We start from the raw sequence: 72,089 nt of genomic DNA, 5'->3' as shown, positions 1-72,089 counted from the left end.
CCAGATAGGATGAATTTTTTTTTAGAAGAAACCATGTGTTTCTTGTGCAGGAAGTGCAAGGGGTAACTTCAGTGGATGCTCCAGATTCTCCCCTTCAGTTCTGAGGACTCAACCCCCAGCTGCCAAGACTGTTAGCTACCCTCAGCCTGCAACTGAGTCCTTCTCTAGGAATTGCCCTTGGCTAAAGGGAGAGACCTCACCTTAGAACAATCCCACCCACAAGAGTCAACCTGTAGCCAATGAGTGGTCAACATAATGGCACAAAAGCTTGGCCCACTCGCCTCAATCTGAGAACATTCTAAAGGGATCCCCAAGTTCCAGAGCTCCCCAGGATCAGCTGAGGTCATTATCAAAGGACACTACAGGTCCACTGCTTCCTCTGCCCTTCCTCTTCCTTCTGCTCACCCTCTCACAAATGTTGAGGGTACTCAACTAAACTATTGGCACACAAACCTCTATTTCCTTGAAGCAACATGTGAAACACAATATATATTAAAATCCTAAATGTTTTAGGATGTTAGGATTTCTCATTTTCACACACTTTGATGCAGTAGTCTCAAGTCTAAAATAATCTAAGGAAATAACAAGAGATGAAATCAGAATTTGCTGTTGTGACAGTATAATTTTAAAAACTAAGAGGGCAATACAAATAATAATAATATGGAACTCTCTGCAGTCATTACAATTCATATTTTTGAAAAATATATTGTGACATAGGAAAGTGTTCACAAATACATTTAGTAAAAACAGAATACAGAACGATAAAAATATACATGGTTCACAAACATATTACTTACAGAACTGTCAAGCACAAAAGAAATTAGATGATCAATTGGTAAAGTTATGAAGAAAAGCCAGGAAAACAGTCAAATTTTGATTTATTGAGTAAAAATTCTATCTCATGGTCATACTGATTTTTAGATAAAAGATAGTGAGTTTCCCAGCACTGGATATTTCAAGAATAAAATGACCACTTGGCAAGCTTGATGTAGAGTGGAATTTAGTATTAGTTTAAGTTTTAAGGTACTGTGTGGCCCTCTGGAATTCCATTCCACAGTGGGTAAGTATCAGAGCTGTGTGGTTTGGGTCTGCTTGCCTTTGCTTTCCCTTGGTTTACTTTGCTCTGCTTGGTTTTTCTGAGTTAACAACTTAACTCTTGAAGACTTCTGATTTCTTTGGCTGTCTCTGACAACTCAGTGAGAAGGAATTCACTTAATAATACCCACCTCAAAACCCTACAATCTTTTATCACAAGCATTAGATTTAAAAAATTCCAATAAAAGAAACTCGCTTCAGAGGATACCACCAAGAATCTCTAGGCAATAGGAAGGAGTAACCTAGCCCTAATACTGAGGAAGGGGTGTGCTCTTTAAATACAAGGCTTTACTTGTGGATAAACTAACTGTGATGCCAAGTTATGTTTCGTGGTTAAGTAATCCCCTGTGCATTTTCTCTCACTTTCAGCAGAGCCCAACTGCACCAAAGAAGTTCAGAGAATCTGACCCCCTTCCACCGCCAAGCCCCATTTTCTAGGTCTAAATAAAGATCAAACATTCTCACTTTCCCAGGTTTTGACCCCCACTCCCCAAATAGTTCAAACACCTGGAATGAATAATTTGAAGGTTTTAAAGAGTGAATGGCAACACACCATCCCTACCACTCCTCCACACTCCCTAGACCACAGCCTGCCTGTCGAAGGAGACACTTGAACTCCAAGGAGAGATGAGCCCAGCCTTCAGTGAGGGGGGTTCTGCCCCTGCCCTGCCCTTTCCAACCAAGGGTGCCCTAGCCTGGTCACAGGTGAGGAGTTCCTCAAAGCAGATGGGGCCTGAGATTTTTTGTTCTCAAAAGTCACCAAGGGATGCTGACCACCTCTCCTTCCTTTTCACCTCATTTCTTTCTATCATGTGATTAAAATGCAAGAATATACCACAGGATCTGGTTTGAGAACGAAAAGTGACAAAAGGACCCTCAAGTGATCATGTGGTAAAATAAGAAAGCTAACAGTGGAAAAGAAGAGTAGTATAATGGATTTGAAAGTGAAAGTGTTAGTCGCTCAGTTGTGTCTGACTGTTTGCAACCCCAAGGACTGTAGCCCATCAGTCTCCTCAGTTCATGGGATTCTCCAAGCAAGAATACTGGAGTGGGTTACCATTCCCTTCCCCAGGGGATCTTCCTGACCCAGGGATCAAACCCAGGTTTCCTGAATTGCAGGTGGATTCTTTACCTTCTGAGCCACCAGGGAAGCCCATAATGAATCTAGTTCCTCTCTATTCTGCCTATAGAACTGGAGATAGCTCTTTGATGTAGAACCACTGAAGAAAAGCCCATGTGGAACTAGAACACTTGTGTTTACTCAACAAATATTTCAAAAGCATTCACTCTGTGTCAGGCACTATATTAGGTCTATAGACCCCACCTGCATGTAGATCCTATTCCAGCAGCTTGGAGATTTATTAGAAGACTGTTTCATAACACCTGGTAGGCCAGACAACACTGTCAGACACAACATTGCTCTGAGCTCATCCATCCCTTAGTCGTTCCCAGAAGTGCTGAGAAAGGGAAGTACTAGCCAGAAACATCCCGAGAGAAGGATTACCTGGGACAACTCAAAAAAGTCCAGAGCTGCACCTGCCTCCCTCTCCTCCTCTGCCAAGCAGGAAGATGAGATTGGAGAGAGCAGATGCTAGGAACTCCAAGGAAGTACTGCTATTTCAGCTTAAGCAATAGCCCCAGGTTCTCCCACAGTTCTGGGCAAAACTGCAAAGCAGGCAAAGTTGGTCTTGCAACCGCCCCAATTCTTCTTGTCTCATTATCAACCTCCCAGACACTACTTGCACTTACGCTGCTTGAAATCTGCCCCCAATCCTTCAATAAGCCTAGACATGCCATTAGACTTCTGTCTGATTAAAAATGCAAATAAGGTTTAACCTCACCAGGGGTGTCTCCACAGCCCCTGGCCAAGACTCCGACCAAGACCGAGACAGACTGAGTGGTGTAATGGAAAAAGCACGGGTCTGGGGCCAGAGAGACTTGGTTTCTCCACCCTCGTTCCACCACTTACTATTTTGTGACCGCAGGCAAGTTACTTAACCTCTTTCAAGTCTCAGTGTTCTTGGCCATAAAATGTAGATAGTAATGTCTGTCCAAGTACATTTGGGGCAAGATTAAAATACAAATGAGCTCCTCATTTTTTTATCCTGTCCTTCCTCATCTTGTAAACAGAACCCATAAACTCAACAAAAATAAACTAGGCAGTGGCTGAGACCCTGTGCTGAACAGGGACCCTTGCCTGCAGTTTGCCACTGCTGGTTGCCTTGGCCGGAAGGTAAGAGAGGGGTCCTGGGGCAAAGTGCAATGGCCCAAGGGACCACATTAACAGGAGCCAGGCCACTGGGCAAAATGGCTGAAAGAAGTCATTAGTATTATAATCCCCTTAAGAAAGGGTATGAAAAGCAAAGTGCATTCTTAATGGCTTCAAAAAGTTCTGGGTTCTAAATAATGTGTCCTGGAAATAATGACAAGAAGAAAGACTGGACTTGGCTTTATTTCTGCAGGTGACATCATCAGGATTTGCAGCCTCTTTCCTGGCAATAGCACAGGCCTGGCCTCCATCACTGCTTCTAACATGAAGTCAAGGCCCTGACCTACATCCAGCCTGGACGCCCACTGCTCCCCATCAGGCAGCCCCCGCTCAGTTCCATCTTGGCCAGCTCCTCCCTCACCACCAGCCAGCTCCTGCTTCCCAGCCTCCGTGTCATTCATCCTGTTCTTCTCTCCACCTAGAAAGCTGTCCTTTCCTATGTGCCCTTCACCTTCCCCCCACACCCACTCACACAGACTCACACCCACGTTCCAGCTCACATGGACCCTCCTCCAGTGATAGAAGGCAGAGTTCAGGATCCAGGTCTGAGGACCAGGGCCTCATCTAGACCCTACAGACCTGGGCCTCACTCTGGAATGTGGCTCTCAACCAGGTGCCCTTAAAATTCAATTAAGGAGCTTTTAAAAACATACAGACACCCAGAGTCTACCCCAAACCTACCCACCCAGAAGACCTCGTGAGGAGTGTAGCTGGGCACCTGTATTTTTTAAAAGTTTTCACCCTGGAGTCTCATGTGCAGCCCTAGCTCAAAACCACTGCTCTCAGATAAAGACTTTTCTAAATAAAAGAAATTGGATACCATGGTATTACTTCAAAGACTCTACAAATAGAGCTGATGGAAAATAACACAAAAAGCAGTGGTTGGACAACCTGAACATTTACAAATCAAAGGGCCCAGGTAATAAGTAGTTTGGGATGTTCAAAGACCTGGGTAAGAAACCAGTGAAAGGTTTCATTATTTCTCTGAATTTATAGAGAGGTGGAAGGAGTCAAAACTGAAAGATCTGAACATTTATCCTGAAATTAAGCAGCACTTGTGGGTCTGTAATTAACGAAGTAAGGGTAGTGATGGTTTAAAATATGATTTGTAGATATATCCAGGGCAGTGGAATTCTCAAGAAATAACCAAAAAATCTTGCTTAAAGACAAGAATGCAAAACATCTTGGGATTTTTTTGTTTTAGAAAGGGTAACCATATGAGAGGAGAAAAGAAACACAGCAGATGTTGCATTTTTGGACTCAAGTTGCAGTATTTCATACAGCAACTCATGAAATTTTAATTGCTAACATGGTTCAGTTGGCAGGGAAAGCAAGTCACATGGGTTGAATATGAAGAAAAGATTCTGAAGGAAAGGTGAATCTATCAGACAAGTCTTCAGTAAGAGGTGCTCAGCAGGGTGTCCCAAGGTCAGTGCTTGCTCACTTTAGATTTCCTTGTGCATTTTAATTAGCAATGTGGGAGAGACAAGAGACCCCTGAAAGTGATCTGAAGAAGACTTGCAAAGGTGGATGTTGCCAAACCCTCGGAAGAAGTCCAAATTGAGATGGATAAGCCCACAAGGTTTAACCTATGGACGAAACAACTGAGGGCTGAGATTACTTATAAAGAGGCAAACAAGCTCATTGGAGGCACTTTAATCAGAGCTCCTTATACTACAGAAGCAAAAGGACCCATATCACCAAAAGGTTTCAACTAATGGAGTAAGCGGACAACACCATGAGGAGGTCAGGCTATACTGGACCCAGTAAGCCTGCCTGCCCACCGCATCCTACTCAGCCTAACTATCAATATCAGCCAGAACACAGGCAGAGGCAAAGCCTGCAGTATATTGACGACCAGCATATTGATGGTTTCTGTCTAGAAAATAAAATGTTTAAAGAAATAGCCATTATTAGGCACTAGCACACAGACCCTTTCACTGTGGCCCAGCCAACAAGCAAGACTCTCCATAACATAGATATTTATGATTTTCCTAATCCCCATACCCCTCTGGCTCACCACTCAGCCAGGGAAGGCAAAGATCCCCTTCTCCTGCGAGTCCCCCTACTCCTTGGGAATGTTTCCTGCAGAAATCTGTGGTTCTGACTTTTAGTGAGTCAGTCTCAGGCCCAGAGGGTCCAGTGTCAGGCAGAAGGGATTGAAAAGGTGAAATAAAGCAGTCAGACATTTAAAAGGACATGGAGAGAAATGCAGGACCCCTTGAGCAGGGCAGATACAGAGCAGTTAAGAGCACAGATGCAAGAGCTGCAGTGTCTGGGTATAAGTCCTGAATTTAAACAGTTCTCGCTGCCCCAGTCTCTTCGTAAGTAAAATGGGTGCTAGTGAGCATTCAGAGTGAAGCACTCAGAAATGCTTGATGACTGCTAGAAAAGCAAATGGAGCAGAGATAAAGATTCCAAGGAGGCTCAAAAGGCACTCTCAACATCCCTAGATGGAGAGGTTTCATATACTTAATTCTCTTGTTTACTTCTCCAGGGACTATTTCTCATTTCTCCTGTCTTGTGTAGATGAATATACCTCTGACATTGTTCCTGCATCTCTTTATCCCAAGGAAGATGGAGAATAACAAACAAGCAGAGTATGCAGTGAAGTCAGATGGCTGCCAGCAGTAGGCCTTTTGGGGCAAACAGTAAGGAAGGGTTTATGGGTGAAGATGAAGGAAAAATAATCATTAAGATTCCAAAAGGGCCAGTCAATATGTCTGAAATTAACAGATGTTTCGTGATGACTTTAGATATATCTTTTTTGTTTTGGACCTTCTTGACAAACTCAGACGCTGTTGAGATGTTGAAAAATTACATCTGAACTCAGGGTGCCTGAACATAAGCAAAAAACAGATGAGCAAGTGCACCGTTGATTCCTCTTCCCATCACATCTCACCATCAATCAAACATCCTCTGCTATGATAATTGTCGCTGTCACTGTTGCCAAAATACAAAGTGGATGTGACTCAACAACACTTCTGCTACAAAGGAAAGAGGACTGGATGAGGGCCTTGCTTACTCAGTGGGGTGGGGTCTACCTGCAAGAGCTTCTTAGCACACAGACTCCAACAGGAAAAGAGGAAAGGCAGGGAACCCTTCGGTGATAATATAAACTGTTGTACTTCAGCTACTGGCCCCAAAGGCAGCTTTGAATGCCATCCTCAGATCGCTTGAGATTCTCCAGGATCTAGAACATAGGAGGTTCTCAAATCATATCTACAGAATGAAAGAAAAAAATGAAAGAATGCATGCAAGGTGGTGACTGGGTCACTGTAACCCCCTCCCGGAGAAGACAGGGACAAAGCCCTTTGCTAAACAAGGCATAGAATGATGAGAGGCATCCTGCTTGGTAAAAAGAGAACTGGACTTGGCATTGAGCCTCCAGACCAGATTTCCCAGGGGTCTGGTTAAAAATGTAGATACTAGAGCTCCCCTCCCCAGGAACTGGGATTCTGGGGCTGGGTCCAGTAATTTGCCATTTTAACAAGTTCTGTAAGTGATTTCAACTCAGGCAGCCTGTGGTTCATAGTTTAGGGAAAAATCCCTCTAGGTCCCACTAAACTTGAGCTTTCAGAGATGATCAGAGTGCTAGCCACCTTTTTGCCCTGGGGGAATCCGATGGTCTCTCCAAAAATAGTGGATGTCACAACCTCCAAGACCTAAATGCAGAAAGACACGTACTACAGGGGGCAGCATGGAAACCCACTCACCAGCAAACAAGCCTCAGATCAGTAGGAGAGGAGTTTCTGGTTCAGCTGAAAGATAAGAACAGAAAGTGAAAATTGCTCAGTCTTATCCGACTCTTTGCGACCCCATGGACTATAAAGTCCATGGGATTCTGCAAGCCAGAATACTGGAGTGGGTAGCATCTTCCTTCTCCAGGGGATCTTCCCAACCCAGGGATAGAACCCAGGTCTACCATGTTGCAGGTAGATTCTTTACCAACCGAGCTATGAAGGAAACCCATAAGACCAGAAGAATAACATTATCTGAACCACAGTCCCTGCCCCACTAAAATTCTTGTCACATGAAGAGCCTTCTGCATAAAAGCCTGTGTCCCTCAAAGAGAAAGGTCCTAGAAGATGTAGAGGTTTTTATGGTTCAGTTTTATTAAGAGGACAGAGTCAATCTCCCTACTATAAAGTATAGGTAAACTGAGAGCTGAGTATTCCTCAAAACATCATAAAAATTAAATTTTATGTTATTGCTGGCTAAATTCTAACGGTTGAGTTTTAGGAAGAACAATTTGACAGAGAAAGAGAAGGGGCTTTGAAATTGAGGGATGTTCCATCAAAAAGCCAACTAATTTTGGGAGGGGTGTGTCCTTGAAGGATCAAATCTGAGACACAAGCCCAGACTTCAGGCAGCAGCCCCTCCCTGGATCAGTTCAATGTTTCAATGTGCGCTTGTGAGAGAAACCAAACAGGACTAAGGGGAAGCTGGTGAGCTGAGCTCCCAGCCTTTCTCCATGGAAGTGAAATGCAATCTGCTTGTTGGATCCAGGTAAAGGGACCAGAAAAACAATGCCCGGCCCTCACCTGGAAACTGCTGGAATGTAACCTGTCAGCATGGGCTCTCTCTGCAGCTTCCTGATGCTCTACCTGCCTCCATCCAAATCAAGAGTCTTTTCCAGTTTGTTCTACTAGCATGTGTTGAGTGCCTAGTACATACTCTAGGAAGGGCAGGAAACGATCCATTTGCCTAGCATGTGTATACTTGTCCCTCCAGGGCAGTGTTCAGTCTCATACTGGAGACAAGAAGACACCTTAAAAGTCCCCTGTGGAATTTTAAAGAACAATAAAGGAACAGAAATTCAAAGTACAGGAGCTGGAAGCACCAGCTACTCACCAATGCGTTGTATCCCAAAACTTTCTTTTTAAATTCATTGTCTAGAGGTCCAAACATATTTGTTCAAAGGACAGGAGCCGAGTCTGAACTACAGAATTCACAATGCAGCTAAAACCACGCTGTGCAATAAAAACAGGGGAAATACTTCTGTTCCACTATTATAATTAATGGCAAAATAATTTAAAATAAATATTAATTTTAAAAACTAAAAACAATTTAAACAAAAATATTTAAGAGTTTTCTTTAATGAGGAAAGCCCCAGGAAATAAAGTTTAATTTGAATTTTATGAAGAGGAGGAGGTATGAAAGTATGAGGAAATCTGGACTCAGGGGACGTTAGATTCTTATCTCACATTATTATTATTTTTTTTAAATTCTACTGTTTATTTGACATACTTCTAATATGATTACTGTAGCATTTCTCTTTAAATCTACCACCTTACTTTTTGCCTTTTCTTTTTTTTTTTTCCAATTTTATTTATTTATTTTTTTCAAGTTGAACAGACTAAATTTCTTTAAACAAACTTACTTATACTCCAGAGTCCTTTAAAAACTTAATAGCATTTATACATTGAAGGTATTTGATTTTCTTGTAACTAGCACTTCAAATGCAACAAGCATTTGAAGCAACAAGCATTTGACCCAACAAGTTAAAACTTTCTACAGTTCATAACTTTTATAAATAAAATAAATTAAATGTACAGTGAATAAGTTCTCTGAAATATTTCAATATTTCTGCAGGTTTAGTAACATCGTAAAATACATTTCAACTAAAATTCACAAATCTAAAAACCTGTTAGGCATTTTTAGGCGTTTTAAGATGGAAATGAAGACCAATGTTACATCGTAATATGCCAATTACAAATAGTACTTCAAATAGCAAATACTACAGTTTGTCCCAAACTTTAAAAACTGTTCATGAACTCAACACTGAACTATTGATGGCTATGAGAATTGTTTCCTAGCCTTTTTGAAAATTTCAACCCATTTACGTTTAAGGTAATTATTGATAAGTACGATCCCGTAGCCATTTTCTTTATTGCCTTGGGATTGAGTTTATACACTCTTTCTGTGTTTCCTGTCTATAGAAGATCCTTTAGCATTTGTTGGAGAGCTGGTTTGGTGATGCTGAATTCCCTCAGCTTTTGCTTGTCTGTAAAGCTTTTGATTTCTCCTTCATATTTGAATGAGATCCTTGCTGGGTATAGTAATCTGGGCTGTAGGGTATTTTCTTTCATCACTTTAAGTATGTCTTGCCACTCCCTTCTGGCCTGAAGAGTTTCTGTTGAAAGATCAGCTGTTATCCTTATGGGAATCCCCTTATGTGTTATTTGCTGCTTTTCCCTTGTTGCTTTTAATATTTGTTCTTTGTGTTTGATCTTTGTTAATTTGATTAATATGTGTCTTGGAGTATTTCGCCTTGGGTTTATCCTGTTGGGGACTCTGGGTTTCTTGGACTTGGGTGATTATTTCTTTCCCTATTTTAGGGAAGTTTTCAACTATTATCTCCTCAAGTATTCTCTCATGGTCTTTCTTTTTGTCTTCTTCTTCTGGGACTCCTATGATTCGAATGTTGGAGCGTTTAACATTGTCCCAGAGGGCTCTAATATTGTCCTCATTTCTTTTAATTCGTTTTTCTTTTTTCCTCTCTGTTTCATTTATTTCTACAATTCTATCTTCTAGTTCGCTTATCCTGTCTTCTGCCTCTGTTATTCTACTGTTTGTTCCCTCCAGAGTGTTTCTGATCTCATCTATTGCATTATTCATTGTATATTGACTGACTCTTTTTTATTTCTTCTAAGTCCTTATTAAATTTTTCTTCCATCTTCTCAATCCTTTTCTCCAGGTTATTTATCTGTAACTCCATTTTGCTTTCAAGATTTTGAATCATTTTCACCATCAAAATTTGAAATTCTTTATCAGGTAAATTCCCTATATCTTCTTCTTTTGTTTGTGTTGGTGGGCAATTATCTTGTTCCTTTACTTGCTGGGTATTTCTCTGCCTCTTCATCTTGCTTATATTGCTTTGCTTGGGGTGGCCTTTCCCTCTTCTTGCAGTTTGTGGAGTTCTCTTTATTACGTAGTTTCTTCGCTGTGTGTGGGGTTGGACGGGTGACTTGTCCGGGTTCCCTGGTTAGGGAAGCATGCGTCGGTGTTCTGGTGGGTGGAGCTGGATTTCTTCTCTCTCCTTTAGAAGACAATGGGCTGCTTTTCTGGGAGCCTGATGTCCTCTGCCAGTATTCAGAAGTTGTTTTGTGGACTTTACTCTGCGTTCAAATGTTCTTTTGATGAATTTGTGGGGGAGAAAGTGGTCTTGCCATCTTATCCCTCCGCCATCTTGTTCCTTCCTCCCCAGAACACTGGATTCTTATATTCCACTTGGTCGTGGAGTATCTCTTCCCAGCTGCTCCAGCAAGGCGCAGCCGCTGTACCTTACCTTGGACGAGGGGTATCTCCTCAAGGCTGTGCCTCCTGCTTTGAATGTGGATCAGCTCCTGTCGGCCCTCCGGTGCCCAAGCAGCCACCGCCTCCTGAACGTGGTACAGCTCCTCTCGGCCACCGCCCTAACCCTGGGCGCGGGGTAGCTCATCTCAGCCACGATTCTGCACGTGGTCGGTTGCGCCGGAGCCGGGCTTCTGCGCCGCCTGAGCCGGGCGTCTCCCACATTATTATTTTTTTAATGACATTTTCTGTTTATAAAAATAGTACATGTTTGTCATGGAAATTTGGAAAAATATATTAAAATTAAAAGCAAAGAATATAAATTATGAATGGCCAACAGGATAAAACTATTATTGACATCCTAATGTATTTCTGTACAGGTATTTTGTTCCAAACATATAGGCATGCATTTTTAATTGCAAAATAGAAACATTTTTGTCATCTGCTTTTTCACTTTTTACGATAAAATCATCCATCTTATTACAGTACCATCAATACTGTATGTTAGCTTTCTTCTTAATCCTTGCCAAATTGTTAAACCAAAACTCAAGTCTCATCTTGATTTCTATTTATTCTGTCACTAGTGAGATTGGTCTTTGATTTTTCCTTTGATTAAACGGATTTTTCCTTTGATTAAATTCATTTGTATTATTTTATATGTAAATTATCTTTTGTGCCTTGTGTCTACTTTTCTGCTGGATTATGCATAGTTTTCTTTGAGTTGAAAAGACTGTGAATATATATTAATATTTCCTTGGTCATATATACATTACGGAGAAGGCAATGGCAAGCCACTCCAGTATTCTTGCCTAGAAAATCCCATGGATGGAGGATCCTGGTAGGCTGCAGTCCATGGGGTCGCTACAGGTCAGACATGACTGAGCGACTTCACTTTCACTTTTCACTTTCACACATTGGAGAAGGAAATGGCAACCCACTCCAGTGTTCTTGCCTGGAGAATCTCAGGGACGGGGGAGCCTGGCGGGTTGCCGTCACATTACAAATATTTTCATTTAATTTTTACGTAATTCATAGCATCATTTAACACATAGAATCTTTTATTTGTATATAGTCAAATCTAAAACATGTCTTCCTCTTCAGATGGCATATTACTGAATTTTTATCTTTTGAAAAGATGATGCATTTACATGATTACAAGACCAAATCTCTAGAGACAGATATACACAGAGATCTTGCCTCTATCCCCACTTTCCCCATCCAATCATACTGTCTTGTCCTAGTGCTTTTTCTTGCAAACTTTAAAACAATTGTTTATTGATCCTTCTGAATTTGTACAGAGTATTGGGGCTTCCCTGGTGGCTCAGAGGTTAAAGCGTTTCCCTCCAATGCGGGAGACCCGGGTTCGATCCCTGGGTCAGGAAGATCCCCTGGAAAAGGAAACGGTAACCCACTTCAGTATTCTTGCCTGGAGAATCCCATGGACGGAGAAGCTTGGTAGGCTGCAGTCCACGGGGTCGCAAAGAGTCGGACACGACTGAGCGACGGAAGGGAACGGATTGCATTTCGAAAAGGGTTGTTTTTTCCCTCTAAATTTTCTAATTGGCAATGGTTGATAGAAAAGAAAAACTGTTGACCCCTGAATATTTATTTTGAATACATTCATCTTGTTGAACTAATATTTTTCCAGTTGATCGTCTTGGATTTTTAAATTGACAAATAATCTCTATTTATACTGATAATTTAATCCTCTACTTTCAAGTAGTATATTCTTATTCTATTTTATTCTATCTAAGTAAGCCACCATTTTTCTTTGTGATATAATTGTACTACTTAGGCTTTTTAATCATATGAATCTTTTCCAGCTCTTAAAGTGAATGAGCAATGCAACATCTGGGGTTGCTGTCATCATTTATATTAACTAGGATGGGCTAAGTTTTATGGCTTTAGAAAACCATAAAATCTTAAAATCGTGGAACAATGAAGACTTAATTTCTCACTTAGGCTGTAAATTTTTGTCTCAAGGGCCCATTTCACAATCCAGTGTCGTCCGCTATTGTTGCTCAGGTTAGGGGCAGGAAAGCTGGAAGTTTATGCGTGGGTTCTTACAGCCTGTCTGCAAGGGACACACATCATTTCCCATCACATTTTACTGGTCAAATCCAGTCATACAACCATGCCTGCCTTCAAAAGGACAAAGAAATTCTATCCTACATTTGCCTAAAAGGAAAACAACTTGGAAGTACGGGTGGACAGCACGAATGAACTACCATATCAGTCTAAACACACTGTACGCACACCAACAGTGTGCGTGAATCGATTTTTCACTGTTGATGATAGCTTTTCAAATGTATCTTGGGTTTTTGGAGGGTACAGAAGTGATTCAAGTTAATTGCATTAACTAGATGATTTTCAAATAGATTCTCTAAAGATTCGAATCCATACAAAGATCAATTGTTTAATTTATAAAGTATTAGGGCTTTTAGTTACTTATTCCCTTCCCCTTGTGTGTGTAGTTAGTCGCTCAGTCATGTTGAACTCTTTGCAACTCCATGGACTGTAGGCCACCAGGTTCCTCTGTCCATGGAATTTTCCAGGCAAGGATACTGGAGTGGGTTGGCATTTCCTACTCCAGGGGGTCTTCTCAACCCAGGGATTGAAACCATGTCTCTTGCATCTCCCGCATTGGCAGGCAGATCCTTCACCATTGCACCACCTGGGAAGCCTCTCTTCCCCTTAAAGAGTCTAAATTAATTAGAAGTTACTATGATTTATTGGTGGTTGATTTCCAGATTTAGATCCATAGTCATATACAGCACAGCCAGTAATTATAAATTCAAGTAGTTCCTAGGAGGCCATAGTTTACTTTCAAATCTTACACATTTCAGAAAATTTGGGTAGTCCAAGGTAGGACTGCTATTGAAAAATTACCACCAACTGGAAGGCTTAAGCAACAGAAATTTATTTCTCCCAGTTCTGAAGACTGGAAGTCAAAGCTCGAGGTGTCAGCAGGGTTGGTTTCTCCTAAGGACTTGCTCCTTGGTGTGCAGACAGCTGCCTTCTCATCTCACCCTCCTCACATGGTCTCTCCTCTGTGCCTGCGCATCCCTGGTCTCTGGCTGTGTGTCCAAACATCCTCTTCCTACAAAGACACCAGTCATATTGGCTTAGGGCCAACCCTAACGGCCTCATTTTAACTTAATCATCTGTTTAAGGCCCTATCTCTAAACACAATCATTTTCTGAGGTTCAAGAGTTAGAGTCCAACATACGAATTTTGGGGGAACACAATTCAGTCTTTAATAATATCCTAATTTTACCCAATATTTCTCTTGCTAATCCATGCCATTATTTTCATATTAAAAATCCATCTCTCATTTTTATTGTGCTTATTAAAAAGTCTTACCTCTTTCTTGGTATCACTAACTTCATAGTCAGTCAGATACAAGGGCACCCAGTTGACAGCCTAGTAGCAAGGGTGGCTGGTGTGGTGAGTTTCTGTCTTTTATCCTGGGAAGTGGGGACTCATATAACTGGGTTCTTTTTTGGGCAGTATCTGTATTCCTCTCCATATTTTAGCATGCATGGTGTAATATATGTATGCCAGCTTCAAATCTAGGGACAGTCAATTACCTCAATAGAAAATCTACATTCAAGGGTTAGCTATTTGGCAATATTCAGGAGATAAAAGCAAATGTTCCAGCTATCCATAATCTGAGCAGAGTCCTTACCAAAGCAACCTTGGGTGGGCTCTGGCAATACTACATTATTTCAAATAGTTCTCAGCCTCCCGGAGAGTCTGTGGGTTACCTTATAGATCATTTTTGACAAATCCCTTTTCTGCTTAAACTAGCCAGAATCCATTTCCTTGCTGTCAAGTCATCTGACTGATACTTTTTTTATAGTATACTGTATATAGCACATAGTATTTCTAGAAACCGTATGTAGTTTATCTCCTCTCACACAACTAAGTCACAGGTTGATCAGCTTACCTGTTTACAGTTGGGTATATTAGACCTAAAGCAGCAAGGGGAAGAATTAGAGAAAGATATCATGTCAGAGGGACTTCTCTGGTGGCTCAGCAGTAAAGAATCTGCCTGCAATGCAGGAGACTTGGATCTGATCCCTGGAGCAGGGCATGGCAACCCACTCCAGGATTCTTGCCTAGCAAATCCCATGGACAGAGGAACCTGGTGGGCCGCAGTCCATGGGGTCACAAAGAGTCAGACGGGGCTGAAGCAACTCAGCATACACACACACACATCGTGTCAGAACTAGAAGAGACTGTAGCAATTATCTAAATGCAGATCAAGAGACAGAGCCCTAGAGAGAAAAGATTGTTCAACGCCACACCTGTTCTCGTCCTTACTGCCAAAAGAATTGTTTAAAGTAACTCCTGTAACTCATTCCATAATTCTCAGCCTAAGGATTCTTTTCATTTAGATCTAATCTCTAAATCTACCTGTGTAAGCCTGAAAATATGAATAAAGTAAGTGTTTCTAGTTGTTGGGGCTGTAACTTAGAGAACAATTTTCTATTTCACTTTAGACCCATAACCCAAGGTGACAGACAAAGACATGGAGAAAAGGAAACACAGCTGGGTCTTTACTAGATACACATCAGAGCTAAGGAGTGTTACCTGTGTTGCCCTTCACCTTGGCAGGGAGCCCCCAGCCTCAGCAGTAATTCATTACAGGGTCACGGGCATGTCTTGCTCTATTCCAACTCTGTATCAAACACAACTCAGCCAGGCTTTAGGTCAGATTCTATTAGGTGGCCACGGAAACTTCCCTGACTGGGGGTGCTGAGAGGGGAATAAGGTCCTGGTACCTGAACCTGGCCTGCATATCTTCCTTAACCAGGCCAGGCTAGCCAGAGGGACCACCGCTATTTTTTATGGATGTCATCCGGGGCCATTCACATCTCCGTGTTGGTCATTCAGCTATAACCATGGTTGGAGGGGTTTTGTTTTCTCCTTTTGAGTTTTGTGTGTGTGTTTTAAACCTATACTGTTCAAAGAAAATACATTTTTCTTGAACCACAACAAAGCATGTTTTCTGAATTAGATGACTTTTCACAAAGGATTAGTCTTTAAATCCTTGTGAGCTTACAAATAGACTGAAAACTACTTCCTAAATCTCTTTTTGAAATTTAAAGTGTTTCTGTGAGTGTGTATAGTTTTTGTGAGGGGGGAGAGAGAAAAGGAAGGTTAGCATAATTAAGCAGATTCATTATTCCATGCTCTGAGACTTATTCTTATTTTGTTTTGTTTTTTTCCTATGATATTTTAAATGAATACTTTTATCTAAATGAAGGTATTTTAAAAATGAAAGAAAATAGAGATTTCTTTCCATCTGGGAAAGGGCTTTCTAGTCAATTTTTAAAATTCTATAGCTGGAGAGGGTGTGGAGAAAAGGGAACCCTCTTACACTGTTGGTGAGAATGCAGACTAGTACAGCCACTATGGAGAACAGTGTGGAGATTCCTTAAAAAACTGAAAATAGAACTGCCATACAACCCAGCAATTGCACTCCTGGGCATACACACCGAGGAAACCAGAATTGAAAGAGACACATGTACTCCAATGTTCATCACAGCACTGTTTATAATAGCCAAGACATGGAAGCAACCTAGATGTCCATCTGCAGACGAATGGATAAGAAAGCTGTGGTACATATACACAATGGAGTATTACTTAGCAATTAAAAAGAATACATTTGAATCAGTTTTAATGAAGTGGATGAAACTGGAGCCTATTATACAGAGTGAAGTAAGCCAGAAAGAAAAACACCAATACCAATATATACTAACGCATATATATGGAATTTAGAAAGATGGTAACGATAACCCTGTAAATGAAACAGCAAAAGAGACACAGATGTATAGAACAGTCTTTTGGACTCTGTGGGAGAGGGCGAGGGTGGGATGATTTGGGAGAATGGCATTGAAACATGTATATTATCATATGTGAAACGAATCGCCAGTCCAGGTTTGATGCATGATACGGATGCTCGGGGCTGGTGTACTGGGATGACCCAGAGGGATGGGACGGGGAGGGAGGTGGGAGGGGGGTTCAAGATGGGGAACACATGTACACCCGGGGCAGACTCATGTCATTGTATGGCAAAACCAATAGAATAATGTAAAATAATTAGCCTCCAATTAAAATAAATAAATTTTTAAAAAATAAAATAAAATTCTATATCATTTTCTTATTTCCTTTTTTTTATTTTTTTATTTTTGGTGTACACATTACTAAATGAATATGAGTCAAAGAGAAAAGTTAAAGGAAAATGAGAAAATATTTTGAATTGGCTTTTGTAATTTGTCCCTTCTTGTATTTTCCCTACTCAGTTTTGTGGAGTTTTATTAATTTTTGAGACTCAGTCCTGTTGATAATAAAACTTATCCTAGATATGCATTGCTTCATTCATTCCTCTTTTATTCTTAATGGTTGACTGTGTACCTTCCGATTCAAGGCTCTGTGCTAAGAGAAATATACAGGAAGGAACCTGGAGTATTTAAGAGAAGGATGTTGATACACATACAAATTGAAAGTATCATGATTTGAGCTTCGGAGATTTTGGACTAATTAAACCTAAGGAAATGCAGCATCTGTGTTGCTGGCAAAGATGCCAACAAAGGAGATATCAGACAGAACAATTCACAGTAGACTTCATCAGCCAAGAAACCTCAATTCATTATGCCCATGCAAGGAGAAAGTTAATTACTGGCTTTGGTTAATTGCTTTCCTGGCTCTGTAGTATTATCTTACCACAGAAGGCAAGAGAAGCCAAGAAAGAGTTGAAAGAACTGCTCTTCCAAAATACACCGGGGAAAATAAAAAACACAGATGTTCCTCTCCAGGGCCCTTGGTCAGAATCTCCTGCCCAGATTATAAAACAGTTTAGTGAAAGCAAAAGTGGTGGCTGTGAATGTTAACACATTAACTGGTCTTTCGTCTTTATCCAAAGACCCAAGCCTTTCTGAACAGTCTTCTGAGACTAAGCTCAGATACCATTTCTTTGTGAAAACTTTCTGTGGCCTCTCCATCACCTACCCCACTCACACAACAGCCCAGGAGAAGCCCCTTCTCACTCCCTTGCATCCTTGCTTACCCCTCACAGCTCAGCCCTCAACATCAGGGTTGCGGTTCCATGGGTCCCCTCCCTCACAGGCCTGGTGGCCAAATGGCAGGTCTTTGGCACAAAATAGGCACTTAAAAATGACACATACTTACATAAATGATGAAATTTTCGATTGTGCATTTTCAGGAAAACATAAAAAGAAATTACTCATTGTGTACATTTAAATAATAAAGACTCCACTAAGGTAGTTTACATTTATAAACTGAACAAAATCTGGCACATAGAAGATAAAAGAATGACCTATCCCACAGGGTATATGTAACTCACACCATCTTCCAAAACGCCTGAAGGGAGAAATTAGCCTAAAGGCAACTCTAATCACTGAAGACATAGGGTCCATTATTTTTAATAGTGGGAAGCATTTCAGAACAGGATGTGGACACACAGGCACACTGAAGGCATCATGAGTTAAGCTACAGAAATCTTACACCAAGGAAAGCTCTAGCTGGTGGAGTTCACTCATCAAACTTTGCAAGATGACTGCACGTAGAGAATATGTGAGGTTACAATCAAATAAACAAGTTACATGGAAATGTGAGTCGGCATACGTAATTATTATTCTGCTCCACAATAGTTAGGTATCAGTGGCAAGCAATCCATGTAATTATTATAATAATTAGCACAGCTAAATTATACTTTCCTTTCCCCCTCTGGCTTAATTTATCCTCCGCTGTGTGGAGAAGCGCCAGCGCCTATAGCGGTGCTGAGTGTCTCCAGTGCCTACCACACCCGCACATGGGCACAGACCCCTGTGCACCCAGCCCCAAGCGTCCGTCACAAACTGGCCTGATGCTGTTGACTGTGGTGCTCCTCGATTTTCTCCCTATCTAGTCTCCTTCTTATGCCCCTCAACCAGGGAGGACTCAACTTAGGTTGGGCCTGAAAAGTATACAGTTTAGAGGGTTTTACTCAGTTAAATAATATAAAATTTCAAATTCAAAGGTAAAAATGAATGATTACTTAAAACGAGAAAAGTCACACAACAAATTAGAAAATAAAGTAACAAATGCCACAAACATCACAAAATCAAAAAAAAGTGTATTATACATTTCCATAACACTTTTCCATAGACTACTTTCTGACTCCATCAGTTCAGTTCAGTTCAGTCACTCAGTGTCCGACTCTTTGCGACCCCATGAATCACAGCACGCCAGGCCTCCCTGTCCATCACCTACTCCCAGAGGTCACTCAAACTCATGTCCATCGAGTTGGTAATGCCATCCAGCCATCTCATTCTCCATCGTCCCCTTCTCCTCCTGACCCCAATCCCTCCCAGCATCAGAGTCTTTTCCAGCGAGTCAACTCTTCGCATGAGGTGGCCAAAGTATTGGAGTTTCAGCTTTAGCATCAGTCCTTCCAATGAACACCCAGGATTGATCTCCTTTAGAATGGACTGGTTGGATCTCCTTGCAGTCCAAGGGACTCTCAAAAGAGTCTTCTCCAGCACCACAGTTCAAAAGCATCAATTCTTTGGCGATCAGCTTTCTTCACAGTCCAACTCTCACATCTGTACATGACCACGGGAAAAACCATAGCCTTGACTAGACAGACCTTGGTTGGCAAAATAATGTCTCTGCTTTTTAATATACTATCTAGGTTGGTCATAACTTTCTTCCAAGGAGTAAGCGTCTTTTAATTTCATGGCTGCAATCAGCATCCGCAGTGATTTTGGAGCCCCCCAAAATAAAATCTGACACTGCTTCCACTGTTTCCCCATTTATTTCCCATGAAGTGATGGGACCAGATGCCATGATCTTAGTTTTCTGAATGTTGAGCTTCAAGCCAACCTCTTCACTCTCCTCTTTCACTTTCATCAAGAGGCTTTTGAGTTCCTCTTCACTTTCTGCCATAAGGGTGGTGTCATCTGCATATCTGAGGTTATTGATATTTCTCCTGGCAATCTTGTCAACATTTGTTTCTTCTTCATGACACAGGCACACATCCACATCAGACACTGCATATGCCATGATACTACCTTTAACCCTACATCTTCCTGTCGGATACCAGGTGGGCACTAGGGATACTCACAGAAGCCATCCCAGGGCAAGGACAGCTAGTCATCACTTCACTGTATGTAGAAGGGACTGCAAGCCATATAAATAGATCTCTCTTCTATGTCCCCCTTTATTAGATCCAGAAAATTCCTGTCGTCACTCTAACTCTTCAACATGAGAGGGAGAATGAATGAAACAAGTTAGAATGGAAAATTCAGTGGATTTAACCAATTGCAATTAAAATATCTTATTTTTATAAATGCTACCAAGCATATGAGCATGTGAACATATCAGTAGGGCCCCTCTATGGCCTTGGAAGGAACCCAGGCACATGAGGAGCCCTGAAATTTCAGTTCCATCAACTTGGTAAAAACACCTCTGACCTCTTCCCATGCCCCATCCCCCACGGAATCCAATTCCCAACCTACCTACAAGGCCATGAGGCTCAAGATACCCAGTGCCACTCTTAGAGAAGGACAGACAGACCCATAAGGGAATCAGGAAGGGTGAAGCCACATAGAAGCCCTCTGCCTTGAAGTCTTGGAACAATGAGGGACAGAGGGAGTGGTCATAGAGTTTTGAGATAAGTCAAAATTCTGAACTCAAACAAGTAGACTCCAGGTCATTGAATAATGGTGAACTAAGTGCTTGCCTGGTGGCTCAGATGGTAAAGAATCCACCTGAAATGCAGGAGACCCGGGTCTGAACCCTGAGTCAGGAAGGTCTGGAATGGCAACCTACTCCAGTATTCTTGCCTGGAGAATTCCAAGGACAGAGGAGCCTGGTGGGCTCCAGTTCATGGGGTTGCAAGAGTCGGACATGACGTTCAAGTGCTTTCCATGTGTTACTGCAGTTCATCCTCACTAAATCCCTAAGAAGAAGTGGAAGGAAAAAAGAAGAGGAGGAGGACAGAAATGAAGAGGAGGAGGAGAAAAGGAGAAGGTGATAAAATAGGAAAATGGAAAGGAAAGGAAATAGAAGAAAGGAGGCTGGGGAGGGGTTGGAGAAAGAGAAAGATGTCCTCCCTGTACACTTCTTCCCTGGGAAGCAACAGTGCTTATCTTTGGTGTCATAATAAAATTAAAACTTTTTCAAACTACACACTCATCCTCTTAAATTAGAATGAGTAACAATTCCCTTGGCTCAGTTCTACAAAATGCAAGTTGTCACAAGCTCACTATTAAGAAAGGGATCGGGAAAAAACAATCTCCCAAGAGATGGATATCACTTAAAACAAATGCCCGGGTAACCCAGCCATTTGGGTGCTGCCCACATTTCCCAGCGTCATGTGAGTCTTTCATCCGGACTGAAACTGGACGCCAATCTCCACGTCACATTTAATCTTCAAAATTCTTCACTCAGTAGTTGGGGTTTTCTTTATTTGTGCCTGCCTTACCGTTTTAACTGACACTCATAGTTTTCTTCCAGAGGGAGAAAAAATAATAGAAAAATTGGAAATACCACTTAATCTGGACGGCACATGGGATAACTGTTCAAAAAATTTCAAAAATTATCATTAATAAATGGGTGGTGTGAAATAGAACCTCAGAAAAGTTAAATGCTTTAGGAGGAATGTGTTTCATTAGCGTCAGAAGCCAACTCCCTCATAGCAGTCCTGGAAACTCCATTGTGTCACAGTCTGGCAGACTCATAGACTTCCTTAGTGACAGGGACCTCTGGAGGTCGTACCATTGCAGATTAACTACCAAATCCATACTATTGGTGAAGACAACCAGAAAACATTTCACAGTCTATCTCAGGAACATTTTGATGCATTATCATTCTCACTTTTAGGAAATTCTTCATCATTTCCAAAGATACTGGTATTGCTCCACATCTTTTGTGAAAGTAACAGGATCAACACTTTTACAACGTCAATACCAAAAAAGGCACAGAATTCAACCACAGTCTACTCTTCTGCAAGCTAACTTGCCTATTTTTTTTTTTTAATCTTTAACCACCGCTAAGAAGACTCTCGGAGAAGGCAATGGCAAGCCACTCCAGTACTCTTGCCTAGAAAATCCCATGGATGGAGGAGCCTGGTGGGCTGAAGTCCATGGGGTCGCTAAGGGTCGGATGTGACTGAGCGACTTCACTTTCACTTTTCACTTTCACACATTGGAGAAGGAAATGGCAACCCACTCCAGTGTTCTTGCCTGGAGAATCCCAGGGACGGGGGAGCCTGGTGGGCTTCCGTCTATGGGGTCACACAGAGTCGGACACAACTGAAGTGACGCAGCAGCAGCAGCAAGAAGACTCTACACATGGACATCACCAGATGCTCAACACCGAAATCAGATTGATTATATTCTTTGCAGCCAAAGATGGAGAAGCTCTATACAGATAGCAAAAACAAGACCAGGAGCTGACTGTGTGTGGCTCAGATCATAAACTCCTTATTTCCAAATTCAGACTGAAATTGAAGAAAGTAGGAAAAACCACTAGATCATTCAGATATAACCTAAATCAAATCCCTTATGATTATACAGTGGCCTTACGATTATACAGTGGAAGTAAGAAATAGATTTAAGGGACTAGATCTGATAGATAGAGTGCCTGATGAACTATGGACGGAGGTTCGTGACATTGTACAGGAGACAGGGACCAAAACCATCCCCATGGAAAAGAAATGCAAAAAAAATGTCTGAGGAGGCCTTACAAATAGCTGTGAAAAGAAGAGAAGTGAAAAGCAAAGGAGAAAAGGAAAGATATAAGCATCTGAATGCAGAGTTCCAAAGAATAGCAAGGAGAGATAAGAAAGCCTTCCTCAGCGATCAATGCAAAGAAATAGAGGAAAATAACAGAATAGGAAAAACAAGAGAAATTTCAAGAAAATTAGAGATATCAAGGGAACATTTCATGCAAAGATAGGCTCGATAAAGGACAGAAATGGTATGGACCTAACAGAAGCAGAAGATATTAAGAAGAGGTGGCAAGAATACACAGAACTACTGTACAAAAAAGATATTCACGACCAAGATAATCACGATAACGTGATCACTGACCTAGACCAGACATCTTGGAATGTGAAGTCAAGTGGGTCTTAGAAAGCATCACTACGAACAAAGCTAGTAGAGGTGATGGAATTCCAATTGAGCTATTTCAAATCCTGAAAGATGATGCTGTGAAAGTGCTGCACTCAATATGCCAGCAAATTTGGAAAACTCAGCAGTGGCCACAGGACTGGAAAAGGTCAGTCTTCATTCCAATCCCAAAGAAAGGCAATGCCAAAGAATGCTCAAACTACTGCACAATTGCACTCATCTCACACGCTAGTAAAGTCATGCTCAAAATTCTCCAAGCCAGGCTTCAGCAATATGTGAACCGTGAACTTCCAGATGTTCAAGCAGGTTTTAGAAAAGGCAGAGGCACCAGAAATCAAATTGCCAACATCCGCTGGATCATGGAGAAAGCAAGAGAGTTCCAGAAAAACATCTATTTCTGCTTCATTGACTATGCCAAAGCCTTTGACTGTGTGGATCACAATAAACTGTGGAAAATTCTGAAAGCGATGGGAATACCAGACCACCTGACCTGCCTCTTGAGAAACCTGTATGCAGGTCAGGAAGCAACCGTTAGAACTGGACTTGGAACAACAGACTGGTTCCAAATAGGAAAAGGAGTGCATCAAGGTTGTATATTGTCACCCTGCTTATTTAACTTATACGCAGAGTACATCATGAGGAACGCTGGGCTGGAAGAAGCACAAGCTGGAATCAAGATTGCCAGGAGAAATATCAATAACCTCAGATATGCAGATGACACCACCCTTATGGCAGAAAGTGAAGAGGAACTCAAAAGCCTCTTGATGAAAGTGAAAGAGGAGAGTGAAAAGGTTGGCTTGAAGCTCAACATTCAGAAAACGAAGATCATGGCATCTGGTCCCATCACTTCATGGGAAATAGATGGGGAAACAGTGGAAGCAGTGTCAGACTTTATTTTGGGGGGCTCCAAAATCACTGCGGATGCTGATTGCAGCCAGGAAATTAAAAGATGCTTACTCCTTGGAAGGAAAGTTATGACCAACCTTGATAGTATTTTAAAAAGCAGAGACATTACTTTGCCAACCAAGGTCCATCTAGTCAAGGCTATGGTTTTTCCTGTGGTCATGTATGGATGTGAGAGTTGGACTGTGAAGAAAGCTGATCACTGAAGAATTGATGCTTTTGAACTGTGGTGTTGGAGAAGACTCTTAAGAGTCCCTTGGACTGCAAGGAGATCCAACCAGTCCATTCTAGATGAGATCAATCCTGGGTGTTCATTGGAAGGACTGATGCTAAAGCTGAAACTCCAATACTTTGGCCACATCATGCGAAGAGTTGACTCACTGGAAAAGACTCTGATGCTGGGAGGGATTGGGGGTGGGAGGAGAAGGGGACGACAGAGAATGAGATGGATGGATGGCATCACCAGCTCGATGGACATGAGTTTGAGTGAACTCCGAGAGTTGGTGATGGACAGGGAGGCCTGGCGTGCTGTGATTCATGGGGTCGCGTAGAGTCGGACACGACTGAGCGACTGAACTGAACTGAACTGAACTGACTGATGGCTCTAACACACAACCAAGGTGCTCCCTGGGCCTTTCATTTGTGGTCAGAACAACTAAACCTCTCACCCTATAAAAGATTAGGTTGGTACTGGGCAGAAGGATTATTTCATAATTCCTAGAAACCCCAGAAGACCAGATGGCTCAGCTTCCATAAAACTTGCTTGAGAATCAAAGTGATTCTTCATCGTGTTCCAGGCTGGGTAAATCTGAAGTGATATCATGTCTGAACACACCTTTTGTTTCTAAAGCAATTGACGATCCTGACTTCAAGCCAAAGTGTAACACTCTCCTGGGAGCACCAGTAAGCATTTCAGTCAATTCGAGAGTGGGATCCAGGAGGATTGAGACTCCATTTGAAGGGAAGAGAAGGGAATACATAGTGCAGGTGGGCCTTTGTTAACAAACTAACATCAGTCTCCTCTTCTGCTGTCTTTCCTTCCTATCTCTTGCCTAGCCCTCTTTAGCCTCCCAGTCCCAATTGTGGGCACATACCTTGCTGTTAACTGGAAAATTGGGAAGCATTTCTGCTGATTTACTACTAAAACATTTTTGAAATCATATGAAATGAAAGAGTGAAACCCTATGAAGGTCAAGACTTTAAGCTGGAGGTACGAGCACTTGAACTGTTTTCTGGACTTCCCCCCAATCAACACGCTCAAAAGTCACTTCACCTCCTTGAAAAACCTCTTCATCTGTTAACTGAGAAGTTGGACCAGAAGGCTCTTTCTGGCTTAAAAAAGTTCCAAGGTTTTATTCTGGAGGAACTTGAAGTCCTGGGGTCTCACGACTGAGCAACTGAACTGAACTGAACTGAACTGAACTGAAGTCCTGGTGGAAAGAGAAGAAACTGGGATGCAGGAGGTATGCTTTGTACTCATTAAATCAAGTCCCAAAGATGACTATGCTTTCCCAGCTCCCTTCCCTATTAAGTGCCTATGGATGTGTGGTCTTCTTGCAGGGTGACAAACAATGGGAAAAAAAGTTCCTACAATGAAACTCAAACCAGCCCATCCTTACTGATGCCCCAGGGGCATCAAGATGATAAAACATAAAAAGCTGAATAGAGAATAAAGTTTGAGGATCTAGTGGATAACACGGTGACTAGTTGATAACATCATATTGTATCGTTGAAAGCTGCTAAGAGTAGAACTAAACGTTCTCTCTCACACACACAAAAGGTAGCTATGTGAGGTGATAGACATGTTAATTAACCCATGGACGAAATACTTTCACAATGTAGCATATCATCACACTGTATGCTTTAAGTATTTTACAAGTTTATTGGTCAATTACACCTCAAGGAAGCTGGAAAAAAGTTGAATAGAGAGGAGAGTATGAAAGCGGAGTCAGAGACTGGTCTCAAAGGCAGGGCTTTCCATCATCCACGCTGGCCAGCCCTGCACCCCGAGGCTCAGGTCAAAATCTCATTGTGTCCTTTGTCCATCCTCTTGCTCCATATCCTCAATTTCCCAACAGATCAATTTCCCAACTCCTTCACTCCAATAAGCTTATTCTGGATACTCTTCCTGAACCCACTGGACTATACCTCCCAGTTCCCCAAAGAAGGGATGCAAAGACACAGTAACATCAGGAGTCATGCTCTGTCTCTCCAGTCAGCTGTGAGTCATGCTTGGGGCTAGCAGGGCTTGCTGGCAAAAGGACAGGGAGAGAGAGAACAGTGCAACTTTTCTGGAAAGCACCTTAATAATATACGTGAAGAGTCTTTGAAAACATTTTTATCCTATGACCTGTTCTTATTTCTCTTACCCTAAAAAATTCAGAAGAGGTTAAAGCAAAGTGTGTGAAAAGACAACCTAAGCAGAGGGAATTTAAAAGCTTCATGAGTTACAATATTTGTGGCTCTAAGTAACAGAAAAACAACAACTTGGCCTAACTAATAAGCTTCCCTAGTAGCTCTGACAGTAAAGTATCCACCTGCAATGCAGGAGACCCAGGTTCGATCCCTGGGTCAGGAAGATCCCCTGGAGAAGGGCACAGCAACCCACTCCAATATTCTTGCCAGGAGAACTCCATGGACAGAGGAGCCTGGCTGGCTATAGTCCATGGGGTCGCAAAGAGTTGGACACGACTGAGTGACACACACACAATAAGCACATATCCAGAGAAATCTGGAGGTATCATGGCCTTTAAGGTTGGCAGCTCAAAAATGTGCTGACTTACGGTTCTGTTCATCTCTCTGCTCCTTCTCCAGAATTGGTCTCACATTAAGTCTGGTTCCCCTAGTAGCACCCAACACGGCTTGCCAGCATTCACACTCAAATGGAAAAAACCTGACTTCACGTGGCTCTTTCTTTTCTTCCAAGTAAGAATGTTTTCCCAGAAGCCTTCAGCAAAACTCTCATCGGCCAGAACTGGGTCTCCAAATCAATCTCTGGCCGGGAAGAAGGAGACGGAGGCAGGGAACATAATTACTATTAAAGTGATAGTCCTACCTCTTCCCACTGAGATCAATTCCCCAAGAGTATTGCTTCAATTCTGTGGGGGAGGGGTGCAATGTTTTGGGGGGGTCTATCATCTCATCTACCCCAGGAGCTCAGGCATAACTGCAGGAAATGCTGGAGCTGGTCTGAGAGCTGGTGAATTTCCAGTCTTACTGGGCCATAAGCTGAGTATAAAGGGATTTGGAAATTCAAATATGGGAGCTCTTTCCAAGCCCAAACCTTTGGATACTTACATTCTAGTCCTTACACATTTGGAAATAAAATCGATTTTGAAAAACTAAAGAATGGAGGGTGATGAGTAGTGTGATGGAGAGAACGCATGTTTCCAAAAAAGAAACAAGTCAATTTAAAGCTGCAGGAGAACATCTCCTAAAGGAGAGGGAAGGCTGAGTTGATGTTTGATTGAAAGATAAGAAACACCTGTTGGTAACTCCCTCTGGCTCTGACCATCTAGGTGGCTGAACTCTGAACCATGATCTAGGGAAAATATACAGAGGGACTGAATATCTGATGTCTTCATTTTAGAGATGCTAGGATTTTGGTCCATTCTAGAATACAATAGTTGGCTGCTGTTCACTTCTAGGAAATTACTAATAAAACGGCTGAACATTTTTAGCATTTTTTTTAATTCCTACACAAAATACAGCACACCTTGCTTCTCTTTGCTAGGTAAGCAATTTTTTCCTCAATTATCCTGCTGTTTTTAATCACATGCAGTTTTTAAGATAGCTGTTACTGACGGTCCTGTTCCTCCTATTCACGGGCAATGGTTTTAGATCAATTTTATATCCAATTAGAGGGAACTTAGAAAAATAAAATCCTATTGAAAAATGTCATATACTTAACAACTTTATTTTAAATATGTAATCCTCAATAATGACAACTTAGCAAAGCAAGAACCAGATCCTGTCCCTGGAAGGCCCATCCCTTGAGTCCATGTCAGATTATTGGCCTGAAATCCCAGAACTTGCAGGCCAAGGATACACACACACAAGAGGGAAATATCACCCATATTAAAGGTATAGTTTTTCTTTCCTCTTTTCCCATCCTGCTTCTCCAAGAAGTATTTAGGTTTCTGAGGAATATTTTCAGCACACGTTGACTAGCAGGACTGTGGGTGCGCTCCTATCAGTGACCCAGCCACCCTTTCCCCTGTGATCCTTCCTTTCCACCAGAAAAACTGGAGTACCACAGCTTGGGCAAGGCCTCTGTGTTGGAGGGCCTCTGTGAGCTTTCTCTGACATGAAAGCTTTCCCCTGCTACCATACAGGTCACCTTCCTATTTGCAGGGTATATAATAGGTTGGAGATTTCTTCTTCTTTTGTTGGAAGAAGCCAAGTTCCAAGAAAAGTTCAGAGGAATGCCTACAGTCCTTCAGTCCTGGAAGTGGCCCCCTGAAGGGTCATTCCAGTAAGCTTCTGCTCTGTCCTTACAGCTAAGCCTACAGGAGGAGATGATCTAAAAAGGGCAATGGATCCTGCTTTTGTTCGTCTCTTGTGGCCCCCAAACCCTCCATTCATCTATATAAAATTAACAAGTAGGCCAGAGGAGCAGGGGACCATCAGGCCATCTTCTGAAACTGTTCCTAAGTACCTGGTATTATCAGTAGCAAGTGAAAAAAAAAGAAAAAAATAAAGAAAAGTCACCTTTCAAGGAGCTAACAGGATGCTAGGAAGGAGAAGGAAAGGGAGGGGCAAGTATGGCTGCTGACTCTGGAACTGTCAGATCTGTTTGATGAATCATTACCTATGACTTTCGCGACAGGAATCTGATTTGACTAATCATCTAATAGAGGTTTTTATTTCTGTCTCCCAGAATGTGAAATCTATCTGTCAGGTTTAGTAACTACTTAAGCAACAAACAAACAACTGTCTTAGGAACATACTTGTCATCTTGTAGAGGTGTTTGCTGTGTACTGAGTTACTAGAAAACATTCCATCACCCACATGCCCCTTGTCACACAACACTCCCACACAAAAAAAGTGAAACTGCCAGTTGGACGAATGTTTACACACGTGTGGGTGTTGGGAATCTGGCCAGGTGTGAATGCTAAGGAGGGAAGTGAACCCTAGGGCTTCCCCTGGCCAGTGGCTGAGATCCTTATTTGGTGAAGCTACTACCTGAGCCCTGGGTCCCAGGGCCAGCCTGATAGTCTGGGATCACAGCAGGGGAAGTGCGGCTGCTGACGTCCCAGCCGAAGAGATGAATGGAATTCCAGGCAGCTGGAGTCATGCTGGCTTGGGATGGTGGCTTGGACACCAGACTTCCAATGACAGAAGCATTAAGCAAGCGGCAGCACTCATGGCAATTGGTGCACCCACAGAAATGTAACCCACACCTCAGTTTCGGGAGCCTAAAAATGAAAAGAACGTTCAGGGAGGGGGGAAAAAAGGAAATAAAATGATAGGAAAAAGGTAATTTATTACTCCATGAGTCTATTCTGTAAATAGTTCAAGACCCTGGAGCCAGATGGTGCTGCAAATCCTCCAACCAGGAGTCACGTTAAGCAGCACGAGTGGGCACAAAAAACTGTTTTTCAAGACACAATTTCCAATTTGGCTTTAGGAAAGTGGGTAAGAGTAAGTTTCCTTAACATTCCTGACTAGAAAGAAGCTGTCCGCTCGCGTCCCCTTGATCAGAATTCGCACATCGCCCCCAAGCGGCCAGCCGTGGAAGCGCCGCAGCAATTGGGAGATGGCACTTTCCCAGGGACTCGGGCGGCAAGCCCCTGCGGAAAGGCTGCCCGACGCGCGTGGGAAGCCGAGCCCGGTACCCGCACTGCTGGCCAGTGCGACACCCACTCACGTCCATCGGGGGACAGGCGGAGGGCAGGCGTGGGGCGAGGGCAGGGACGCGGCGCTAAGCGGGTCCCGTGGTGCCCACCCCACCTGGATGGATGGACGAGGGTCAACAAGTACCACTCCTTCAACTACTGATTGCCTCTTGGTCCCATTCACCCCGTTGGGCTTATTTCTTTCTGTACAAATGGGTTCGCTCCCCAAGTGTCCACCCTTCAGCCGTCGCGCAGGCATTCAAGGGGACGAGTTTGCCTGAAAGCCTCTCTAAGGGTCTTGGGTTGGGTGGCTGGGGCCCCGGGGGCGCGGGACGCGCGCGCAGGGCTTGGGGCCGCTCGGCGCCAGAGCCGAAATGCTGAGCCCGTGGGCGCCAAGGCCGCGTGGGCGGGCACCTATTTTTCTGAGAAGTTCCAGGGCGCCCAGGCCCCGAGCCCCGTCGCCCCCCTTCACCTTCTAGCTGGAAAGCTGTGCGCCAGGCAGCGGGGGGCGGAGAGAGGAACCCAGACCGGCCCCCCTCCCGCTTCCTGCCCCGCGGCCTCCCATTGGTCAGCGGAAACCCCAGGAATGTGAGCGCCCCTTTAAAAGCGCGCGGCTCCTCCGCTCCGCCAGCCACTGCGCTCGGGCCGGCCGCTGAGAGCCCCACCTGGCGAGCCCTCCCAGCCGCAGCCTCCGACTCCACGGCCTCCACCCCGCGCCTCTCCGGCGCTCTAACCCGTCGCTGCGCCCTTGTCGCCGACCCCGGCCGCTGCATCCTTGCCCGCACAGGTAAGGAGTCCCGGGCGGCCGCCGAGGAGGAGCGCTGCCCTGGCAAGCCACCTGGAGCTCCCAGGCTTCAGCGCCCCCGGAACCCCGGATCCCAATACTTTCTGCCTTCCCCGTACTGTCGCTCCCAGCCTCTGGGGGGCTCTTCTTGTGGAAGGGCTCCAGAGCCATCCTCTCCAGCCTTGGGGTTCACAGACTAACCCACCAGGACACCCCCAAGATTTTATTCTTTTCCCCAAGTCCTATCAGTCCTCTAGAAAAGGACTGTGCCTCCCTGCGCCCCTAAACTACATCTCCTGGTCCAGTGTTTACCCTTAACTTCTCAAGGAAAAACCCCTCCCCAGTGGTTGGTCTTGCTCCCACCACCTCTTTAAAGCGGTAATCTCCCCTCAACTCTTACTTTCTTCCTGATGCTCTCTCCAGAGTAAATACGGTTGCCCCTCCTTCCAGCAAATGTGGGCCCAAAGGGGGATCCCCAGGGCCCCAGCCCCAAGGCCAGCCAGGTTTTGCCCACACTCCCTGCTTGGCAGCCTCTGACCCTGGGCTCTGTGCTCCTTGCTGCAGGCTCCTTGCTGGGCACAAAGAGCTCCACCATGGGGCTGGCCTGGGGACTCGGTGTCCTACTCCTGTTGCATGTCTGCGGCTCCAACCGCATTCCAGGTGAGTCTGTATAATACCGTGTGTGGGGGAGGGAAGAGGAGGAGGTCGGGTTTCCCCAGGTGCGCTTCCCTCCCTGTGCACTCCTGTCTCAGCTGCTTCTCCCCTGCGCCCTGACCAAACCTCAGGATGCCGGTTTCCTCTGACTGTGGCGTTTATTTAGCTTTTCCAGTGGCTGTCAAGAGCTTTCATTCCAGCCCTCTGCCTTACCCCTACCCCACACCCAACCCAGAGAGCTCACCATGTGTCCTGCTCTTGTCTAACAGAGTCTGGGGGAGACAACAGTGTGTTTGACATCTTTGAACTCACCGGAGCTGCCCGCAAGGGCTCTGGGCGCCGACTGGTGAAGGGTCCTGACCCTTCTAGCCCAGCTTTCCGCATCGAGGATGCCAACCTGATCCCCCCTGTGCCTGACAAGAAGTTCCAAGACCTAGTGGATGCTGTGCGGGCGGAGAAAGGTTTCCTCCTCCTGGCCTCCCTGAGGCAAATGAAGAAGACCCGGGGCACCCTGCTGGCCGTGGAGCAGAAAGACCACTCTGGCCAGGTCTTCAGCGTGGTCTCCAACGGCAAGGCGGGCACCCTGGACCTGAGCCTGACCGTGCAGGGGAAGCAGCACGTGGTGTCGGTGGAAGAAGCGCTCCTGGCGACTGGCCAGTGGAAGAGCATCACCCTGTTTGTGCAGGAGGACAGGGCCCAGCTGTACATCGACTGTGAGAAGATGGAGAATGCGGAGCTGGATGTCCCCATCCAGAGCATCTTCACCAGAGACCTGGCCAGCACCGCCAGACTCCGCATTGCCAAAGGAGGTGTCAATGATAATTTCCAGGTGAGGCCGCTTTGATTCCTGATCCACGGGGTTGACTGTTAGGCAGTTTATGACCAGGAGGGTGATAACAGGAGAGGCAAGGGTTCCAGTATAGGAAATATTGCCTGTGCACTAAAGCAGTGGTTCTCACACAGAAGGGAGCATCAGAATCACCTGGAGAGCTTACTAAAATGTATACTGCTGCATCCCACCCCTAGAGTTTTGGATTCAGTAGGTCTGGGATGGGGCCTGATAATTTACATTTCTAACCGGTTCCAAGGTGAGGTTGTGCTGGTGTTCTAGGGATCAGACATTGAAAACCTCTAAAGGAAACAAGAAATGGTTTTCCTGTAACTGCCTGTTCAAATCTTAAACACTCTTTATGCTCAAGAAAATAATTTCAAATGCATTGCACCAATTATAATATTGCTTGAAGTGGATACTTTTTATGAGCAGGATAAATACCACTTTGCTATTTGCTTCCTCATGGGGTTGTAACTGACCCCAAAGAAAAGATTAAAATAGTGGCTATTTGCTGCTGCAGTGTCTTCCTTCCTTAAACCTCTAGATCTTTGGGTCTGTGGCTTTGAAACTCCCACATTTAACTGTTTGACACAGGAGAGTGTCATTGTATCCTCCGGTCTCAATATCCGATTCCATTTCCTGTATCCCCAAGTAGGCGGATAACTGAATTCTTTGTAAAAGACTGCAGACTTGGCAGAAGATACAATTAAGATTTTTGAAGTTATTTTGCAATTCCCGTGAATTTGGCAATTCACCAACAGTTATTTGGTGTGTTATTTTGACACGGTGATCTTGAAAGGGAGTTCTTTTCAAATTTTAGAACATCTGTTGTGTGCTTGTTCTAGCATAAACAGTCCCCCCTCCCACTGACCCCCCAGCTCCCACCAACACTCTGCAAACAGTGTGTATCCTCTGCTCACAGGGGGTGCTGCAGAATGTAAGGTTTGTCTTTGGAACCACACCAGAAGACATCCTCAGGAACAAAGGCTGCTCCAGTTGTAAGTATCCCTCTGTTTTTAGGGCATATGGGAAAGTGAGGGCATTCTACCCAAAATAAGCTGAGAAACTTAAGCAATGGTGATTGTGCATAAATTACCCCAGGTAACATAGTTACCTTTATATAAATGTGACCTCACAGTTTTCCACACTCAACGGTCCCCTCCTTTTGCATCCCTCAACCAAAATGAAATGCCTTTTACAGTTAGGATGCCTAGGGACTGGCTGGTGGGAGCATCTACTTGAAGATATTCTTCTACTTTCCTCACTGTGTTCCTTTGTTCCTTGGCAGCTACCAGTGTCTTTCTCACCCTTGACAACAACGTGGTGAATGGGTCCAGCCCTGCCATCCGCACCGACTACATTGGCCACAAGACAAAGGACCTGCAAGCCATTTGTGGCATCTCATGTGACGAGCTGTCCAGCATGGTCCTGGAGCTCAGGGGTCTACGCACCATTGTGACCACGCTGCAGGACAGTATCCGCAAAGTGGTCAGTGGCCTCCACCCCCAACCTGTTAGCAGGAGCCCCTGCATGTGTATCCCCGATGATGCTGAGGGACTGAAAGTGAGGCTAGATGCTAATAACCTTTCTCCCCCTTTTAGACCGAAGAGAACAAAGAGCTAGCCAATGAGCTGAGGAGGCCCCCACTCTGCTACCACAACGGCGTCCAGTACAGGACTGGTGATGAGTGGACAGTGGACAGCTGCACTGAGTGCCGCTGCCAGGTAAGGCTCTCGACAGACAGACACAAACTGTTGGCACGCTCTCTGAAGAAAGATCCAGACGGCTGTGGAGGCTCTGTTCATGTTCCATGGCTGGATACCTGAGTGGTGTCTTTTTCTTAACATGCAGTTTTGACATCTATAAAAGCGTTTAAATGCTCAGAGGTTTTCAAAGTCTTAATTATATCCCAGGCTAAGTATAATATCTAGAAGAATATATCTATTTAAATATCTCAGTAACTTACCTGCTTTAGTTCAAGAGCTAAGTGTTGAATATCAGGTAAGTAAAACCAAGCTGGAACTTTTTCTGTCCAACCTGATTCATATTCAGCTATGACATGGAGATTCTTTAATATAGTACTGATTGCTGTTCAAATCACTTAGGCCAGCATCGTTAGAACTATCTACTTACCTCAGAAGGTACTGCCTGCAGCCTATGTGTCCTTCTGGCTCACCCCCTACCCAACGCCCGGGGCAGAGGGGTTTGGGGGCTGTTACTAGCTCATTGAGCAAAGTCAAGCTTAAATACAAATCATGGATTGCTAGATTTGGGAGCCACCTTTACTAAATTCCCATTCTTGTCCAATATTATATAAAGCCATTTTTATATATGAGAAAGTAAGATGCTCATTGATCTTCTTTTCCCATAAAGATGTAATTTAAAAATTTTAAAGTCCTGGCTGAGTTTCAGGAGTTTGATTTTTAGACACAGAGGAACAGATCTGACTCGTGATATTAGGTGGTTCCAATTGCATAAATTCATGCTGTTCTGTGCATGAAGAAGCGACTAAGTGGCAATTGAGAAGAATTCTAAAGGGATGGAGTGACAAGTAACCAGCACTCGAACTGCCTCTACAGTACTGGTGGCTGCCAAAAGACAGGCAGATCTTCTATTAAAATCATTCCACTAGAGCATTTATAGCCCAGACGACATTCCAACTCGTAACTGAAATGTTTCAGTATGTAAGCTTCTGCTTGCAATATGCTTAGTACCCATTTCTCCTTCACTGTTGCCCTCCAGAACTCAGTTACCATCTGCAAAAAAGTGTCCTGTCCCATCATGCCCTGCTCCAACGCCACAGTTCCTGATGGAGAATGCTGCCCACGGTGCTGGCGTAAGTTCCTAAAATTGTATAACCATGCTTCAGCGACTGGATCGATTGTACATAATGCTGGAATACCAGTCCCATCTCTGTCACATGTTTTCATTGTTGCTACAGCATCTGGTTAACTGATGGCTTGTCTGCTGTATCAGTTCAGTTCAGTTCAGTCGCTCAGTCATGTCCGACTCTCCGCGACACCATGAATCACAGCACGCCAGGCCTCCCTGTCCATCACCAACTCCCGGAGTTCACTCAAACTCATGTCCACAGAGTCAGTGATGCCATCCAGCCATCTCATTCTCCGTCGTCCCCTTCTCCTCCCGCCCCCAACCTTTCCCAGCATCAGAGTCTTTTCCAGTGAGTCAACTCGTCACATGAGGTGGCCAAAGTATTGCAATAGAGCCAAAAAAATGCCATCATGACTAAATTAATTACCCCCCTGGATTATGGTGTAGACAATAACCTTAGTATAGTTTATTGAGTATGATTCTGTGCTTTGAGAAAAGAAGAGATGAACTGGTAGCAGCAGCAGCTTTAAGTTAACTGGATTTAGAATCTGACCTTATGGCCTAGAGTCAAGAAAAATCTGCTCACCGGAGAAATTGATGGACTTAACTGGACCTGAAAGTTCTACCCATTTTATCTACAGGCATAGGAGATCTAAGAAAAAATAGTAGTTCAAGTCTCAGGGCTCTGTAAGAAATTGTGTTGTTTCATGGTACCCAGTCCCTGGGCTTTGCTTCCAGTATAATTAATCACTTTGCTGAGACGCTGTAGTAAGTACATGTCATAGGAATGATTTATCACAACTAAGATGCTTAAAACAGGAGGGTAGCTCTCGCCCTTCACATCCACACCCCCCACACTCCCTGTTTCCTACACACACAGATCACAGCTCGGAAGAACCAGTTCCCTTCCGAGATGTGGGTGACAGTGGAACCGTCATAATCATTTATACATTGCTTTCTGTTCAGCATTCACTTCAGATGTGGGCTCAAGGGAACAAGGCTAGCTAGGGGCTAGCGGAGCGCTGAATTTTGAGTCAGGGATTACTAGGAAAACTTCCAACTGATGGCAAGAGAAAACAAGTTCTCTGTCTCCTGTCGGATACAGGACGTGATTGTAGTCAAGGCGCCTGGGCAGATGGTAAACAAACACACTTCCCTCTTATGAAAATATGTGCAGAAAAGGCCCCAAATGCTAGGGTGAGAGGAGCAACCCGCTGACTGACCTCATGACTGATCCAGGGCCAGAGCCAACAGCAGCTCCACTGCCTTCAGATTCATCTGCCAAACACGTGGGTCTCTGCCTCTCCTGAAAGTCAGAAGTGACTCCTATAAGTTGCCTAAAACCCAAGTATTCTTGGAAGCCTGGGGCTGGAAATGCCTACCAAGACATCTTAAGTCAAAAAAGGGAAACTCATTTAAAATGCAGACTGAAGGAAGGAGGCAAGGATGACTAGAAACATATGTGGGGGAAAGGTTCAGCTGTACTGCCCCAGGCAAAGCATGCAATTACCCCAAAGCTGTGCACAGAATGACCACTTGGCCATTGGCCTAACAAATATATTGCTTTTCACTCTCTGGCATGGGAAGAAAGTCCTGCACAGAGCAGCCCAAAGAATAGCTTGTTTTCATGATAACACACTAAATGTACCCATTTGCTCAGCAGCCAGCGACTCTGCAGACGATGGCTGGTCCCCGTGGTCTGAGTGGACCTCTTGCTCTGTGACCTGTGGCAATGGAATCCAGCAGCGCGGCCGCTCCTGCGACAGCCTCAACAACAGATGCGAGGGCTCCTCTGTGCAGACGCGGACCTGCCACATCCAGGAGTGTGACAAGAGATGTAAGTGTTTGGCCACCTGGGGATGTGGAGACCTGACTTGTCCTTGTTGTCACCAACAGCAACTCCAGAGGTTGAGGGCACAGTTTCTAGGCTCTGATCTAATCCCAGATCTCTGGCTTATCTGTGCACCCTTGAGCACAGCTTACCCTCTCTGAGGCTCTTTCCTTATCTGTAAATTGGGGGTAAAAGTAGTTTAAAGATTTTTAGTTTGGCGAGTTTGAAGATTTGGTTTAGAGGCTGCATTTAAAGTGTTAACGTAGAGCTTGGCTTATGGGAAGGACCATATAACCATCAGGTTTGTCCTTTAGTTAAACAGGATGGCGGCTGGAGCCACTGGTCCCCATGGTCATCTTGTTCCGTAACATGTGGAGACGGTGTGATCACAAGGATCCGGCTTTGCAACTCCCCCAGCCCCCAGATGAATGGGAAGCCATGTGAGGGCAAAGCCCGGGAGACCAAAGCCTGCCAGAAAGACGCCTGCCCCAGTAAGTGCGTGCATCACCCGGCATGATGCTGGCAGCTCCACCCCACTGGCTGCCTGGCATCCATGGGTCACGGATGGCAGAAGGTTGCCTCCTAGAGAAACAAACAGAAGCACAGTCCTGCAGGGCACAGCAGCTTCTTCTAACGACAAATAGAACCATTTCAGACTCACCCTCTTCCCAGACATCCTTACCATGTGTCAGGGTCATGGAGGTTTCTTGAACACAGGAGAGTCTCCTGTAAAGGTGAAGTGTTTGAAGTGGTCTTAGCTTTGGCCTGTGGTTCATTTTCTTACAGTCAATGGAGGTTGGGGACCCTGGTCACCATGGGACATCTGTTCTGTCACCTGTGGAGGAGGGGTACAGAAACGTAGCCGGCTCTGCAACAACCCCACACCCCAGTTTGGAGGCAAGGACTGCGTTGGTGATGTGACAGAAAACCAGATCTGCAACAAGCAGGACTGTCCCATTGGTAAGCCACACAGCCCAGGCAGCCCAGGACAAAACCACTTAATGGCACGGTCAGCTTTCATGAGGGTTCAGTTTGGACAGTCCTGAGTGATTTGATTAAAATGCCAGATGGACAACATAATCTCAGAAGTTAGCAGTTACACAGACCCTATGATATTACACCCCCATTTAAGTGACCAGAATGGCAGTAAGAGCAGCTGAGACCCACGTTTGCCTGTCACTCTTATCTCAGATGGATGCCTGTCCAATCCCTGCTTTGCTGGTGTCCAGTGTACCAGCTACCCTGATGGCAGCTGGAAGTGTGGTGCTTGTCCCCCAGGCTATAGTGGAGACGGCGTCAAGTGCAACGATGTTGATGAGGTGAGGAGCTGGGAGCTACCAGACCTAGGAAAGCATCTCCTCTGCCTTGGTCATTTCTTATGGCAGTGTTCTCTAAACATGAACAAACCTGTTTCTTCCACAGTGCAAAGAAGTCCCTGATGCCTGCTTCAGCCACAATGGAGAGCACAGGTGTGAGAACACAGACCCCGGCTACAACTGCCTGCCCTGCCCACCGCGCTTCACTGGCTCGCAGCCCTTCGGCCGGGGCGTGGAACATGCCACCGCCAACAAACAGGTAGAGCAGAGGGGACTAGTAGACGGGAGTGAGGGAGGGTGTCCTTGACTGAGCTAGCCATGAAAGGGGAGAATGTCATCTCACACCCTTCAAGGAAAACGGGGAAGGGGGTGAGTGTCAATCTAGCTTTCAGAAACAGGACTAGAAAATGAATTGTTCATCCAGCAGAGAAAATTGGTCCATCACATCTGACCATGCTGCTCTGGAGTAAGTTGTGAGCAGATGGGCTTCTAAGTGCCAGGGTGATGTGCAAGTTCAAGGAAAACACACATAAAGCCATGTCATCCCATAACCTGGCATCGACATTCCCAGGGGAGGATGGGGAAGACTCTCACTCTTCCCATGGATCTCTGTCCAGAGGCAGTGGGGAGCTGGGGACCCTCCAAGGCTCTGCCCTAACGTCAGAATGTTGCACCCTCAGGTATGCAAGCCCCGAAACCCATGCACAGACGGGACACACGACTGCAACAAGAACGCCAAGTGCAACTACCTGGGCCACTACAGCGACCCCATGTACCGCTGTGAGTGCAAGCCTGGCTACGCCGGCAACGGCATCATCTGTGGGGAGGACACAGACCTGGATGGCTGGCCCAGCGAGGACCTGGTGTGCGTGGCCAACGCAACTTACCACTGCAAAAAGGTAGCCCTGCCCTCACCCGCCGCCCGAAAACCCTTATCAAGGGAATGAGCTGAGGAATTTTAAATGCTTAAACTTTGGGAATGGAACTGAAGGATTAAATTATCCAAAGGCAGAGGAACACTAATTCTTATTAAATCACTTGGTGCCAAGAACATGAATGGGGCAGGCCCTCTGAGCAGTCGTGTTCCACAGTCAATTATGTTGTCCATAAAAAGTTCACTTCTCTACCAAATGCCAGCAGAGCATGACCCCTGTTCCCAGTATATATAAAGTTTAGGGCATTTATACAAAGTGTGTGTGTGTGTGTGTCTGTGTCTGTGTCTGTGTGTCTGTGTGTCCTCCAAGCAAACATTTTTGTCTTCCCATTGAAAATACTTGCTGTCACAGAGTAGCATTCAGTTCTGTCTGCAGTGTTTCGGTGCATGCCCTAGGGCATGAGCTGAAAAAAAGGCTTGCAAACTGCAGCTGCAATGTGTCTTCTCTTTCCAGGATAATTGCCCCAACCTTCCCAACTCAGGGCAGGAAGACTATGATAAGGATGGAATCGGCGATGCCTGTGATGATGACGATGACAACGATAAGATTCCAGATGACAGGGTAAAATTGTTTTCCATTCCTCTTTCAGCTTTTGTGTTCAGCAACAGCCTGTAACCCTTAAGATTCAACCAAATTACTGATATCTAGTCATCAGAAATTATTCATTGTGACTCTGTAGTCTTCAGATATAGATGTTGCCAAGAGAATTTTTAAATGAGGGTTTTGTTTTTCATCACAGCCTGCCCTTCCCCTAGTTGGAGCAAAAAGTTACAATGTGTGAACAAATGACAACTTTGCTCCCCATATTGGCTTCAAATGTCTTCTCTAGGTCACAGTAAGGTTTTCTCTGCTTGCACTGAGAGTGGAGATGTTGAGTTTCTATTTACACCTCACCGACTCATAACCAACAGAAATTCATTTGGCATTCATTATGTCCTGGCTTTTAACTTTTGCAGGATCGTTTTACAGGGGACTTAGTATATCCACCAAGTAGAAAATGATTGTTGTAGATTTTCACAGTTTTATATATATTATGCATGTGACTTGAGGCTAGTTTCATGGACCACATTGTACAATGCTCTGCTTCTTCTCCTGGCAGGACAACTGTCCATTCCATTACAACCCAGCCCAGTACGACTATGACAGAGATGACGTGGGAGACCGCTGTGACAACTGCCCCTACAACCACAACCCAGACCAGGCTGACACAGATAACAATGGGGAAGGAGATGCCTGTGCAGCTGACATTGATGGGGATGGTAAGGCGCTCCCTGATTCCAGCCAGCCCGTAGGCAGCTGTGATGGCATTCAGCCCTCAGCTTTGAACAGCGCTGGCTGTTAGTGTGCAGTCTGGTTGAAACAGCTGAGGCTGAAGACTCCAGCTCTTACCTGTCCCGTGCTCTCTGCAGGTATCCTCAACGAACGGGACAACTGCCAGTATGTCTACAACGTGGACCAGAAGGACACTGACATGGACGGGGTTGGTGATCAGTGCGACAACTGCCCCCTGGAACACAATCCAGACCAGGTAGGCAGATTCCGTTCAGAATCTCTCAGTAAACTGTTAGAATATCCCTTTCTAAGCCTCTTTTAAAACTAGAAGAGTTCAGATATTTTCATTACCATGGCCAATTACATTTTCATGTGAACAGTTTGCCTGACCTAAGCTCTTTGCAGAGTTCCATAGCATGACAGTCTTGTAACTTCAATCTTATCCTCTATAAGAAGCCCACATGATTTGCTCCATGGAATCTTCCATTGTTAAGATAAATTATACAAAGCAGAAATCTGTGACTGACAACTGTACAGGAATATTAATCATGTTTGAAACTAAGAGATGGAAGAAAATATCCTTAAGAAAGATACACAGCCATTTTCATGGTTCATGATATAATCTGACTGCAAGGAAATCAAACCAAAAGTATTTCCCCAAACTGGTGAAACCCCTGTTTCTTTGTCATTCTTCAAGTGTTTTGGCACTGCAAACAGATAATTCTGTACCGGTGCTGGGGAGTGCTGCAAACAGACATAGCCAGAACAAGTTCCATGTCTGAAGGTGTTTCTTCTCTGGTGTAATCACTCATCATTATTTTCTCAGTGTGAAACTTAAGGCTTTTTTTTTGCCCCTAAAAGCCATTATTCTGGAAATTTAGAAACCACCTTTTTATAAATGCAAATATTTTTAAAAGATTCAAGAAATGATAAATCCAGCCAATTTCTGGAGAAATCCAGAAACTCTCCTAATATTTGTTCTTACAACTTTCTCTAAAACAAAAACCACCAGGATGAATTGCTTTGGGGCAATAGGGGGAATAGGGGAAAGCATGAATGATTTGGGATAGCATTCTTGATCAAATGGCATTGAGGGTCATCTGTTTTGAATTTGAGTCTTACTATAAATTAAACCTCAATGCCATTTAACCTCCCTGGATAAGGTGTTGCTTCTTCAGATAATAATAAAGTTTATAACAATTAATGAATCATGTAAAAATCTTAATGGCAAAGAGCATAAATACTGGCAAGCAAAATTGCAATTTGTATATAAATAATCTGTAAGCATTCCATATGTACTGAATACTGTAAAAAAAAAAAAAAGGTACTCTGAGAAATGTGGTTTTGAAAAAAATTAGAATTTTGTCTTTACCTGAGCCAACACTGGACAATCCTTATGGACTAGATGTATAAAACCAAATACCTAAAAGAGAAGAAAATGATTTATCCCACCATATAGGTTACCCAGTATGTATGAAAAGCAGTGCCATGTTGCCATGATTTAATGACCTGGAGCAGAAGTTGACGTGTCAACAACTTCCTAATTGAAAATTTGAATAGAACATAAATTGAACCCAGAGCATTCAATTCATCATTAAGATATAAGTAGTTAATATGGCATTCTATCCTCAGTGATGAAATGATGCTTTCAATTTAATTTTATTTAGAAAGTTTTCTATTTTAAAAGAACTTTCAAATATCCCTTTAAGAACTGTGTAATACACACAATGATCAAGAACAAAACACTTAAGATTTGTTAATATAGATGTGAAACCTCAGTGGTCTTGCCAGACCCTGGAGAATCTCCGTAAGTTTTCTTTAGCATCAGTGACTCACATTCCAACTGACCCTCTGTCTCTTTCAGCTTGACTCTGACTCGGACCGCATTGGAGACACCTGTGACAGCAATCAGGATATTGATGAAGACGGCCATCAGAACAACCTGGACAACTGTCCCTACGTGCCCAATGCCAACCAGGCTGACCATGACAAGGATGGCAAGGGCGATGCCTGCGACCACGATGACGACAATGATGGCATTCCTGATGACCGGGACAACTGCAGGCTGGTGCCCAATCCCGACCAGAAGGACTCTGATGGTGAGTCACTGGGGCCACTTTTAAAGCGAGTAACCAAAACCATGGCTGTCTGGATTGAGGAAATAAAAACAAAGCTGAATACATTTGAGGACGAAGAGACTAAACGTTAACTTTGACAAGACAGTGAATTTCTGGCACCAGTCACGGTATTTGGGAATTTCACTGAACGCTTGCCTTTTTGCCTTTAGGTGATGGTCGAGGTGATGCTTGCAAAGATGATTTTGACCAGGACAAGGTGCCAGACATTGATGACATCTGTCCCGAAAATGTTGATATCAGTGAGACCGATTTCCGCCGATTCCAGATGATCCCTTTAGATCCGAAAGGGACATCCCAGAATGACCCGAACTGGGTTGTGCGCCATCAGGGTAAAGAGCTCGTCCAGACTGTCAACTGTGACCCTGGACTTGCTGTAGGTGAGCAGAGAGTTCTTCACACGAAAGGCCAGTGTGTACAGGGGAAAGAAGCCACTGTAAAAGCAAGAGTTGCATGCGTCCCCTTGAATGCTAAAAATGGCTGGGAATGTGACAGAGAACTCCTGAAGGCTGCGGGTTTTAACCTGGGCGTGGCCTCCTCTTCCAGGTTATGACGAATTTAATGCCGTGGACTTCAGCGGCACCTTCTTCATCAACACGGAGAGGGATGACGACTATGCCGGCTTTGTGTTTGGCTACCAGTCCAGCAGCCGCTTCTATGTTGTGATGTGGAAGCAAGTCACCCAGTCCTACTGGGACACCAACCCCACAAGGGCTCAGGGATACTCTGGACTTTCTGTGAAGGTTGTGAACTCCACCACGGGGCCTGGCGAGCACCTGAGGAATGCCCTGTGGCACACAGGAAACACCCCTGGCCAGGTGAGAACAGCGCCCTGCAGGAGGGGACGGCATGCTGGGTTTGGCCAAGCCTCCCACTAGGGAGTCTTAGACATCAAGTTCCCAGCATCACCAACTGTAGCATTAAGCTCTGCACTGTGAAAACCATCCTAGCGTCTGAGAGGGTAGCTCACTTGAGATCAAAAGGCTAAAACTGTTTTGGCCTCTTCAAATAAAAATGTCAACGTCCCTTCTCTTTGCTGATATGCACATTCAAGGTTACATAGCCAATAAAGCCCTTGGGAAAAAATCCTGCATTGCAGCCCTCTAATTTAGGTCAACTCAGTACCTTTCAAGTACCATTCCATTCCATGGAATCTAACATAAATCTCCTAATGAAGCTGTTTCAACCTTTGCTTTTGCTTTTCCTCCAGGTGCGCACACTGTGGCATGACCCTCGTCACATTGGCTGGAAAGATTTCACTGCCTACAGATGGCGTCTGAGCCACAGGCCAAAGACAGGTTTCATCAGGTAAGACTGCTCTGATTAAATGTCCCGTAAGTCATACTGACAGGTGGGAAGGAGAGGACCAAAAGTAAGGGTGGCAGTAATGTGATTTCCTTTTTCCCCTCAGAGTGGTGATGTATGAAGGGAAGAAAATCATGGCTGACTCAGGACCCATCTATGACAAAACCTATGCTGGTGGTAGGCTAGGCTTGTTTGTCTTCTCTCAAGAAATGGTGTTCTTCTCCGACCTGAAATATGAATGCAGAGGTAGGAGCAAAATGACAGTGAATATATAGATGAAATCCCTAGTTCAGACCAGTATCAAGAATGCCAGTCATGCAAGAGGCTGATTTAAAAGCTATGTAAGACACAGGGTTATTTCTATCTTGCTGTTGAAGACACAGTGATAAAAATGAAATAATGAAAGTCTTAGAAAGCAGAGCGTAAGTTTTGGAAGGTTATGCTATATCAAACACCTAGCAACAATGTTCAAACACATTAATGTATAATTTTATAAACTTCCAATCTTAAAATATACTTTTAACATTATAAAAGTAGAGCTGTGCCAAGGTTGTTAATGTATTAGTGGATATTAAGATGACAGAGCCTCAATGAATCAATTTATGTATTTATGCGTTTATATATTTATTTCACAGATTCCTAATCATCAAACTGTTGATCAAAAGACTGATCATAACCAATGCTGGTATTGCACCTTCTGGAACCATGGGCTTTAGAAAACCCCCAGGATTGCTCCTCGCTGCCTGCCTTTGCTCTCTGCTTGCATGAGTGTGGACTCCTAGAACATGTGACTTGCCTCAAGAAAATGCAATTTTCCAAATCAGACCCTGCATTCAGCCTCTGACTGAGAAGAATCTTCCAAGGAGACAAACAATGACTTTGGTTGGCTTTTGCAAAAGCAAAAGCATCCACATGCTTTGGTTGGAAGGTGCCTGTCCCACTCTGCTTTTGTCAGAGCAGAATGTGACTGTGAAGCCAGCTCTGAGCAGTGGACTCCAAAGTGTTTTCAGGCATGTGAGAGAAGGGAGGACTCACTAGAATTGACAAACAAAACCAGCCCTGACCTACTCCCTCTGGAATAGTGGGGGCGGGGGGCCAAAGCCCAAAGGGGAGGATGCATACCCAAGAGATGATTGTATGAAGAAAATATGGAGGAACTGTTACATTTTTGGTACTAAATCATTTTCAGGGGATTGAAAGACTATTGCTGGATTTCATGATGCTGACTGGTGTTAGCTGATTAACCCACATAAATAGGCACTTAAATAGAAGCAGGGAAGGAAGGAAAAGACTGGCTTCTAGACTTCCTCCCAGACTTCCACCCCTTAACACATCACCTGTAGTGACCAGAATAGGGAGTCGGTGTTAAACCAACACAAGGCAGTCCTGGCTGCCGCAGCTTGGTTCTATTGAAATTGTCAGTTGTATTCCAGATGTAGCTTCTGCAGATGTAGCAGGAAAATAAGAAAACCTACCATCTCAATGAGCACCAGGCTGTCTCCCAAGGGACTGGCAGCCGTGCTTGTATTTTTATGGTTAGAAAGGCACAAAATTATCAACTAAGACATTCCTTTTCTCTCCTTCTTCCTGAATATCATTGAGTTTTCCAGTTGTCTCTTTTGGACTGTAGTTTTTGGTGTTTTAAACAAACACTTTACAATGTAAACTATTTATTTTTTACTTATTCTGGGGGATCTGTCTGAAAGACTATTCATGGAACAGGAAGAAGTGTAAGGACTATCCATATCATCTTTGCTACAAGTCATTATGACTGTAAGATTGTAAATACAGATTATTTATTAACTCTGTTCTACCTGGAATCTAGGTTTCATATGGAAAGTGTTTGAGAGCAGGTAGTTGAGATTGATCAGCAAATCTTTCACAGGAATGGCACAAGGAAACCAGCATAGCAAGCTGCTCTTCACTTTGTGCTTAGACTGAATGATTTGGAATTTTTTTCTCCTTTTTTTTTCCCAAGTGGAATTACTTGGTTGTCCATTTGCAAGTGTTTTTAGTTTGCAAAGAAAGCCAAGAGGCCATTAATACTGTCTTATCCCATCCCTTGTGCCTATTTCCATGGAGATGAAAAGCATCTACATTTATTATTTTTGCCTTTTTCCAAAAGAAAAAAAATGACAAAGGTGAAACTTGTATACAAATATTACCTCATTTGTTGTGTGACTGAGTAAAGAATTTTGGGATCAAACAGAAAGAGTTTAAGTGTCTAACAAACTTAAAGCTACTGTAGTACCTAAAAAAAAAAAAAAAATCAATGTTGTACATAGTATAAAAATTCTTTGCAGAAAAGTATTCCCAATAAGGAAATAGCATTGAAATGTTAAATACGTTTTCTAAAAGTTGTTTTTTTTCTACCATCTTGTATACCGTTGCTTTATTTTTATAAATTATTTTCTCATTGCCTTTGGAATAGATATCTCAGATTGTGTAGATATGCTATTTAAATAATTTATCAGGAAATACTGCCTGTAGAGTTAGTATTTCTATTTTTATAAAATGTTTGCACACTGAATTGAAGAATTGTTCGTTTTGTTTTGTTGATTTGTTTTTTTCTTGTTACCCTCCTCCCTGTTTTTACTATTTGCCAATACTTTTCTAGGAATGTGCTTTTTTGTACACATTTTTATCCATTTTACATTCTAAAGCAGTGTAAGTTGTATATTACTGTTTCTTATGTATAAGGAACAACAATAAATCATATGGAAATTTATATTTATACTTCTTGTATCCATGTTTATTTGTTTTGTTTTCTGGCCTTATGTTATGAGGTATGGGTAAATTGTATCCTTAAAACCAGTAGAGCATACACAAAAAGAAATCACAGTAATAGTAACATTCACAGTTCCTATACAATTTAAGAAGACTGAGTTGCTTAGATGACGTATTTGCTAGATTTGTGGAATAAAAGAACAAAACGAATTAGCCTGTCATACTAAACACAAGCAATGAGAAATGACCATCCCCACAAGATGTGGGACTCAAAAGGAAATAAGTTTATATTTTACTAATGTCACTAAATGTCATTTATTGAATCCTTTTCAAAGCCCAGTTCTGTTCCTGAAAACAAAAAGGAAAACAGGAGTGAAGCACATACAGCTACATCTTCTGACCCATGAATGGGACACTAGGCGGGCAACAATCGCGTGCTGTGAAGAAGCTTTAGAAACATTAATGAAGGACGAATTCTCCTTGAAAAGTTGGGTCAAATTCTATAGATACCACATTTTGGAGAGTGACAATGCCTTTGGTCAGAAAGATCACTTAAGAGAGGAAGAATTGGGAATAAATCCTAAAATATATATATATATATATATGTACACACACACATATAAAGTATCAACTTATTTTGTGAAGAGAAAGCCAAAGCTTTACAACAAGCAGAACCTGAGCTTCAGGTATGCTAACCATGAATGTAGAATATTGCCCAATTTTTAGTTTTAAAAAAGCATTTTTAAAAATTTTAGAATAAAAAGTTTTATGAGTAGATTGAAAGGTCTCACTTTGAGGTCCATTAAACAAAAAGGACAGGCTGAGTGAGACAGAATCTTTTTTCCCCTTATTGACTTTTCTCTCATTCTAGAAACATATGTAAGTATAAATTGCATAGTCATAGATAAGCATAAATTGCCAAATCACTTTATAGTATCTAGGTGAAGAATCAGGAACTGGAAGGTGTTGGTTATAAACTTTGGAAAACCGATTTGAAAGAAATACCCTTTGAAACATGGCATCATTCATTCTCAGAGCAGCTCAGCACATGAAGGCTTGGGAGAGAATTCTAATTCACTTTTAAGTAACAGAACAAAAGTAACTGATAGTATCGGGACGGGTCAGAAGAAACGCATGTGGAGCTTTCTTACCAGGCGTGCGCCACACGCACTCCAAGGCTGACCTTCGAGTCAGGCTGTCCTGAAACAAAGGACTTGTTAAAAATTAAAACTATGCCATCAGGGTGATGGCTCTCTCCTTCTATAGCAGTTTATTGTCATGCATTTCAGAGTTGGACTGAAGGGCGATAAACTCTACGTCCTATGGGAATTTACAATAACGGTGGTGCCAATAGTTTTCTTGAGGAGTCATAAGTAGAAAAACCTCAAATTTTAAGACCCTAAATTTATTCCTGAAATGAATTAGTTCTTGCTCTTTCATACTTTTTATCTACCTTTTCTGGGGGCAAACACTCAGGTCTAGAGAGAAACTTAAAAACACTGCTTTTTAAAGAACATTTTCTTTCTTATCAAGGCAATCTTTTAATTTGGAGCCCTCATGTTGAGTATATTATACAAATTCAGCTTGCCAGTTCTTTGTTAGAGGTAGGTACTCAGTTTACATGCTATGGAAGGGTCTCATTCCTTTCAAGGGTAAAGTGAATTACTTAATCATTCTGCTTTCCTACCCTCTGTTAAACTTTTGTAACATAAAGGTCCACTATGCCCCAAATACCATTTGGAGAAATATACTATAAAGCCAGAAACTGTCTCCTCGCTATCTATCTCCCTCTCCTCTCCTCTCCCTGCCTCTCCCTCTCCCTCTCTCTCTCACACACACACACACATATCAATCAAATACCAGAAGCACATGAGTTTGGAAAAGACATAAAAGGTCCTCATAAAGTCAGGTTACCGACTTGTAACTAACAAACCCTCTCTCTTAAAACAGTAATACAGCTTTTTTAAAACCAGCTGATCTTTATTTGCTGAATTCTAAAAGGGAAAGTCTGAAAGAAGACAACAAACTAAACATCATATATGAAATAATTCAGTCACACTTCTGCTCATGAAAAGTATCACTACTATAGCAAGGATAGCCAAACATTGTTTTGTTGGGAAAATTCATTTCTCTTCACAGTAAGCTATACTTACTTAACAGGCACAGAGAGGAGGAAAGAAGGGAAATCAGGGCAAAACTACAAGTCATGGTCAACAAACCTATCTAAACCACAATAAAGCAGTAATGTGTAATATCAAATACAAAACAATCATAAAACTTCAACTAGTTTTACCACAGCACACATACATAAAATGTTGGCTTCTATAATGCAATAAAAAACAATTTTCCTGGGAATTTCAATGAGGAAAAACCAGTGAGCAATTTACCACAAGTCTCAAAAAATATCAAAAAAAAATATGATCCAGAAAGAGAGAATCTAAACATTAAAATTGTCATTTGAGGAATGGTCTCAATAATGCATTCACTGAATTAAAAGAATTTAGAAAAAATGTGGTTTAACTTAATTTACCAACTCTCTTTAAAGCACAACCCAGCAAGTCAGCGCTTAAGATTCTTTACATTCTTCTGTCACATCTTCAGTCTCCTGTTCATCTGCACGTTAAAAAGAAAAACCAAATTTGTCAGATATCTGTGCATAATTAAGAAAAATTATCAGTCTATGTTTTATAAACATTAAATCCTTTTACATATAAGACAAGTCACATTCTCATTTAATATTTATCGTACAATCACCACTGTGCAACAAATATTAAATTTATTTTAATATTTATTGAATATTAAAATCAATATTCAAAATATGCAAAATCACTGCAGACAGTGACTACAGTCATGAAATTAAAAGACACTTGCTCCTTGGAAGAAAAGCTATGATCAACCTAGACAGCATATTAAAAAGCAAAGACAACACTCTCCAACATAAATCACAGCAGGATCCTCCAAGACCCACCTCCCAGAATATTGGAAATAAAAGCAAAAATAAACAAATGAGACCTAATTAAAATCATAAGCTTCTGCACAGCAAAGGAAACTATAAGCAAGGTGAAAAGACAACCTTCAGAATGGGAGAAAATAATAGCAAATGAAGCAACAGATAAAGAATTAATCTCCAAAATATACAAGCAGCTCCTGCAGCTCAATTCCAGAAAAATAAATGACCCAATCAAAAAATGGGCCCAAGAACTAAACAGACATTTCTCCAAAGAAGACATAAAGATGGCTAACAAACACATGAAAAAATGCTCAACATCCCTCATAATCAGAGAGATGCAAATCAAAACCATAATGAGATACCATTTCACACCAGTCAGAATGGCTGCTATCCAAAAGTCTACATGCAATAAATGCTGGAGAAGATGTGGAGAGAAGGGAACCCTCTTACACTGTTGGTGGGAATGCAAACTAGTACAGCCACTATGGAGAACAGTGTGGAGATTCCTCAAAAAACTGGAAATAGAACTGCCATATGATCCAGCAATTGCACTCCTGGGCATACACACCGAGGAAACCAGAATTGAAAGAGACACATGTACTCCAATGTTCATTGCAGCACTGTTTATAACAGCCAGGACATGGAAGCAACCTAGATGTCCATCTGCAGACGAAAGGATAAGAAAGCTTTGGTACATATACACAATGGAGTATTATTCAGTCATTAAAAAGAATGCATTTGAATCAGTTCTAATGAGGTGGATGAAACTGGAGCCTATTATACAGAGTGAAGTAAGCCAGAAAGAAAAACACCAATACAGTATACTAACACATATATATGGAATTTAGAAAGATTCTAATGATAATCCTGTATACAAGACAGCAAAAGAGACATAGGTGTATAGAACAGTCTTTGGGACTCTGTGGGAGAGGGTGAGGGTGGGATGATTTGGGAGAATGGCATTGAAACATGTATGTTGTCGTATGTGAAATGAATCACCAGTTCAGGGTCGATGCATGTTACAGGATGCTCAGGGCTGGCGTGCGGGGATGACCCAGAGGGAGGATAAAGGGAGGAGGGAGGTGGGAGGGAGGTTCAGGAGGGAGAACTCATGTACACCCGGGGCGGATTCATGTCAATGTATGGCAAAACCAACCAATATAATATTGTAAAATAATTTGCCTCCAATAAAAATTAAATTAATTTAAAAAAAAAAGGAAAGACATTACTTTGCCAACAAAGGTCCATCTAGTCAAAGCTATGGTTTTTCCAGTAGTCATGTGTGGATATGAGAGCTGGACAATAAAGAAGGCTGAGTGCCAAAGAATTGATGCTTTTGAACTGTGGTGCTGGAGAAGACACTTGAGAGTCCTTTGGACAGCAAGGAGATCAAACCAGTCAATCCTAAAGGAAATCAGTCCTGACTATTTATTGGAAGGACTGATGCTGAAGCTGTAGCTCCAATACTTTGGCCACCTGGTGCAAAGAGCTGACTCACTGGAAAACACCCTGATGTTAGGAAAGACTGAAGGCAGGAGAAGGGGATGACAGAGGACGAGATGGTTGGATGGCATCACTGACTCAAAGAACACGAAGGACCGGGAAGCCTGGTGTGCTGCAGTCCATAGCATCTCTAAGAGTTGGACACGATTGAGCGGCTGAACTGAACTGCACAGTCACCACAAGCTGTACACAAAATTTACAAGAAAAAGTGAAAGATAAAGGGCTTGCCTGATTGAGCTTACAGTTATGGGATCGTTTTTGGGGTTTTGAACTAAAACGGTTATGAATTTGGAGACAGGCATCAAAATTATTATTATCACTATTATTTGCTTTGTACTAAGATTCCAGGAAGCTGGGTGAAACAAAAAGTAAATGTGACAGGGTAGATAAGAACTGATCGTCTTTCATTTCTTCAGTGTTAGAAACAAACTGTGACACTAACCGAAGTGAAATGTAAATATTCTTCTAATCTTAGTAAGAAGCTTTTCATATAAGGCAGAATTGACAATAGCACCAAATAAAAGAGAATCAGGAGAAACTGGAACCCTCAAACACTGCAGGTGGGAGTGTAAATGAGGCAGCTGACTTGGGAAACATCTGACAGTTGCTCGAAAGGCTACCATAGACCCAGCAATTCTACTCCTAGGTATATCCCCTAGAGAAATGAAAGCATGTTTGAGCTCAATCCCTTAGTCATGTCTGACTCTTTGTGACCGCATGGACTATAACCCATCAGGTTCCTCTGTCCATGGGATTTTTCAAGCAAGAATACTAGAATGGGTTGCAATTTCCTCCTCCAGGGGATCTTCCCGATCCAGGGATTGAACCCACAATCTCCTGCATCTCCTGCATTTCAGGCAGCCTTTTTTTTTTCACACAGAAGCCCCAAATGAAAATATATATCTACCCAAAAACCTGCACACCAAGATTAATAGCAGAATTTCATATAACAGCCAAAAAGTAGAAACAACTCAAATGTCTATCAGCTAATGAATGGATAAAGAAAATGTGGTAAATTCACCCAAAAGAATATTATTCAATAATAAAAGAGTAAAGTACTGATTCAGGCCACAGCATGAATGAATCTTGAAAACATCATAATAAGTAAGGGGTCAGACACAAAAGGCCACATATTGTATGATCCCACGTATATGAAGTGTCCAGACTAGGCAAATTCATAGAGTCATAAAGTAGGTTAGTGATCACCTAGGGCTGGGGGGCTGGGGGAAAATGGGCAGTGACTGTGAGTGGGTACAGTATTTTTCTCTAGGATAAGGAAAATATTGTAAAATTGATAGTGGTGATGAATGTAAAATTCTGTGAACATTCTAAAACCCACTGAATTGTATGGTATTGCTAAAAGGTTACCCCAAAAAGGTTATATCCACATCCCAATCCCTGATACCTACGAAAGTCATCTCACTTGGGAAAAGCATCTTTACAGATATAATTAAGGATCTTGAGACAAGAGCATCCTGGATTATACAGGTGGGACCTACATTAATGAACAAATGTCCTTATAAGAGAAAAGCGGAGGGAGATTTGAGACACGTGCAGAGAGAGAATGACAATGTGAAGACAGAGTCAGAGATTGGAGTGATATGAACACAAAGCAAAGAAGCCAAAGAATGTCAACAGCCTGAGAAAGTGAAAGAAGCAAGGAAGCATCCTTCCACAGAGCCTCCGGGTAGAGTGTGGCCTTGCAGACATCTTGACTTCAGACTTCGGCCTCCAGAACAGTGAGACGATAAATTTTTGTTGTGATCATGTGTTGTGGCAACTGCAGGAAACTGACACAGGTGTTTAGAGTGGATGTCGACAGAGCTGCTATTTTAAAAATCAATCTAATATTTAACAAATGATTTGGAGTTTCAGAGTACAATGAGAAATGTAGTGACACTGTCAATGCATGGAGAAGAAATATTAGCATGGAGAGGAAGGTGGGATGCATGAGAAGTGCACCTGAGTATCTCACGTGTGAGATGAGGAATAAGACCTCGGCACCACATCTTCACAAGTGCTCGTCCTTCCATCTGGAGTGCAATCCTTCTCACACACCCAGTAAGTGACCACCTGTCCTCAGAAGCTCAATTCAAATGCTACCTCCCCATCTTCCAGTCGCTCATCATTCCCTCTAGTGTTGCCAAATACTTTGTCCAGAAGCTCTTATACTTGGCCCCATATGCTGAGACTGTCTGCTTAAGTGCCTGCCTTCAGCAATATCCTATGAAATAATTCAGAGCAGTGATCATGCCCTACTCACCTGATAACCTAGGAACAGCATCCTTAATGAATGAATACAAGGGAACCCTGGAGCAGTGGTCTTAGTCATAACTAAACAACAGAATCAACCAGACCCCATCCTCAGAAACTGGCTTTAAAAAACACAGATGCCCAGAGCCAACCCCTAGAAACTGATTTAATTCTGGAATGGAAACAAGACATTAACCTGTTGTTAAATCTCACCTGATGATTCTAATGTGCAGTCAGAGATAAGAAGCACTGTTTAAGGGATGGACTCAGTATAGCTTTACATGCCAGGCAGACCTGAGGCAGATGCCAAAGAGAGAGGTCTGAAAATCAAAAGTATACAAAGTACAGATGATCCCATACCAGCTAGGTATGTCTCCAAATAAAATACTAGCCATGAAAAAGCAGTAGAGAACTAAAGAGTAGGACTAGCTTGCTCTCAGTGGTGAAGAGGAAGGTTACACACAAGAAGGAAAAGTGGGGTGGGTGGGGAGGTAAGAGGACAGTCTGGAGAAGGTAGTGTCTTCATTAAAATGAGAAGGAAAAGGTAGTGTCTTCATTAACATGAAATTCAAGAGGATAAAGCAGGGCTTGAGCAGACAGGAAAAGAAGATACTTTCTGATATTATTTTCACCATCACCACATAGGCTGCTATTTTTTTTATAATCCTAAAATAGAGTGACTAGTTCAGTTCAGTTCAGTTGCTCAGTTGTGTCCGACTCTTTGTGACCTCATGAATCACAGCACGCCAGGCCTCCCTGTCTATCACCAACTCCCGGAGTTCACTCAAACTCATGTCCATCGAGTCGGTGATGCCATCCAGCCATCTCATTCTCTGTCGGTCCCCTTCTCCTCCTGCCCCCAAACCCTCCCAGCATCAGAGTCTTTTCCAGTGAGTCAACTCTTCACATGAGGTGGCCAAAGTATTGGAGTTTCAGCTTCAGCATCAGTCCTTCCAATGAACACCCAGAGTAACTAGTAAACCATCTAATTCAGATCTTCTCACACTTCAGTGTGTATATACCTGCTGGGGGGCAACTTGTTAAAACGCAGAACCTGATACAGTAGGTCTGGGACTCTGCAGCTCTAACAAGTTCCCAAGGGATGCCAATACTGCTGGTCCATAAATCTAGTCTACAGTCATGATCTTCAGTAACTCTTTCATGTTTTCATTTTACTCTATTTGAATGATGCAGTGGAATCAGAAGTTCCCAATACTTGACAAAGTGATAAGTTCATTACAATTAAACATCAAAACTCTCCAACATGCCATTGTTCACTTTATACTAGAGAAAGTGTTATTTTATGATAAAGAAAATAATCGGGGGGAAATATTTCTATGAAGTCTACCCCAAGAAGAACTGAATTAGGGAACTATAGTCAATATTTTTTTAATAAACTATAATGAAAAATAATTTCAAAAATAATATATATGTATAACTGACTCACCTTGCTATACACCTGAAACACTGTAAATCAACTATACTTCAACAAAATATATGTTAAGAAGAAAAAGAAAATTCGTTGAAAGTAACTTGAAAAAATAAATTCATCGAATACAAATTTACTATATACTAAGGTCTTACATCAGAGAAGGCAATGGCACCCCACTCCAGTACTCTTGCCTGGAAAATCCCATGGACGGAGGAGCCTGGTAGGCTGCAGTCCACGGGGTCGCTAAGAGTCAGACACGACTGAGTGACTTCACTTTCACTTTTCATTTCCATGAATTGGAGAAGGAAATGGCAACCCACTCCAGTGTTCTTGCCTGGATAATCCCAAGGACAGAGGAGCCAGTTGGGCTGCTGTCTATGGGGTCGCACAGAGTCAGACACGACTGACGTGACTTAGCAGCAGCAGCAGCAGCGAGGTCTTCCATAAAACAGGAATTAACACTGGGAATTTCTATTATGCCAAGTCTGATATTTTGATTAAAGAAACTTGGAGGGTTAGCTTACTAAGAGCATCTGAGAAGTAATTAGTAGACTTGGAAAAGTAATTTCACAAATGATAACAAGGAGGCCTCAAGACACACACTATTTGAGAGAAAGAGAACTCCATCAAAGCAATGATGACTTAAACATTACCCTTTGAGCAGGACAAAATACTTTTAGTGGAAAAAAATTAGCTAGCAGAATCTCACCGTTCCACTGCAAACCAGTAAGACTATAGTACAACAATGTCTATATACACTGTTGTATACATAGTACAACTCTCTCTAAACAATCTAATTCCCTTCAGACTGTTCAGGTGGTAGGAACAAGGATATACATTCACTCACACCTCCTTCAAACCAACAAAACATCTTCCCCAAACCCAGTTTACCCACACCCAGGCTCAACTGAGCAAGTTGCAATCAGATCCTTTGATGGGCAGAATTTCTAGATGAAATGTATTTGGACTATAAAGTTGTCAATATTTATCTTCATTACCTCCACCATAGTTTGGCCCCAGGTAAATAACAAGGAGGGAACACAGCCCCACCCATCTACAGAAAATTGCATTAAAGATTTATTGAGAATGACCTCACCCATCAGAACAAGATCCAGTTTCCCCCTCAGTCAATCTCTCCGATTAGGAACCTTCCATAAACTTCTTATCCTTCTCCATCAGACAGCAGACAGACTGAAAACCACAATCACATAAAACTAACCAATCTGATCACATGGACCACAGCCTTCTCCAACTCAATGAAACTATGAGCCATGCCATGGAGGGCCACCCAAGACTGATGGGTGGGCCACGGTGGAGAGGTCTGACAAAACGTGGTCCACTGGAGAAGGGATTGGCAAACCACTTCAGTTTTCTTGCCTTGAGAATCCCCATGACAGTATGAAAAGGCAAAAAGATAGGACACTGAAAGATGAACTCCCCAGGTCGGTAGGTGCCCAACATGCTACTGGAGATCAGTGGAGAAATAACTGCATAAAGAATGAAGAGAGGGAGCCAAAGCAAAACAGCCAGTTGTAGCTGTGACTGGTGATAGAAGTAAAGTCCGGTGCTGTAAAGAGCAGTATTGCACTGGAACCTGGAATGTTAGGTCCATGAATCAGTACAAATTGGAAGTGGTCAAACAGGAGATGGCAAGAGTGAACATCAACACTTTAGGAATCGGTGAACTAAAATGGACTGGAATGGGTGAATTTAACTCAGGTGACCATTATATCTACTATTGTGGGCAGGAATCCCTTAGAAGAAATGGAGTAGCCCTCACAGTCAACAAAAGAGTCCAAAATCCAGTACTTGGATACAATCTCAAAAATGACAGAATGACCTCTGTTCGTTTCCAAAGCAAACCATTCAATATCACAGTAAGCCAAGTTTATGCCCTGACCAGTAAGGCTAAAGAAGCTGAAGTTGAATGGTTCTATGAATACCTATAAGACCTTCTAGAACTAACACCCCAAAAAATGTCCATTTCATTATAGGGAACTGGAATGCAAAAGTAGGAAGTCAAGAAATAACTGGAGTAAAAGGCAAATTTGGCTAATAGAGTTTTGCCAAGAGAACACACTGGTCATAGCAAACACACTCTTCCAACAACACAGGAGGAGACTCTACACACGGACATCACCAGATGGTCAATACTGAAATCAGATTGATTATATTCTTGGCAGCCAAAGATGGAGAAGCTCCATACAGCCAGCAAGAACAAGACTGGGAGCTGATTGTGGTTCAGATCATGAACTCTTTATTGCCGAATTCAGACTTAAATTGAAGAACGTAGGGAAAACCACTAGACCATTCAGGTATGACCTTAATCAAATCCCTTATGATTATACAGTGGAAGTGAGAAATAGATTCAAGGGATTAGATCTGATAGACACAGTGCCTGAAGAACTATGGACCAAGGTTCATGACATTGAACAAGAGGCAGGGATCAAGTCCATCCCCAAGAAAAAGATACCCAAAAAGGCAAAATGGTTGTCTGAGAAGGCCTTACAAATAGCTGTGAAAAGAAGAGAAGTGAAAGGCAAAGGAGAAAGGGAAAGATACACTCATTTGAATGCACAGTTCCAAAGAACAGCAAGGAGAGATAAGTGCAAAGAAATAGAAGAAAACTATAGAATGGGAAAGACTGGAGATCTCCTCAAGAAAACTAGAGATACCAAGGGAACATGTCATGCTAAGATGGGCTCAATAAAGGACAGAAATGGTATGGACCTAACAGAAGCAGAAGATGTTAAGAAGAGGTGGCAAGAATACACAGAAGAACTGTACAAAAAAGATCTTATGACCCAGATAATCATGATGGTGTGATCACTCACCTAGAGCCAGACATCCTGGAATGCAAAGTCAAGTGGGCCTTAGGAAGCATCACTATGAACAAAGCTAGTGGCGGTCATGGGAATTCCAGTTGAGCTATCACCTAAAAGATGATGCTGTGAAAGTGCTGCACTTAATATGCCAGCATATTTGGAAAACTCAGCAGTGGCCACAGGACTGGAAAAGGTCAGTTTTCATTCCAATCCCTAAGAAAGGCAATGCCAAAGAATGCTCAAACTACCGCACAATTGCACTCATCTTACACGCTAGCAAAGTAATGCTCAAAATTCTCCAAGCCAGGCTCCAACAAGTACGTGAAATATGAACTTCCAGATGTTCAAGATGGATTTAGAAAAAGCAGAGGAATCAGAAATCAAATTGCCAACATCTGCTAGATCATCAAAAAAGCAAGAGTTCCAGAAAAACTTCTATTACAGCTTTATTGACTATGCCAAAGCCTTTGACTATGTGGATCACAACAAACTGTGGAAAATTCTTCAAGAGATGGGAATTTCTTGAGAAATTCTGCCTCTTGAGAAATGTGTATGCAGGTCAGGAAGCAACAGTTAGAACTGGACATGGAACAATAGACTGGTACCAAATAGGAGTACATCAAGGATGTATATTGTCACCCTACTTATTTAACATATATGCAGAGTACATCATGAGAAATGCTGGGCTGGATGAAGCACAAGCTGGAATCAAGATTGCCGGGAGAAATATCAATAACCTCAGATACGCAGATAACACCACCCTTATGGCAGAAAGCGAAGAGAAACTAAACAGCCTCTAGATGAAAGTAAAAGAGGAAAGTGAAAAAGTTGGCTTAAAGCTCAACATTCAGAAAACTAAGATCATGGCATTTAGTTCCATCACTTCATGGCAAATAGATGGGGAAACAGCAGCAGACTTTATTTATTTATTTATTTATTTATTTTTGGCTCCAAAATCACTGCAGATGGTGACTGTAGCCATGAAATTAAAAGACACTTGCTCCTTGGAAGAAAAGTTATCACCAACCTAGACAGCATATTAAAAAGCGGAGACATTACTTTGGCAAAATTACTTTGGTTCATCTAGTCAAAGCTATGATTTTTCCAGTAATCATGTATGGATGTCAGAATTGGACTATAAAGAAAGCTGAGCACTGAAGAATTGATGCTTTTGAACTGTGGTGTTGGAGAAGACTCTTGAGAGTCCCTTGGACTGCAAGGAGATCCAACCAGTCCATTCTAAAGGAGATCAGTCCTGGGTGTTCATTGGAGGGACTGATGCTGAAGATGAAGCTCCAATATTTGGCCACCTCATGCGAAGAGTTGACTCACTGGAAAAGACTCTGATGCGGAGGGATTGGGGGCAGGAGGAGAAGGGGATGACAGAGAATGAGATGGCTGGATGGCATCACCGACTCGACGGAGGTGAGTTTGAGTGAACTCCAGGAGTTGGTGATGGACAGGGAGGCCTGGCGTGCTGTGATGCATGGGGTCGCAAAGAGTCGGACACGACTGAGCAACTGAACTGAACTGAACTGAACTAAGGACCCTAATAGTATAACATAATTAGTTTTCTTATGTATAAACTGAATGCCATATTTCTCAAATATGCACAGCAAAATCTTGTGACTTGCATTAATTTGACAAATTGAGCACTCCACACTAGGGAGCCTGATTTTAATAATTCTGGCTAGGGCCTTGGACATAGGTGTAAAACAGACAAGCAAAAAACTTCTCAGATGATCTCTACATTCATCCTCATTAGGAATAATGCTCTAGTGGTTTGTAACACAGCTTCTCAAATTTCACTGTAATTATCACAGGGGAACTTATTAAAGTGCAAATTTTGGTTCAGTATGCTTGAGGTGGGGCCTTAGGCCCTGAACTTGTAACAACACTCCAGTGATTGGACAATATTCTAAGCAACAAAGGCTTATGACATGGGATGGATATCATATGGCCCCAAAGGGTCAAGCACGTGAAGTAGAGAGGGCCAGATGGGGCCACGTTTTCCAGTAGAGCACATGCTCCTAAAAGGAATATACTATTCGGCTCTCCTCCCCAAGTGTAAGACCTGCTGATTTGCTAGAAAAGTCAGAAATTTAGGCTTCTATGAGAAATCTGATGAAATATTAAGTACTATGTAGGCCAACCAAGTCCAATCACTGCACTAATCATTTTATGTGAATTTTCTCATTTGATTCTTATTATAATCCTAGGGGATAAGTACTAAAGCCATATTATCTATAGATAAGGGAACCAAGGTAGAGAGGAGAGAGAGATTAAGTAACGTGCACAAGACCATCTGCTAAAAGTCAAGCAAGGATTCAAACCTAGGTCTGTCTCACTCACAGCCCACATTCCTAACCCCTAAACCAGATCACGCTGGTGGGTGGTTGAGCCAGGCATCTCTGCTCATCTACGTTCTAGCCTCGAATCCTGCTACTTAGCTGGATTCTGTTAACTTTATCTTTTGGGGTATTAATTTTCTCATTGATTTTATGTTCTCAGTTTCAATTTAAAGTGGCCAACCATCCCAGTTTGCCAGAGACTGAGGGTTACCCAAGACAAGGGACATTCAGTGTAAAATCAGGACACTCCTGAGCAAACCAAGACAGTTGGTCTCCTTAGTTTTCACTTAGTGGTGTTATGTTAAAAATAACCCTATCTGATTCACTGTTATATTTGTTATAGAAATTTTAAAAAACATTATTCAATAAATGAGTCCTAAGGGAAATTTCACTGTTTTCCATGAAAAATTAGTGTAGTCTTGTCCCCCTTTTTTACTCTGTGATTGACTTTGTGTCCCTTTATGCCTTATGCTATCTTTGTTATTTGCCAATCATATTTTCCTTTTAGTTACATGAATTTGTTGATAAGTGGCTCAAGTGCTTGATTAGAAAAAAAAATACTATACATGTATAGATGCCTTTTTGATTATCTAGAAATCAATTCAGCATAAGAAGCTTTGATTAAGTACTAGACTAACCACAGACCTGAAGCACTAGTGTACCTGGCAGTGTCTCTGTGTTTGATGTGATCAAAGTCCACTTACTCCTCTCACAATTCCATGTGGGGGAACTTTCAGTGGGGATGCATCCAGCTTCATCCCCACCATGGGAAAGAATAGTCAGTTATCTGATTGGTGAGTCTAGGGGAAGAAACAGCATGCTCAACTCATTCCTCTCTCCAGGGTGGGTCACCATTCTCTGCCAGGGTGCCCTTTGCTCCTCTGTACTACTGATCCACGTGGACAGGTCTCCATGGGTGAGGCTTGACGATTTTCACCTCTGCCAGAGTGAGTATGTAGGTTTATCTTGAGGGCATAACATCAAGAAGACCATTTGGCTACCTACCCAGGTGACATCAATCCCCTACTTTTCATCAGCAATAAAGCCAACCTCCTAATCTTCATTTGTCAGAATCTATACATCTCTCAGTTGGTTTGATAGGAGTCGGGAAGAGAAAACGCTATTTATCGGTCTTCTGAAACCCCAACAGTAAGTGAGTGTAAAACTGAATTTACTGGACCTTGTATCCAAAAAGTCAAATAACAATAGCTATCACTAAGCTTAAAGCACAAAATGAAAAATGAAGTATTTCAGGAGGGGGCAATCAAGGTGGCAGAGTGAAAGGACAAGAAGCTTACCTTCTCCCACAAACACATCAAAAACACATCTAATGTGAAACAGTTCTCTCTGAAAACAAACTGGCAGAAGGACTCTTATACAGCCAAGGCTGTAAGAAAGATACATAATTAGGAAGGGAAGAAAAGCAATCGGGACAGGACCTGGGCCCCTGGAAGAGAATTCAGATGAAAATGGAGATTACTCAAGCAGACACCTGCCCTGGGGAGTGAGCAGTTCAAGCAATAGTTTGAGTGCTCTAGTGTGGGGTCTTACACAAGGGAGATAAGCCCCTTGGCTTGTTGGAGGACCTCTGGAACAATTAGAAGGGTTATGGGAAGCTTAGACTGTTCGTGGCTGGAGAAGGCAATGGCATCCCACTCCAGTACTCTTGCCTGGAAAATCCCATGTGCAGAGAAGCCTGGTAGGCTGCAGTCCATGGGGTCACTAAGAGTTGGACGTAACTGAGTGACTTCACTTTCACTTTTCACTTTCATGCATTGGAGAAGGAAAATGCAACCCACTCCAGTGTTCTTGCCTGGAGAATCCCAGGGATGGGGGAGCCTAGTGGGCTGCCATCTATGGGGTCGCACAGAGTCGGACACAACTGAAGCAACTTAGCAGCAGCAGCAGACTGTTCATGTAAGAAGTGCATATATACTGGCTAGGCCTAAGGCAGGACAGAGAGACATTTGCTCTAGGAGCAGCTGGTTTTCCACACCTGCCTTGCCATGTGCCCCAGCCGAAGCTCCAGCCTCCTCACCCCATGCCACACCATGGTGCCCATGACCAAGAAATGACCCAACTGTAGGACACAGAGGTAACCCAGTCCTGAGGTGGAGTCTGGGTGGGGTGGCAGTTGCCATTGTTGACATTTACTTAAGTGGAATCTCAGAAACTGCTCAGATCTCTGACAGCAATTGCTCTACCACAACTCATCTCCTGATACACATCAAGACTCCACATGGGCCCCAGTCAGCCCTGGAGAATGGTTCCACCACAGGGCAGGGGTGGTAGAAGCTGGGGGCAGTGATCATTTGTGAGGGACAAAGGTTATTAACACTCAAGCCTGCATCTGAGCAAAGACACAGTTGCTTCCATAAGTAGCATATCAGACTTCTGTCTGTGCATGGACCTTACCTATTTCAGCAGCACCCTTCTCTGGGGCAAGAGTTTTGAACAGGAAGAGGGAACAACACACACTTAAAGGGAGCAGAGTCAGCTCAGAAAGGAGAAGATAATAAAGATCAAAGAAGAAATAAATAGGGACAAAAAATTAGAAAAGATCAATGAAACCAAGAGCTGTTTTTCTATAAAGATAACAAAAGGGAAGGGAAGAAATAAAACTGTCATGTTTGTAGATGACATGATACTTTATAGAGAAAACTCTAAATTCTCCACCTAAAACCCATTAGAACTAATAAATAGATTCAACAAGGGAACAGGATATAAGATTAATACACAGAAGTCTATTGTTTTTCCATATACCAATAATACTATCAGAAAAAGAAAATTTTCCCTTTTAAAACCAATCTCTTTTAGAATCACATCAATAAGAATAAAATATGTAGGAATTAACTTAACCAAGAAGGTAGAAGACCTATACTCTGAAAACTATAAAACATTTATATAAGAAATTGAAGATGATACACAGAAATGGAAAAATATCCTGTGTTCTTGAATTGGAAGAATTAATACTGTTAAAATGGCCATACTACCCTAAGAAATTTACAGATTTAATGCAATACCTATCAAAATACCCATGACATTTTCCATTTTCCACAGAACTAGAACAAATATTCCTAAAATTCATATGGAACCACAAAAGATTCCAAATTGTCAAAGCAATCTTGAGAAAAAATAAGAACAAAGCTGGATAGACTTTAAACTATACCATATATACCACATAAACTATACACATATACCACAAATATAGACTTTAAACTATACCACAGAGCTACAGAAATCAAAACAGCATGGTACTGGCAGAAAAATAGGCATGTAGATCAGTAGACTAGAACAGAGAGCCCAGAAATAAACCAGTGCACCTATGGTCGATTCATCTATGACAAAGAAGGCAAGAATATGCAATGGAGAGAAAAGTCTCTCTTTAATAAGTGGTGCTGGGAAAACTGGGCAACTACATGTAAAAGAATGAGGTTACAACATTTCCTCACAACATATGTAAAAATAAACTCAAAATAGATTAAAGACATAAATGTAACAACTGAAACCATAAAACTCTTAGAAGACAAAATAGGCATAACATTTTTGACATAAATTGTAGTAACTTTTTTTAGTCTGTAGCCTAAGGCAAAAGAAATAAAAGCAAAAAATAAACAAACAGAATCTAACTTAACTCCAAAGCTTTTGCTCAACAATAGAAGCCATCAATGAAACAAAAAGACAACCTGCAGAATAGGAGAAAATATTTGCAAATGATATGACTAACAAGGATTTAGTATCCAAAATATATAAACAGTTAATACAACTCAATATCAAAAAAACAACCCAATCAAAAAATGAACAGAAGATCTGAATGGACATTTTTCCAAAGGGGACATGCAGATGACTAATAGGCACATAAAAAAGATATCCAACATTGTAATCATCAGAGAAATGCAAATGAAAATAAAATGTGATATCACCTCACAACTGTCAGAAGGGCTATCATCTAAAAGTCTACAAATAACAAACGTCAGAGAGGATGTGGAATAAAGGGACCCTTGTACACTGTCTGTGGGAATGTAAATTGGTACATTCACTGTGGAAAACCGTATGTAGTTTCCTCAAAAAGTAAAAAGAGAACTACCATATGATCCAGCAATTCCACTCCTGGTTCTATACTCAGGAAAAAAAAAATGAAAAGACTAATTCAAAAACACACATGTATCCCAAAGTTCTTACCAGTACTATTTACAACAGTCAAAATATGGATGCAATCCAAGTGACCATCAACAGACAAATGCATAAGAAGTGACATATCTACCTACCTACCTATAATGGAATATTACTCAGCCATAAAAAGAATGAAATTCTACCATTTACCGCAATACAAATAAACCTAGAGTATATTATACTTAAATAAGCCAAAGAAAGACAAATAATGTATAACATCAATTACATGTGGAATCTAAAAGATAATACAAATCAATACATACAGCAAAACAGAAACTGGCTCACACATAGAGAAAACAAATTAATGGTTCCCAGAGGGGAGAGGGAAGGAGAAGGGGCAAGTTTGTGATATGTGATTAAGAGATACAAACTATTATGTGTAAAATAGATAAGCAACAAAAATATACTGTATAGCACAGGGAATTCTGGACATTATCTTGTAATAACCACTAATAGAGTATGATATGCAAAAATATTGAATCACTATGCTACACACCTGAAACCAATATTGTAAATCAACTACACTTCCCCCAAAATGAGGTACTTCACACTGGAAACTTCTAATACATCTGTGAAGCAAATCCTTATCTTCAATTCCACAATTGAAATTGGTCCTCAGTGTCACTAGATTTGGACCCCGATGCTTTTGAACTGTGGTGCTGGAGAAGACTCTTGAGAGTCCCTTGGACTACAAGGAGATCCAACCAGTCCATCCTAAAGGAGAGCAGTCCTGGGTGTTCATTGGAAGGACTGATGTTGAAGCTGACACTCCAATACTTTGGCCACCTGATGCGAAGAGCTGACTCTTTTGAAAAGACCCTGATTCTGGGAAAGATTGAAGGCGGGAGGAGAAGGGGACGACAGAGTATGAGATGGTTGGATGGCATCACCGACTCAATGGACATGGGTTTGGGTGAACTCCGGGAGTTGGTGATGGACAGGGAGGCCTGGCGTGCTGCGGTTCATGGGGTCACAAAGAGTCGGACATGACTGAGCGACTGAACTGAACTGAAGTTTTATCTGACTCTATCTTTTAGAAGCAGAATTTTAAAATTCATAACAACATATTTGCTACTTAAAGAGAAAATGATGAATGATTCTTCTTATTTTCTTCCTGTCTGTTTACAGAAATCTCATCTGAATCATATATTCACACATATCTGTTTCCTGAGAAAGATAGGGAATATAATATAACAGTTGAATACACTGTAATTTCTCATTATAATTACATCTTTAAAAGGATTTTTGCCAGGAAAACTGGTTTAGCATTTAGTTTTAGGGTTCACTTTTGCATAAATCACATAATGTCCAATTTTGTATTTTAGAATAAATTGATTAGCAAGTTATTTTAATAATTGTAAATGCTGAGGTTAGTAAAAGAAAAACTCCCAGCTTTGGATAGGCTGACAAGCATCCAAAATGTAGGATTTATTCCTTAAAGTTTATCATGCAATAAATACAAAGTAAAATATGGTTCATATATTCACATCTATTCTATCTTGCTGCTGCTGCTGCTAAGTCACTTCAGTCGTGTCCGACTCTGTGCGACCCCACAGACGGAAGCCCACCAGGCTCCCCCGTCCCTGGGATTCTCCAGGCAAGAACACTGGAGTGGGTTGCCATTTCCTTCTCCAATGTGTGAAAGTGAAGTCGCTCAGTCCTGTCCGACCCCTAGCGACCCCACGGACTGCAGCCTCCCAGGCTCCTATTCTATCTTAAACCTCCATAATCACAGGGTTGTTTTAGTCAAATACTGAGAGTATCTAGAGTCATCAGAGGCATGTTTTCAGAAGTTAAAGGTAAATCACCATAGCTTCTTTCCATTATGTCACATTAAATTCTAGTTCATTCCATATTTCCATGCTCTACTTGGCGTCAGATACACATCCGTGTGACTGACATTCACACGGAAGTAATGTCATATCTCAGTAAAACGCTCTTCTCAACCCCCACACACTGACTCCATGACAATGAGACCCCATACACAGTAAATCATCATACCCAACTGAATAAGTTTTGATTACAGTTGACAAAAAAGAAATCCCAATACTTTCTTCCTAATAAAACCTTTTCGTCCAAAAAGAAAAATACACTTCAATTTTAGAGTAGAACAACGTTTTTACAGTCTACTTGTTAAGTGAAGAAGGTTGGTGGGAGAAGACAGACCACACTCATTTAACTGAATTACCTGTTGTAAATAAACTCTGCTGCTAGGTAAAAAGAGTATAGCTTGTGGAATTTCAAAAAAAAAAAAAGTTCCAAATCTTTATATAGAATATCAGGCTTGCATAATTCTTAAGCAATACCATCTGCTTTCATTCATAATGCGAAGAATAAATGTGAACCACATTTTCAGTGTATTATTCTAAAACTGGGGCTTCCCAGGTGGTGTTAATGGTAAAGAACCTGCCTGTCAATGCAGGAGATGTAAGAGAGGTGAGTTTGATCCCTGGGTTGGGAAGATCCCCTGGAGGAGGATACAGCAAACTACTCCAGTATTCTTGCCTAGAGAATTCCTGGAGCCTAATGGGCTACAGTCCATAGGGTTTCAAAGAGTCGGACATGACTGAAGCAACCTAACACGCACTCACACGTCTAAAACTGGATAATTTAAATCCCTTTATTTATTAAACAGGCACTTGATTTAAGGCAGCACTTTGGACACCAGAGAAGATGTAACAATGAATCAGAAGATAGGACCTCTGTCCTCAAAAAGGTTATACAGTTCTAAGAGTATATGGGTGTATGCCTAACAATGTGAGTCTGCGTGTAAAATGATGTGATGGGGACTGATACCCTTGGACATTCAGAAGAGAAGTAAAACTTTTAAAAGAGAGGAGCAGGGAAGGTTACATAGACAGGATGGGGCTAGAATTCAACTACCATTGAAGGTATACCTGCACAATCCTGAGAAGAAACAGTCTTGAGCAACATAGAGAGCATGCACATCCTGTACATCCTGAGCCCAAATTAGCCACATAAGCTGAATGACATCTAAGACACATAGAGACTGATTATGAAGACAGCTTCAGGTCAGATTCTGAAGGCCTTGAACAGCAAGTGAAGGAGTTCAAACTTCATTCAACAGACAGAGGAGAGCCATAGAAGCTTTTTGAGCTGGAGAGTATGTTCATCAAAGTTGTACTTTGGGGGAATAAGTTTAGGTGGTTGACAATGTCAGGAGAAGAGACAGCAGAGCAGGGATACCTGATCAGGTTACTGCATTGATCCAGCTGAGAGGGTAGGAACAGCAAGGGAGTGATGGACATGGGAGACATTGCAGAAGCAGAACAAACAAGATTTGAAGACTGGAAGTGGGAAGCGAGGGAAAGGGAAGAACCAATGATGACTCACATTTTTAAGCCTGGGTGACTGAGGAAATGGAAGTCAAGAGGAAAATCTGAGTTGAGAGAGAAGGATGAGGAAATTAGTTGGAGTTCATATCCAGATGGCAGTTTCAGGGCTAAGGAGTTAGTTCAGAATTAATAGATTATAGATTTAATAGGTAATAGGTATAGATTTAATAGGAAATATATTTTAATCTACATGAGAGGGAAAGTTGAAGCTATTTAACTTCAAAATTTGAGCTTACAAACTCAACAAATATAACACAGACTACGTTAGACCTCTAACATAAATAATTGAATATTTGTTTATATCAAAAAACTTCCCATAGTATTGGTATCTTGTACCATTGGTAAGATGCAACACTGGATCAAAAAAACAAAAAAAAACCCTGACAATATACAAGTAGCTGGGACGGGAAGTTCGTATACCAAAACTAACAGAACCACAATGATACACAGCATTCCACGAATTCATCCCTTGGAACAAATATTCATCACTGATATTTGGAAGTTAAAATACTAAGCAAATCTACTCAAATTATTTATAGCCATTCAAACTAATTTCTCTTTTCCTTTGAAATCAACACTGCTTTCTGGATAACCATAACAACCATAACTAATAATGACATTAGTTATCATTAAATATAATGTATTTTGTAACAGTACTAATCCCAACAATGATCTGATATAAACATTAATAAATATGTTCTTACATTAATTAGCGTGCTCTTAATTGACCCGTCTGTGACTTTCAAGGATACCTCCTTATCCTACTATATTTTGAACTGTATTACCTTTATATTGAGGTGTTTAGTAAAGATTATTTTCAGCACATTCTCCAAGCCTCACCTGGTTTGAGTTTCTCTGGAGGGCTGAGTTTCACATGTTGGTCTTCAGATGAAAGGCTCACACTGACGCCATACAGTGGATCGTCCAAGAAAGAGGGCCTTTTCAGTCTCCCAATGCCCAAAGTCTTAGACATAAAGTAGTCTTCTGTATCACTAATAACCTTGTCCTCAGGAAACTGAAGGCATTTCACATTCTCTGCTTCAAGGAGAAGAGCTGGCGACATGTGATGCCCAGTCAAGGCTTTGGTGAGAAAGTAGCCTCTGGATGTTTCACATTCTACATTCTTGGGCACATTTATGTCCTGGACCTCAGTGCTTCTAACCTTTGTTTTTGACCTGTTTAATGACTCAGAGAGAATAGATCCAGAAAGCTGGGGGAATTCAGGTATCATATCCTCAATGTCTTTCTCTTCTCTTTCTGGAGACAGTCTAACTGTGGATTTTTGTTTGAATGAGCATTCATCCAGAAGACACCTTAACTGTTCCTCAGAGAGAAGTGATGTTGAATCTAACTGATGAGACAAATCAAAAGTTTTCATAGTCAGTTGAATGAGTAAACATATTTATCTTCGGTAAGCTTTCAGTAATACAATATAAATGCAAGTAACAGAAAATCCTTTACACAAAACACCCGAATAGTACAATCATTCATTTTAAACCATTCAAACTTGCAGGGGAAATGTACAACAAGCCTAGACAAGAAGCTTAGAATCAATCACACATACTAAAATCCAGGAAAAGTCCCATGACACTGATGGAAATTAATTACTGCACCAAACTAACCACTAACACTCTACATATAGTAATAACCTTGGGCTGCAATGAAGATATTAAAAAAAACCCTTCAATTTTTTAAGTCTTGGGGCATCAAGCAGGGTAGTAAGTAACCACTTTGATAGAAAGCAAGAAAGTCTGCCACAATATCTAGTTGGTGTTTCTCTGTTTCCTCCATTTCTGGGTATGAACCCTCAGTTCAGTTCAGTCGCTCAGTCGTGTCTGACTCTCCGCGAACCCATAAATCACAGCACGCCAGGCCTCCCTGTCCATCACCAACTCTCGGAGTTCACTCAGACTCAAGTCCACAGAATCGGTGATGCCATCCAGCCATCTCATTCTCGGTCGTCCCCTTCTCCTCCCGCCCCCAACCTTTCCCAGCATCAGAGTCTTTTCCAGTGAGTCAACTCGTCGCATGAGGTGGCCAAAGTATTGCAGTCTCAGCTTTAGCATCAGTCCTTCCAATGAACACCCAGGATCGATCTCCCTTAGAATGGACTGGTTGGATCTCCTTGCGGTACAAGGGACTCTCAAGAGTCTTCTCCAACACCACAGTTCAAAAGCATCAATTCTTCGGCGATCAGCTTTCTTCACAGTCCAACTCTCACATCCATACATGACCACAGGAAAAACCATAGCCTTGACTAGACGGACCTTTGTTGGCAAAGTAATGTCTCTGCTTTTTAATATATTATCAAGGTTGGTCATAACTTTCCTTCCAAGGAGTAAGCGTCTTTTAATTTCATGGCTGCCATCAGCATCTGCAGTGACTTTGGAGCCCCAAAAAATAAAGTCTGATGCTATTTCCACTGTTTTTCCATCTATTTCCCATGAAGTGATGGGAATGCCAAAGAATGCTCAAACTACCGCACAATTGCACTCATCTCACACGCTAGCAAAGTGATGCTCAAAATTCTCCAAGCCAGGCTTCAGCAATATGTGAACCGTGAACTCCCAGATGTTCAAGCAGGTTTTAGAAAAGGCAGAGGCACCAGAGATCAAATTGCCAACATCCGCTGGATCATGGAGAAAGCAAAAGAGTTCCAGAAGAGCATCTATTTCTGCTTCATTGACTATGCCAAAGCCTTTGACTGTGTGGATCACAGTAAACTGTGGAGAATTCTGAAAGAGATGGGAATACCAGACCACCTGACCTGCCTCTTGAGAAACCTGTATGCAGGTCAGGAAGCAACAGTCAGAACTATACATGGAACAACAGACTGGTTCCAAATAGGAAAAGGTGTACGTCAAGGTTGTATATTGTCACCTTGCTTATTTAACTTATGTGCAGAGTACATCATGAGGAACGCTGGGCTGGAAGAAGCACCAGCTGGAATCAAGATTGCTGGGAGAAATATCAATAATCTCAGATATGCTGATGACACTACCCTTATGGCAGAAAGTGAAGAGGAACTCAAAAGCCTCTTGATGAAAGTGAAAGAGGAGAGTGAAAAGGTTGGCTTGAAGCTCAACATTCAGAAAACAAAGATCAATGCATCTGGGTATGAACCCTATCACCACCCAATTCCTTAATTCAGGCAAACAGGGTGGATTAACCTGCCCCTGGGGATTCGCCACTCCTTTGTCTGTCTACAACTTTCAGTGGACAATACTACGGAAGACAGAAAAGGAAGGGAGAAGGGGTGATGCATCCTGAGATGTGCAGTGGCTTCAGTGCTACAGGTCTAGACAGAGGCCAGGGGCATTCCAACAGCAGTGCACTCTGGGGGGAGGATTTGATCATTTAATCTCTGTTTGTAAACATTATCAGGATTTGATTGTTTAGAACAAGATATTAAGGATTTAAAAACTTTTTTTTTCTCTTCCAGCAATGTTCTCAGTAAATAAAATTAATCAAACAAAATTATAGAGCCATGTGTTCTATAAGAATTCAGCTGAACAGCATGCCACCTGAATTGCAACAATGATTGGAAAGGAACATGACTGAAATATATTGAAAGACACTGAAAAAAATTCTCCTTCTTTAAAGAATTAGCACTATACCTGAATTACATAGTAGATTATCTAGGATAACATTAATCCTCCTTTACAAAGGAATGAATTATCTGACAACAGGAAGTTCCCATAAGAAAACATAATCATGACTTGTAATGACCTTAACTTTTACTTCAATAAAGTAAAACAATGTTATTGGTCTAATCTGTAGTACACAGTAAGAGTTAACCAAATATTCTGCATTTACAAAATATTGGTGGGGAACTATCATGGAACTAGTATAGTTAATTCCCCATAATGTGTAATGCCTCTACTGTAGCTAACAAAAAGTAGCATGTAAAAAGAACTTCATATCATGCTTTTAAAATATATCATATGTTTTAAAATTATATTTAACTTCCATATATTAAAAACCAAGTTTCATAGTGGCAAGTACCATTAAGAGTTTGAAAGTAACAAGAAATTGTCTGGGAATATATTCTTAATAATCATCTGGGATTCAAAATTCAGGTAATTCACCTTAAGGTTAATGTGCATTACCAAAAAAAATAGGAGTTGTAGCTTTTCTAAAGAAAAAAAAAAAGAGTTGTATCATATATTAGCAAATCCTACTTTTAATCACTAGACATTTCAGGTATCCAGATATAGTACTTTATCCATTACTAGCAGCATTTCCTTCACCCAACTATGTAAAGCTGCTGCTGCTGCTGCTAAGTCACTTCAGTCATGTCCAACTCTGTGTGACCCCATAGATGGAAGCCCACCAGGCTCCCCCTTCCCTGGGATTCTCCAGGCAAGAACACTGGAGTGGGTTGCCATTTCCTTCTCCAATGTGTGTAAGTGAAAAGTGACAGTAAAGTCACTCAGTCGTGTCTGACCCTTAGCGACCCCACAGAGTGCAGCCTACCAGGCTCCTCCATCCATGGGATTTTCTAGGCAAGAGTACTGGAGTGGCTTGCCATTGCCTTCTCCGATGTAAAGCTAGACAGCTAGAAAATGAAAACAATCCATATATGGTACCAGATAACTAAAATACACCTTCAAACACTGCTTATATAAAATTCCTTGCAATGCGTAAACAATTCGCTAGCATTTAGAAATGGTCCACTGATTGTTATCCTCAGCAAACATCAAACCAAAGGCTTAAACATATGAAATTTCCAGACCTTAGAAAAAAATCAGTCCATACTGGAGCAAGAGGGTGAAGGAATATGGAAGGAGGTCTCTGGGAGGGAATAAAAGAGGGGACAGTGGAAAATTGGTAGATGACCTGATATGTTTGATCACGTCCCCAAATAATATTGATAGGATAAATACTTAGACGTTCCAAAGATTTATTTAGCTAGATAATCTTAGAAAATTAAGTCAAAGGAAAAATAATTGTGAACTCTGGAAAATACAAGAAGCTATACGAAAAGAAAGGAAAGGTCGTTTTTCAGAGAGATTTCAGAAAATTAAGCAAAAGAAAATAATATAATTATTAACTCTATGACAAATAAAAAAAAGTTGTA

The 72,089-nt window shown here is 42.2% G+C and overlaps 2 protein-coding genes across 3 annotated transcripts; one reads left to right on the top strand and one right to left on the bottom strand.

Annotated features, from left to right (window-relative positions):
* The first annotated feature begins 30,194 nt into the window (after positions 1-30,194).
* THBS1 (thrombospondin 1) lies at positions 30,195-46,173 on the top strand. 2 transcript variants are annotated; one of them, XM_055435394.2, is made up of 22 exons: positions 30,195-30,330; positions 30,892-30,987; positions 31,251-31,810; positions 32,736-32,811; positions 33,102-33,301; positions 33,415-33,537; positions 34,556-34,649; positions 36,309-36,482; positions 36,791-36,967; positions 37,263-37,436; positions 37,668-37,795; positions 37,899-38,051; positions 38,473-38,691; positions 39,181-39,288; positions 39,827-39,986; positions 40,137-40,255; positions 41,864-42,098; positions 42,287-42,514; positions 42,681-42,952; positions 43,345-43,442; positions 43,546-43,685; positions 44,075-46,173. In XM_055435394.2, exons 2-22 carry the CDS (start codon positions 30,921-30,923, stop codon positions 44,080-44,082), a joined length of 3,513 nt encoding a protein of 1,170 aa, XP_055291369.1. In that variant the 5' UTR covers positions 30,195-30,330; positions 30,892-30,920; the 3' UTR covers positions 44,083-46,173. The 2 variants fall into 2 exon arrangements, with proteins under 2 accessions (XP_055291369.1, XP_055291368.1); XM_055435393.2 differs by having other exon boundaries at positions 36,306-36,482.
* A 638-nt stretch (positions 46,174-46,811) lies between these two features.
* Positions 46,812-68,523, bottom strand: LOC148776480 (fibrous sheath-interacting protein 1-like). Its single transcript, XM_088839811.1, has 2 exons — positions 67,850-68,523; positions 46,812-48,779 (listed from the first exon to the last, which is right to left on the bottom strand). The coding sequence occupies exons 1-2, from the start codon at positions 68,385-68,387 to the stop codon at positions 48,733-48,735; spliced, it is 585 nt and encodes a 194-aa protein (XP_088695937.1). The 5' UTR covers positions 68,388-68,523; the 3' UTR covers positions 46,812-48,732.
* Positions 68,524-72,089: the final 3,566 nt, after the last annotated feature.

Source organism: Moschus berezovskii, chromosome 9 (assembly GCF_049115385.1).
Source record: "Moschus berezovskii isolate FMDL1 chromosome 9, NW_MosBer_1.0, whole genome shotgun sequence".
In the NCBI taxonomy this organism is placed as follows: Eukaryota; Metazoa; Chordata; class Mammalia; order Artiodactyla; family Moschidae; genus Moschus; species Moschus berezovskii.
This window is presented reverse-complemented; position numbering and strand designations above follow the sequence as displayed.

Bases quoted from the DNA above. Each gene is read 5' to 3' on its own strand.
- THBS1 (XM_055435393.2), top strand. From the start codon at position 30,921: ATGGGGCTGGCCTGGGGACTCGGTGTCCTACTCCTGTTGCATGTCTGC. The intron at 38,052-38,472 runs GTAGAGCAGAGG...TTGCACCCTCAG, and splicing joins ATGCCACCGCCAACAAACAG to GTATGCAAGCCCCGAAACCC. The intron at 39,987-40,136 runs GTAAGGCGCTCC...TGCTCTCTGCAG, and splicing joins AGCTGACATTGATGGGGATG to GTATCCTCAACGAACGGGAC.
- LOC148776480 (XM_088839811.1), bottom strand. From the start codon at position 68,387: ATGAAAACTTTTGATTTGTCTCATCAGTTAGATTCAACATCACTTCTC. The intron at 48,780-67,849 runs GTGAGGCTTGGA...TTTAACGTGCAG, and splicing joins TCCAGAGAAACTCAAACCAG to ATGAACAGGAGACTGAAGAT.